Raw genomic sequence first — 60,492 nt, forward strand, 5'->3', positions numbered from 1 at the left:
ATTACTGAACCTTTATATTGAAAAAATAAATAAAAATGGATGAAACTAATTTAAATTTAGATTTCCTACAATAAAACTGGAATTATTTATTTATAAGATTAGTTGAAATCAACTAGAATAAAAAAAACAAATCTATTTCTTAAAATCTTAATTAATGTGGAAATTAAGTGAGATGATAAAAATTTATAAGGTTAATATTTTTTATAGAGAAAGTTAATTTTATTGATGATATAAATCAAACATACATATTATTTTTTATGTTTTTTTAAATAAAAAATTTTTTAAAAAAAATATAATACTTAAAAAATAACGACACCATATTATTATACTAAGTTGATACAAGGTGATATTTTACACCGTGATAGAAATTTTTTAAAATATTATTATTTAAAATAATATATTTTTATTTTTAAATTTTATTTTTAATATAATATAATAAAATAATTTAAAAATATCAAAAAATAAATTTTAAAAAAAATACCCTGAAAATATCTTAACAATTCAAAAACCATCAAAGAATGCCTAACTAATAAATGACACCGCCATAATTCAACAAACAGGCAACAAATATTAATTATATGAATAAAATATCTTAGAACTCCGCGCGGAGATAAAATCTAGATTTAATATTTACATATGGTTTATTAACACTTAAAAAATATGCAAAAAATAAATAAATTATTTTGAAGTATTTTTATTTAAAAATATATTAAAATAATTTTTATATTTTAAAAAAAATTATTTTTAATATTAATATGTCAAAAAATTATTTTATTTTTTAATTCAAGTTATTTAAAAAACATACCTAACGCTAAAGCACCAAACAAGCACTTCATTGTCTTTGTTTATCCAAGTTCTGTCTCCAGTGTTCAGTGCAGAGCATTCCAAACAAATTATTTTGGTGAAGGTTTGCTCAAATTTTAATGTTGTGTTTTAGTAATAATGATGATTTAAAATATTTTTTTATTTAAAAATATATTAAAATAAAAAATTTAATTTTAAAAAATTATTTTTAATATTAATATATTAAAATAACTCAAAAACATAAAAATCATATTATTTTAAATAAAAAATTTAAAATTTGAGGGAATACGGTTTAAACAGCGTTACCAAATATAACTTAATTTTATGAATTTTTTATTATTTTATAGAAAAATTTGATATTTTTATTAGATATTAAAATTACACTAAAATTTATTTTTAATATAATATATTAAAAAATTAAAAATATAAAAAATTATTTAAAAAAGTTAAAATTTTAAAAACATAAAAAGAAACAGAATATCCATGCGGTTTCCCTGGCGCGAAGTGCTTGAGGTTCGTAGCAGGATCGCAGCATTTTCGAGGTTTTGTTTGTGGACATAGACATGTAGTAATAACCCTGACTAAATAATAAATACATATAATTAATATACACTATTGAAAATGAATTTATATTGAAAATAATTAAAATTTTATATATTAAATATAACGTATATTCGATACAATGAACAGTATTTTTACCATTAAAACATATATTATATAATACGTAAAGCACTACAGAGAGGAGAAGGTGCATGAGACCTCTCAATGTTTGACATTTTGATCGTGGCACGTGTACAGATTCAACATTCAGATAAATGCTAACCAAACCAATTATGGGCCGTCAGAGTATATTTTATAATTATATTTCTAAAATCAGTTATAAAATCTTTTAAAGTAATTGTATATTCTTGAAAGAGATAAATATTAACCAATCATGACTGAATTTTAAAGCCTCCTTCATATTATATTAGAAATTTTTTTTCAAATTTTTTTTATTTTTAATTAAAAAACATGAAAACAATCTAAAAATAAAAAAAAATCAATTTAAAATAAAAATATATTTATTAAAAAAAAACCCTCACAACGTAAGAACATTCCAGTCTTTAATCATGAGATGTTGGCTCGAAATAACCATTCCATACCATAAGTTGGATTCTAGTCATTCACGGAAGGCACCATGGAAGTATCCGATTGACCAATTATTTTGCATACGCCAATTTATTTGCCTCGTCATTTTCAATTCAAATCTAGATTTAATCCACCACCGTTTTGTAAAAGTCTAACATTTTGAAAAAAATAATAATTAAACAAACAAAACAAAATGATATTTAATTATGTTATTGACCTGTGCTTGGTAAATTGACTAGAGGCTACATGGTTGTTTTGAAATAATCAAGTGGACGACAACGCACGCGTGAGGTGAGTGGAGACCCTTTCCATGGACGGCAAGACATTGTCACTGTTTTTGTTTGTTGTTCCTCGTACTGAGTGGTGCGTGTTTCGCCTGAATGTGGTCGGTTTTTTTTAAAAAAATATTATTAATATAAATATTCAGATAAGTTTAGGCACTTTTTATTAATTTTATAGATTTTAAAACTAACAATTAACTTTCAGTATTTTAAAGAGATTTAAATTTATAATTATTAAAAAATAAATTCAAAATCTAAGAATATGGTGTTCTGCTCTTCCTACGGTTCTAGTTGCATTTCCCGGGCAGCAATGTTGAGATGCTCTGGTGGACCACCGTAAGTCGACATTAATTCCGTTCATCTTATTATACTATTTCTCAAGCTTACCTTTATTTTTTATTTTTTTTAGATTAATGTGGGTGTCCGGGCCAGCTTGCGTGCACCACGACTAATCCCACGGGCCCTGAAGTTAACGACCATGTAAGCCTCCAGTGGCCATCATATGAGCAACCAAGGACTCGAACCTGAGACCACAGAGGAAGCAAACCTCTTAGTCCCAAGTTTGTATCACTTGACCATCACCTAAATGGTTACTTACTTTTATTTTTAATTATGATGAATAATAATTTTATGAAATGTGTTTTCTGAAGTAATATATATAAAAAGATTCCATGCATTAAATGAATGGATCATGATTGTTTTTGGAGGTAGTTCTCCTGTCACAGAGGAGGAGGTCAAGGAAGCTTTCAAGGGAGAAGAGAGATGCTGATGACAATATATTCTTAGATATTATAAGACCTTCTCCATCTTTAATCTTTGATGACAATAAAGTTTTAACCTCATGGTCTTTAAAATATTTTGACATTTAACATCAAATAAAAAAATTATGATTTTTTTATTAGACTATACATCAAAACTCCTCAAACCTAAAAAATCTTAATAAATAAATAAATAAATAAATGTGCAGTTAATTTTTTAATTTTAAATTATTTTATATATTATCATATTGTTTTAATATACTAATATTAAAAAATAAAAAAAAATATTATTTTAATCATTCCCAAGTAAAAACAACTGCTTTCATTCTTACAAACACTTATAATTAACAATTTCATGGTTAGTTGCGGTGCCAACTATTTCAAGCATGGTTGATAACATGGTGCAAATTATATTTTTTTATATTTTAATTTTTTATTAATTTTTTTTATGTTTTGAGATCATTTTGATATATTAATATTAAAAATAATTTATAAAAAATAAAAATAAATATTATTTTAATATCTTTCAATCATGGCTATAATTTCAAACCAACTCTTCACTAAGCATCCTGGCTGTTGATCACGGTCTTTATGTTTATTACTGTGGCCTTTTGGATCGACCTCCTTAAGATGACACTTCCATATCGTCATTTGACAAGAGCGGATTTTTCATCATTTATCCAAACAATTCCCAGAACGTCCATGCATTTTGGTCATAATTGTATCTGTCGGAGCTTCTTAAAAAATGTTGAAGCAATAATTAGCTAAAATGATATAAATAGAAGAAGGGACAAATGGGGGATACGAAGCTCTGGATGGAATGTCATGATCCCAGCAGCAGGGAAGTGGTTTTCATTGTGTTTGGTCAACTTATTCCATGCCTTTCTACCAAGAAAACAAAATGATGAAAATAACTTAATTAGCTCTTTGGATTGAGTCTTAACCTTTTTTTTTTAATTTAATATTTTTCTTGAAATTAATTTTTTTAAGTATTTTTAGATCAAAAATAAATTTAAAAAATAAAAAATTATTTTTATATATTTTTAAATAATAAATATTTTAAAAAAATCCACTTGAACATTATTGTAAACACCACCATCAAAGTAGACATCAATCATTAGGAAAAAAGAAAAAGAAAAATATATAATGAATTTAAAATAAAAAAGAGAACAGCATAAGTAAACATGTGGGTTAGGTGCAAAGACAGGACTTTTTGAAAACATTAAAGTTATGCCACTTGTCACATCTTTAAGGGAGATAATGAACTCAAGGATACAACCAGCTTCCAAGATACCACATGCTTACATGCTTCTGAAACTTCATGATGTCATTAGTTTGTTTGTTTTTTATTTATTTAACCACATCATAGTTTAATACATAAAAGAAGATTTTTTTTTTCTTTGCAAACTAACATAGGCTAAAAAATATAATTTTTATATTATTTTCTTGGACTAATTTTTATTTTTATTTTTTCATGTAGTCATATATAAAGATAATCAAAATCTTCATGATAAGTGATGTTTTTGATAAAAAAAAGTTTTTTATTTCTTTTTTTTTCAAATTAATAATTGAGCTGATTTGAAAATTTTTATGCCTAAAATATTTTTTTAATTTTTTTTTCTAAAACATAATTAAAATTTTTTAATGGCCAACCGTTTTCAAAACTTTTAGTCTCAACCTTTCAAAATATATTCATTTCCTATGCATTTTAAAAATTATAAGGCTTTTTTTTTTAAATAATATTTTTTATTTCTCAAAATTTTAAGTGAAGAGGGACGTGATCATCATTTTTATCCGAATTATGAAAAAAAATGATTATTTGAAATAATTTGTTTTATTTACCATTATTATCACGAGAGATTGTTTGACTTAACGTAAGAGCTTATTGCTAAAGAAGGTATGAAACAATGTCATTGTTTTTATGCAAAACTATTAAAATTAAAATTGAAAGTATACCTAAATAATACATTTCTATGTTTATAATTGTGTTTATTAATTTTATTTAGGGTATCTAATAAACATAATTTTGTTTTTTATATTCTTATAATTTTATAAAATTATAAAATTATTTTACAATTTTTGTAAATATATAAATATATTTAGGCTATTCTCTCATATTGTGTTTACCAGGTCATTTTCGAAACTTGACATAAAGATATATTAGATAATAACGAATTACCCAAAGATATATATAAAGTAATAGCACCATTAAGATTATATAAATATATTAGAAAATTGTGTTATTATATTAAAAACAGTTAAACTATTTTTTTATTTAAATTAATCTTGGCCCACCTTGCTTTGCCTAATTTCTTTTTAAATTTTTATAGGATTCATTTTGTATATTGTTATTCCAAGGAGTTTTTGAGACGATTTTAATTATTTTTTTCTTGAATAATCTGGAAAACACATTTTGGTATGTTTAATGGAATAGATTTCTTTTGAAATTGGTTTCAATATTCAAGAACAAAGCTCATTAATAACCGGATTAATTTCTCACAGTTTCTCTCAACCAAAAAGAGCGAAGAACACAGTATGTTTGTGCAGAAACAGAGACGAATTCCCTGAAGCAAAAAAAGACGCATTGTTTTAATTAATTCTTGAAAGTGATATTACATCATCATGAAGCTTCTACATCCATGGTGGTCGGCTTTGCCCTACAGAGCATTCAAGTATCAGGCGGTCGGAATCGAACTCCATGTCACATCTCATTTCAGAACACAAAATACTGTCTTTTCTATTACCCCCTCTTTAATTATTTTATCTTCTCTCTTTTTTAAGCCAAGAAAAGACTGAAAATATGGAAGGAAATCGTCAAACTTCCAAATCCCGTAATTTGCCTTCTCTTTCAACAATGATCCATCAAGGGCTTCTTGGTCGTGCCTGGAGTCAAGTTGTCGTAACTTGGACTCCTGTCCCTATCAGAGTTAGCCGAGCATATAGTAGAAATTATGTTTTTAAAAAATTTATTTTTTTTATTAAAATTTAATATATTTAATATATTTTAGATTATTTTGATGTGTTAATGTTAAAAATAATTTTTTAAAAATAAAAAAATAACATGAAAAATTATTTAAAAATTAATCACAACCATACTACTAAATAAATTTGATTTCATCCACAATTATACTAGAGTCTATAAAACCAAGTGTATTTTCATGCTATAAATCTTAAATATTTTATTTTTATTTAAGATAAATTTATTTTTTATATTTTTAGAATGTTTTAATATATTTATATTAAAAATAATTTTTTAAAATAAAAAATTATTTAAATATTTTTTTAAAATAAAAAACATTTCAAACGAAATGCTAATGTTCTCTGTACATTTCAAACGAATAGAGCGCTAACATGCATGGTCCTACACGTCTTCCACCACTTGCGCACACAGTCAACGGCCTCTCTGTACCAATAATTTGTCAGAGCCGTCAGTTCAATCGATCGCCGCTAAACAAATGAGAACCACTGCTGCGAACCGCCGGCATTGAATGCCTCTCTGTACCAATAATTTATCAGGAAGATTTGTTGGACCACGTACAAATATGTATGGAATTCCCAACTACAGTGACGAGACGATAATGAAATTACGAAGCAAGCTTATCATAGGGCCATTACAAATAATGGCCACCACCGCGAAGGCAATAATATCTAGATTGCAAAGCCAGGTGCTCAATAATTCATGCTAGTGCCCCACTCCATCTTCTTTCTTCTCAAGCCACAGTCCTCACCACCATCTGCTCGTGCTGTGACAAGTTTTGGACAAGCTGCTCCCACCTGGACTCGGTAACAATACATGTTTTTTATTTTTTATAAAATTTTTATATATAAATTTTTTAATATATTTTTCTAGTTTAAAAAATATAACAATTCAAAAAATTCATATTAATATATAATTAAATAAACCAAAAGTTATATATATATATATATGTGATAATAAATAAACATTAATAACACCTAAAAATAAAACTTGAAAATCAAGAGGCAAATATATATCAAGACATTTAATATTGAAAAATAGAATATTAAATTGATTGAATTAAAAAAATAAATACCATGTAAGACTATACATATTAAAAATATCACCTAAAAATAAATATTTTTTTTCAAAAACATAGTTTATGTATATAAAAGATAAAAAAAAATAGATGAACTAGAAAAACCTCACCGAAAATTAAATGGATAACAAAAAAATCAATATTATTTAAAAGATGAGGTTTTGTCTATATTTTTGGTTTTTAGTTTTTTTACTAATCACATCAATCTATCTCTTTTCAAATACATTCTTTAAAGTTATATTTTCATGGAAATTATGCTATACTCAAACATCTTGAGTTTGACAGTCATGCCAACAACAGATGATGTATCGCTTGTTTTGCCTAGATTTTGACTATTATAGTGTCTGGAAAATTCGGGCTTATGATCTTTTAACCAAAAAACCTATTTTGCATCTTTTCTTATACTAAAAACACCTATAAAACATCATAAAAACCATGAAAAATCCGTTTATGGTCCAAAACCCCCCAAAAACTAGCTCTAAAAACCAAACTCAACCCAAAAATCAAACTGAGCTTAAGTTTATTTTTCCGAGAACTTTAAGGTATAGAAAAACCTAATATGAACTCCCAGCATTAAATGAAACAATTTAACACAAAAATCTCTTATTTTGATAGCCTACCAACGACAATTTTGAGGGACCATAATTATATAATTTGCGTGATTGTTTAAGTTGGAAGATCAAAGTGAATGCTTTCAAAACTTATGATACATCACCTATATTTGTTGTATTTTTCATTTTGATCCCCTATCTTCCAATCCTACCCTTTTATAAGGATTTGAAATCAATTGCTCCTTAAATAGGACTTGATCTCCCAAAAACAAAGTTTGATGATCAAACTAAAAAAAATAAAATTAACAAGGCATATAAAAAAAAATAAGTGTTCATTTATCAATCATGGAGAAAAGGATTGAGCACTCCCTTCTTGAGAGGGTCTTTTGAAGCACTCACTCTTTTTGCACTAGAAATCGCAAATGATGTCTTCTTTATATGGTCACATATTTGGGCACCATCATCCTTATCTAAATGAAGATCAACTGCCTGCTTATCTCTTTTATGGGTGTGAGAAATTCTTTTCTTCTTTGTTAAGCTAGGGTTATTCTTTTTTTTTTTTTTACCTTTCGAGATACTATAGAAACACTACTAGGAATTTTTAGAAAGCTTTTCATCTCCAGGGGATAAATTTTCAACCATTTTGGAGTTAATTAGTCCAGGTAACGTTTAGTAACTAAAGGTAACGTTTAGTAACCAAAGGAAGTCCAACACTTGGGGCCAGTAAAAGTTTTACACTTAGAATGAGTTTTAAGTTTAGTAACCCAAATTTGTCTTTTTAAAGTCACCTGAAATATGTTGACAAAATTCAAGTTGTTTACTAAATTTATCAAAACATTATGGCTCAATAATAAAAGTATCATCATAATAAAGAGTCAACTAACTAAATCAAATACACATAAAGTACTCATTTTTTAGGACCGATAAGTTTCCATCATTACACAAGACAACAACTCTAGCTAGGAAAAGTATTATAGGAGATATAATTCTCTTGGGATTTTTGAAAACAGAATTAGCTTGAGATTTATTGAAATTTTTTGCTAACCTCTGATTAGTATATTTTATCATCTTAACTAACTTGACAGAGCTAATGGCTGTTTGATGAGTGCCAAATTTGTTTACAAGCCAACTGTTGAGAAAATGAATAAGAAAAGAGATATCTCATGCAGTCATATCTAATCTAGATTAGATCTCTTTTAAACCTTTGAAAATACTTGTTAGAACTAGTATTTCAAAAGAGAATTGTTTTCCAACTATCATAATAGACATTACTTTGAAAGTAATAAGAAAAATAAAACCAACATATTTGCTAGGAAATACAAATTTGCCTAAACAGTATGAAAGAAAAACTTCTAAAATAACTTCATCCTGAATATAAGAAAGGACATTAAGCTTTTTAAGTAGATGCATGAATTTGCTAAATCTAATATGAGACTTGTCATTTGAGCCAGATGGATAAATAATTTTATTTGATTCTCTAGATATATAGAAAAAGACACCTTGTATATCAAGTCATCTAAGAATCAGAAATCTACTCAATCTTGAAGAGTCATTACATAGTCACTATTAATAGTCTCATATTCTTTATCAAAGACAATAAATAGATATTTATAGCTCCTTGAAACAAAAAAAAATACCCTTTCTTATCAGCTTCGTTAAGTTCATCAGGAGAAAGGATAATTTCATCATAAAAAGTGCTAAAAATAGAAAGGTCACTACATGATTTCAATTCCTAAAATGACACAAATTTATTGTCATTCGGGGTAGATAGTGTGTTTATAAAAGGATTCCAATGATTGTAAAAAGAAATGATAACATTTATTTGCAAGTCATATGTAAAAAAAGATGCAAAAATAGTATCTTGAATATATGCTCTCTCGAGGATAAGCTTATAGTATTTCAAAATGTCTTATATCCATTCCCAATACCTAGAAATATGATCAAGGGCATCAGATATTAAAAAATGATCTTGCAAGTAACATCTCCTGCACATTTATGGTAGTTTAATGATAGCAGATTAGTTGAAAAAGTTGTTGAATTTAGAAATGAGAACTAAAATTGTAAAACTTCTTGAGGCGAATCACCATGACTATAAAATTCATAAGAAGTCTCCAATAACTAAGAAGCTAAATACTTAAGACTTTTGAAAGATTATTTTCTAGTGAATGGATCAATAGTAGGTTTATATACACGAAAGCTTATATGACAATACTTGTCCTCAATTGCTAAGATTTTTTTAGAAAAAAAAGAAGAGGAATTTTTAAAAATCACCATCTAAAAAAAATAAAGCAAATAAATAAATATTTTATTTGTGTTGTACACAAGATATTGCAATATTTTATTTTACAACTCAACTTTGAATAGTCCAAGTGACAATTCAGGGGAAATATAAAATGGCATAAAAAAGGAGAACGCAAATGAGCGTCTTGACAAAGAGTCTATTTGTTTACGCAGCTGCAGTTGCGTTTTAATTAAAATGCAGTTTACAGTTGTTTGGTAATGAAAAAATAATTTATTGTGCATGAGTTCCACATAATTTTTACGTTCGAAACGCTGTTAATGAAAAAGCAAGGAAATCTTAATTTTCATGCACTGTGCATGCTAATTGCTCTATTCCCTAGACAGTGCAATTAGCATGCATAATTCACTTACACTATATGAACAGTGCAATTCACTTGCACTGTTCACACATTTTTTTTCTTGTATTAATTTTATTAGCATAAAAAAAACTAATTTAGAGAGAATTCAATTCATTCGCATTGTAATGTGAACAATATTTTTTTCCTGAAAAACTGTTATAAAGTGAATTAAATTCACTCGCACTGTAATAGCAATTTTATACCTGATAATATTTTATCTAATTTTATTGCACGCTCAAAAAATTATGAAAACTGTAATTCTTATCGGATGAATTTTATATGTAATGGAATTATAAATAATTTAATGAAATAATAAAAAATATTTTATATAAAGTATTATTTATTTTATAATTAATAGTACTAATTAATTCTATAATATTTAAATTTAAAACCATCAATATTAATATATATTTATTTAAATTATTTTATAATCTCAATTTCAAAAGCATTCTTAACCAAACATATTAAATTATCTTTTTTTTTAATCTTAATTTAAACTATATTTTTAACCAAACATTTATTTTTTTAAATCAATATTAATTAAAAATATTTTTTATAAAATAAATTTTTTTAAATCATAAACATAATAATAATTATTAAAAATACCAAAAACACATAAATGAATGGAATTAGTATCAGTGTGGCTGTAGGAACTCTTGGTCTTTTCGCATAACCGCTGCTTGAGTCACCGACGAGAGATAGAAGACTGCTATAGAATTAGAAGAAGTTGTTGTCCACGACTGCTACTTCAGTCACCAATGTGAGATAGAAGACTGATATAGAATTAGAGGAAGTTGTCGTGCATGAATAAGCCCTTTGTGGAAGCTCTTTGCGAAAGAATAGCTCCTGATGGGACGTTAATCAATAGGAATAGGAGCATCTGCTGCATCGAATGGCATCTTCTTCTAGTGGCCTGGTAAGAGCAAAAGTGTGTATGACTGGCCTCGGTTCTATCTGAGAAATCCTGCTCAAGAAGATGGTATTCGTGTTATGAGCGCAAAGAGAGCTTGTTGAGGAACACTCAATCGTTAACAGGGGCACCGAATTCTAAATTTGTTAGTGCAAATACGTTGCTTTTCTTAAGTAATTCTCAGAGAAAACTGGCAAAAAGAATACACACTCACCAGAAAGAAAAAAATTGAAAAAGAGCCATGCATGCATACCTGCTAGGACTAGGACTAATGGAGGCTTTACAGACAGTAATGCTCTTTGATATCCACCTCCGGGATCCTTTCCTCAACTAAAACAATAAATCTTTCTGGTTCTGTGTGAGCAAAGTCGGCAAAATGTAAAAGAATTCGTTTCCACTTCTAAACTAAAACGGGCACACGGGGAAGTCATATTGGTAGGGCTAGGAAAATAACTGAAATTTTAATCTTCTTTAAATAATTTTTAATTTTTTTTTTCTCCACCTCTGGGTTGACATATACTGGAAATCAACAAAAAGAGAGAAGAAAAAATGCCTAATTTGTGTTTTAAAAAAAAAGTTTCCTAATATATGCACGGAATGCCACTCGTTGTTTGCTATTGTACCTTGTAAAATTCAAGAAGCATCATTTTTTTAAGTGGTTGATTAGCAGTATAATTATAGTTATTTTTTAAATAATTTTTATATTAAAATACATGTTAATAATTTTTTTTTATTTTTTTAAAATTATTTTTTATATTAGTTTATTAAAATAATTTAAAAATACTAAAAATATATTAATTTAAAATAAATAAAAAAATAAAGAAAATTAATATTTTTCAAAAATGCTTTTAAAAGCAGAAATAAACATTCCTTAAAGCGAAGGAAATAAAGGAGGCACGCATTCCAAAATCCAAAGCAATGGAGGAAAAGAGAGTCAAAATTCTTTGGAATTACGCAATTGTTTTCGAGACAAAGAAATCTTTAAAACAAGGTGTCACTACAACTATTTTCAATGAAAGGATCATAAAGTCCCCCATTGCCCGTTAAAATTATTGGTTATTATTTATACATGACGACCCCTTCTATTTGGTTTTATATGCTGTTCTTTCCAATTTTATATTTGATTTTATAATTGTGAAAATTTAGTATGATTAAATTAAATTTTATTTTAAAAAATATTTTTAAAAATTTTATTTTAAAAAATATGTTTAAATTATAAAACTTTCTCAACTATATTTTTGAGACATATCCATTTATTTTTAGTACAAGTAAACTTATTCCAATGGGGCATCTACAGAAAAATTTAAATTTTATCATATATTATTTTTATTTTATTTTTACATAAATAAATAAAATAAAATTAAAATAAACAACATGAAAAATAAATGAATCTTTATAAAAAGTTAGAATTTAAAATGAGATATTCAAGATATCTTATTATAAAACAAGATCCTATTAATAAAAATTAACCAACAAAATTATTCTATTAATAAAAATTAACCAAAAAAATTGAAAAATGACTTAGAAACCCTACAAACCTTTATAAATAAAGACTCAACCTAGTAAGAGAAAAAAAAATTCTTAAAGATATAAATTTTCTTTAAAACAAACTTTTAAAGTAAGGAAATTTTCTTAAAAGTTTCCAAGCCTTTTTTATTTGCACTTGAAGTTTACAAATAATAAAATTATATTAGATCAAGTCTAAATGTTTTTTAAAAATTATTCAATAATACTTTAAAGACAAATCAAATATATTTTTTAAAATAACAAATATTAAATCTTGCTTCGCGATACAAATCTAAATTCGAGTTCTTGTAAAGCAAAAATTTTAACTTGATTTCATAAATAAATCAAATTATTATATATCAAACCTAGAAGAAAAATCATATGATTGTTTTATTTTTTTAAAAAAAATATTTTAAATAAAGATGTTATCCAATCATATTTTATACATCTATACTTATTTAATTTTGGGTGATCAAAATTATGTATACACATACATAATCAGATTCCATTTTATTTGTCTTTGGCTTGTAGATTATATGCTTAACCAACGTGGTCGAGTTTGTTGGCTTTAGAAAAGCCACTTGCATTTGGTTGGTCTCTAGCTACTTGTAAAATTATTAATTTTGCTGAGCAATGTCGATGATGATTTTGAACATAAGAACATGCGTGTTCATCATTTAGGGCGCGTCTGTGGAGAGCCTGAAAACCCAGTCTTAGAGACCTTTTTGGATTGTCCCCAGCAAATGTTGCTTTGTCTCTTGGGATATGCATGCAGATTTTATGCTTTCTGAATGTCCCCCCCTCGGATTTTTATTTTCACCGCATTTGTGATGAAATTGAACTGGCATTCACCTCCCCTTTTGATCTGCGTAGTCTGATGCTTGCTTTCACTTTCCCTCGTTCAATACCACTCTGCTACCCAACGTGAAATAACACCCCCGTGGGCAAAGTAACTGGTTACTAGAAGAACAAATACTTGGCCCTATTTGACCACAGTTCTCAGCAACACAGGTTTTAAGCACCCTTTGTGGATTGCTTTTTAGACTTCTTTTCCAAAAGCAAACAGCAAACAAAGGGAATAATATGCTTTGTTTTCTCAGAATTGTACAATGATGCCACCCATAATGCTCATATCCCCACTCTTTTAGTTGTTTGAAAGATTAGAGGGCCAACAAAAATCTGTACGAAAAAGCTATCGGAGGACATTTTGAAAAACTTGGGGAACAAATTATAAACACATCGCCTCATGCTTTTCTACAAATGTGATCTCTTGTACAAGTCTTATTTTATTTTCCAAAAACAAGAATCCATTTAATTTTGTTAAGTTAAATCGAAACCCTTTCTTGCGTCGTAACATGTTGTTTATCAATGGGAATTTGAATGTCTAGGCTTTTCCACTGCTAAATAAGGGTGTTTAGTTCCAAACCTTTTCTCTCTTTCTAGGAAACACTCTAAGAGGGATATATATATATATATATATATATAGACACACACACACTCACACTCTGAGATATTCAACTCCAAAGACTATGATCCTCCTGTTTTTACTTGTGTCTTCTAATCATATTTTACCCATTTATATATATAGTCAAGCTTTTATAACCCGCTGTAAATGCATATCCCTCCATGTTTAGATCCTATACCTAGCAAAATGGTTATCCAATTAAAAAAAAAAAAAAGAGAGAGAAGAAAAGGTCCCATTGAGCAAATCTACAAAGGACGCGTGAAATCAGGTCTTACTCTTAAATTAATTGGAAGTCTTGGAAAAAATTCTTTTTCCTCCAAGTTATTAGATTAATTGAGGATTAGTGATTTCTACAGTGAATCAATCCCAATTATTTCTGGATTGAAACTAAGTTGCATTCATGCACATATACAAACAAGTTTCACCTTAATTAAATCAAGCTATAGTGGAAGAATATGCTTTTTAGCATGCTTTTAATAAAGCTAGAAAAAGGTAACCCTTTTACTTTCAACGTTTCATACATTAACTCAAACGTCAGAGAACATGAAGCAAACTTCATGAACGTTGATTGAGCTACATTGTTTTTGGTCACCATTGTGCATGGGGAAGTGCCAATATTGTAATGCGTTCTTGGTGTACCTTAAATATGCCATCCTCTATTTCGTAAGGACTGTGCATGGTATTCTTAGCTTTTCCTTTTAGAGATTAATTTGTGTCTGTGTAGGCCACCTCATGAGTACTTGTATTGCTTTGCTATACCTCGTTTTGTTTTTTCTTGTCAGAAACAATGCTACGCGACACAGTAGATTAAGTACAATTAGTGTTGGCCATTTCTTAGTAGCTAAATCAAACCTATAAGATGCACAGCAATACATTATTTTGGCATCATTGCTTCAAAATTAATACAGTACAGCACGACTATATATGTTGCTGGGATATTGAATAACGTTTGAATTACTAATGTTTATCAGCTCAATTCAAATGATAGAACAAATGATGATGATGATGACTGTTGCTGTAATGATAGCAAGTCAAAAAAGGCATCAATAAATAAGCGATCTGCTAATGTTTTTTCATAATGTTGCAAGTCTAGTTGACAGAAATGATGAAACGAAAGAATTTATGGACTTCCCCGAATCCTTGTTTTCCACTTTTGTGGAGGAACGGAATTACTGATAGGATTAGGTCCTGAATGTACTTCATGCAAGTATTTCCTTTGAACACGATCGCCTTGATCTGCAAATGACTGAAAATTCACCAGAAAGAGTATAAGAAAAACAACGAGTATTTAAAGCTTTGATGATTTCACTTGGACAAATGAGAGCAGAATATTATATATGTTACTTCCTGTACTGACCTTGACTTTAAGATTTGATGATTTCATTTTGGTATTTCCGGTATCTGAAAAAAAAAAAAAAGACAAACCAACAATTTTAGATGACAATAAAAAAAAAAGAAGACAAACCAACAATTTTAGATGACAATTACTATCACACTCAGATATAGAGAGAGAGAGAGTATAAAAAACCTTCAAGCTTTTCCATGGCCAAACTTGAATGAAGAATGAGGTGGGAGAAGGAGACAAACAGTAAAGTGAAAAGAAGAGTCAAGGGAAAATTCATGGTGTATCATAAGGAAGGTGAACGTGTACAAGGGTTAAATTCTAAACGAGAGACCAAATCTTCAATGGAGAGTGTCTAGGCGAGACAGATAGGCTTTGAAAACACAGCACAGATAGATAAAAAGGATTGGCTCATTAATGAAAGAAGATTAAGATGATGGATCCAGTCAAGTAAGAGATGCTTTCTTGTTAGCACAGTTCTAGTCCGTACCCATGGCCAAGTAAAGGAAATCGAAGGACTGCCGAGGACCATCATATATATATGTACTCGTCACTTCAAACCAACATATGTGGGCTAATGGCTAGTAAATATTCCTTTTTGGAAACAAACAAAGGGTGGCCGGAATATGTCATCGGAAGGAGGAGGACCGTAGATCATTATATTATTATAATTATATTACAACAAACACTAAAATACGAGGAGGATTTACTATTCAAAATTGTATTGTGGATCCTATTCACGGCTAATATATGGGTTTGGTAGCTCATCAGATCCATATGTGGTTAAACCTAATGATATTGGGTCCAGAGGCTCTTTAAAATCATGCGTGTTTGGACTCAGTATGTAGCTAACCTCAAAGACATTGGGCCTGACAGTTCATTAGACCCTTACCTATTAGGCTCAGCCCATGGCCAGGCCTAAAGGCATTGGGCTTCGGAGCAAGCTAGACCCAAGTTATCTCAGTCTAAAACTCTACTAAGCTTAGGGATATTGGATATAGATGCAAGTTCTACTCATATATCATTGTATTACCCTCTCAGCTCATCGGTTGTCTCCTAAGTCTTTGTGTTCCATGTGAAAAGACTTAAAAAATCTTATGAGAATCGACCGGTTAGATTTGTCTTGTCATCCCTATAAATATGATGCCTTATCATATTGATTACACACTTTCGAATGGTCTTTTCAAAGAGATTTATAACTTCCTCCTAGTAGCAGTTGTAATTAAAGCAGAAGGCACTTAGCCTTCTTGGGGCTCTAAGGTAGGGCTACATGTCCTTCATTTATTAATGGAAGTGAGAAGCAATGGCCTACCTCTTCTCTTTCAATCCTATTTTTTACTTTTGCAAATATCTCTCTGAGATTTCTGCAACAGGAGACCTAAACAAGAAGATCAAGCCTCTCAGTCATTTTAAGAAGAGTTTTCTTCTAGGTAAAAACATAAACACTTTATTTTGTTCTTTCTTTGTTATACTTTATCTTATTAAAAAATGAGTTCTAAAAAGGTAGGAAGATTATATCATTTGAGGGGGATTTCAATTTCAAACTTCAAACTAAAATCGCTTTAAGGGTTAACTATCATTAGAATAGACCCTAGATTAGAGCGTGATTTGGCTCTACCCTTTTTTACTAGATGAGAAGACAAGATTATTCAGAGAGAGGTTGCATACTTTAAGTGACAAATAAAGCTACCTAAACAGGGATGACAATTTCACCTGAACTCGATGGATGCTAGTCTAAATTTACTTGAATAGATTTGAGTTTTTTTCATGTTGAGATTTGGGCAATACCTTAAGTCAACAGGTCAAGTTTGGGTAGGTATGGATATTGCCTTACCCAACTCGAAACTTCATCCGAATCTAACCCGAATTATATAAATAATCTTAAAGTTTGAAAAGGTTATACTTATACCAAGCATATATAAATATAAAATTTAGGGTTTTTTCTTCAATACAGTCTCACTCCTCTCAAGCTCTACAACTACTTCATCTTCTTTTCTTTAAGCTTTCTTTATTTTTATTAAAACTAGCCACATGACCCATACTTCTCATGAATCAAATGCTCTTTTTTCAAGTTGTATTTATACTAATAAATAGTATCAATCTTAGATAAGTTGTTTTCATTTCCTTTGTCAACTCTAAGCAACCAGAAAACATCACGATACTGATATTTGAGCTGGGTGATCGGGTCACTCAAGTTACTAGTAAATATGTTGGGGAAAACTTTATCATTACTTCCCCTATATATATATTTATACACATACAAGTTTCGGTAATCCTTTTCTTTGCAAGGGTTTATAAAGGGGTGTATTTTGTTATTATAATCTAAGTTCATCTCAGCTCCACTTTAGCGAGTGGACTCCCTTGTTTGTTTTTGAGAAGTTATTGAGAATATTTAAAGAGCCAACGGTTTTTATATTTAGACACTACTACATGCCAATCAATGGTGTTGATTCCATCCTTTTGTTCTTTACCTTTTTCATTAGGCCATATAGACATATAAAGGATGCTTTACAAGGTAAGGTCTATCATGTGAAGGAAGGGAGGAGGAAAATAAGTATTGGTTAAGTTCAACAATATAGCCAAACCTCAATTGGGTTATGCTAGTATCTGGTTTTGCTCTCACTAGTTATCTGATCCACAGCGAAGCACAAGTCATATAAATTATCTTTTTAACACAAAAACAAATGAATAAGTTAGCATTTCCTTCACATTTTTAACATAAAAAATATAAATTGTAAATTAAAAATTTTATGCATGTATTTAATTAAATAAATTAATAATTATTTATGCAATTGAACCAAATTATAAAACTTGATTTCTAACCAATCAAAGTTAACCGGCCAAATTTATGACTCGACTTATGGGCTCAATCAGATTCAATAATTTTTTATTTAATTATATAATAAGAAAAATAAATGCTCACAAAATCAAGAACCAACTAAATATTAGAGCATTTATTTGAAATCATTATAAACCTAAAAATATCAAACTAAAAAAATTACATTGCCCGATAAAAAAATCAATAAAAAATTAAAGAATAAAATTAAAAAAATAAACAAGAAAAATAAGTAAAAGAATCAATTATATAGATCAAATTGAAAAAAAAATAAAAAATATATAAAAATAAAAAAAATAAAAAAACTAGACCCAAGCATACAGGCTTTGTTGGCCAACATGCATGGCCTCCAATAAAGCTCGTGTGTGCAGGCTGGGATAACTCATGTGTCCGAGCTTGCAAAAATTCTTTATTTTTCATAGGACAAATAACTTATTATTTACCTTGATTGTTTTGAAAAATATATAATAATTGATGTGTTGCTTGCTTTGCTTAGTTTTCCTTAATCAATGGTTGTCAAAAAGTTAGACTTTAGGTGTTTAACACTCTAACAATCCCTTTAAAGCTATTTTTAGATTAAAAATACTTAAAAAAAACACTCTAAAAATTTAAATAAACCCGTTTATGTCTTTAAATAAAATAAAAAATGATCCATAAATTAAAAAAAATCAACCTGAAATATAAAGTGATTAATAACATGTTTTTTTTATTCCTATTATTGATTTTTATTAACATCATATATAATTAAAAGAATGCTTTGAAATAACCGAAGCTACGATTGTCGCACTCTGTATTTAGTTAATAGGTTCTTGGATAAAGTTTGTGTTCATATCATGCATCTAATCTGTTTATATAATATAAATAGATTTTATTTGGATTTAAAGTGATGACTTTGTTGGTAAAAGAATTTTAAAATATTGTAATAATAATGATAGTCATTGTGAGAAAAATATGAAAATTTCATATGAAATATTAGCGTCTAACATTCAATAAATTATGAAGTTTTATTTTTCTCCCAAAACATAAAGATTTCATGATATTAAGTATGATATGATAGAAATTACCAAAGTCATATGATGATGTCAACAGCAAAGAGTATGACACTCGTGCGACCAGTTTGGACTTCGCTTGAGTGTTGAAACGGGGCTTCATAGAAGGTTCCCTGGTCCTCTTACGACCAGAGGAAAATTTGACGGATGACGTTGAATTGTCCGACCTCGGCAAGGAAAGGAAAGTTCCGATCCTCCTCACCTTGCCACTTTCCGCTATATATATATATATATGTATTGCTGCTCCTGACTGAAAGAACGCGTAATCAGTTTTTCTTTCCAAACAAGCCCTAACGCTGCTGCTTAGATTGTTTTCCTCTCAAAGCCCTCTGTTTATTGCTTCCGAATTCAGTAAGGAATTAGTAACTTTTTTTTTATAAATTGATACACCCTGAGATCGAACTCCATCGAAGTTATATTTCTTTAGGCAACAAACGACATGATTATCAAAAAGAGAAGAATAGCTGTGCGAAGCCAGTCAAATTTTCAAGCCACGGTTTCTGTTTCTGATGATGATGAAAGCGGTGAGAAGTTGAGGATGAATATGGGAACCTGTTACTTCCCTAAAGATATCGAGTCGAACCCAGAAAGTCTAGGCCAAGACGCCCATTTTATTTGCCAAGAAAGACAAACCTTTGGAGTGGCTGATGGTGTTGGTGGTTGGGCTAAAAAAGGTATTGATTCTGGGATTTTTGCCAGAGAACTCATGTCCAATTATCTGACTTCTCTTCGATCCTTAAAGCCTGGTCGGGCTGTTGATCTAAAGAAGATATTGTTAAAAGCGCATTCCAAGACCGCTGCTATAGGATCATCCACTGCCTGTGTTGTTAGCCTTAAAGGAGACCGTTTGTGTTATGCCAATGTGGGTGACAGCGGTTTCATGGTTTTTAGAGGGAAAAGGCTTGTTTACAGGTCACCAACACAGCAGAATTATTTCAACTGTCCTTTTTCCTTGGGGAATTGGGTTGGGGATGGTAAGCGCCCGGTTACGGTTTTCCTTGGTGAATTTGATGTAGAGCAGGGGGACATTGTGGTTGCTGGTTCTGATGGAGTGTTTGATAATCTTTTTGGCTCTGAGATTGAGGAAATTCTTCAAGAATCTGAAGGAAGACCTTGGCCGCAGGACCTTGCATGGACCATCGCAACTGTTGCGTCCATGAATTCAACCAGCGAAGAATATGACTCTCCCTTTGCAACTGCTGCCGAGTCTGAAGGAATCGAGCACGTTGGAGGCAAAATTGATGACATTACTGTCATTGTTGCTATGATTGAGTTGGACCAGCCTAGAGTTAGCCAGGAGGAGGAGGAGGAGTAACACGCATTCATTCATGACAGGAGACAAATTAGTTTGGAGTCCCTGATCTGCAACTGTAAAAATTAAAGCTAGTATCTTTGTTTTTTCCGTTTCTTCTTTACACTTGAATAAATTCACTGATTGTTTGCTACATCAAAGATTTTAAGTAAGCATCAATCAGTGATGCAGTCAGGTATAGGATCATCACCATTGTTTAATGTATTTACCCTCCTTTAAAGGCTCTTTGAGAAATCATCTATGTGGTCTCACCGATCAATTCTGGCATGATCAAATTCTTTCCATTTTAATTTTGCCAATTGAGAATGAATATACACGGTTAAAACCTGAGAGAGTTGACAAACTTTCTAGTTTGAAATGCTTTGTGTCATGATAGAATTCTGTGCACCTAGATCACACACATTCATGCTTGTTCTTGAAGCAGCATTACGAACGCAGGTTCACCTTCCTTCCTCTTAGACAAATTGATTGCTTAATCAACTCCAGGGCCGGCCCAGTTTAGTTATATTTCTGCTAACCAGAGCATATTCCAGAATTGGACTAGGAGAATGTGGTTCTTATTTTTCACCACTACTTTCTTAGACTCGATCATTCTTTCTTCAATCTGTGCTGCCCTATATCTATATATATATAAGCCGTTTCTTGATCGTTCTTCGAGCTAGTGGAGTCCTCCCTGCTAATGAAGATACTACTCCAGTCTTCCCATTCTTTCACAGTGGATCCTTCAAAACAGATGTTATCCAAAGAATTGAGGACTATACTTTTGGTCAAATAAGTGGGATTTTCCCATTTATTTTGAGGAAAACTGAATCATTTTCGTCACCTTTTTTTTTATAACTTTAAACAAAAGTTGATCAAGGAAAAAATATTTTCCAGTTAAAAAAATTAGTTTAAAAAAAGTGTTTTTTTTTTAATTTTCTTCAAAAAAATCCTCTATTTTTTTTACTTTCAAATAAAAAAATTAAAAGAAATCCAAGGTGAAACGACTAAATTACTTATGAAATTAATTTTTTTTTTTAAATCTCATCTTACTTTAACTTTTTTATTTATTATATTAGATTATTGTTTTTTAATTCCTATTTATTTTACTTAACCTAATTTATTATTTTTTAATTTTTTAATTTTTTAATTTTTTAATTTATTAAATTTAGTCTTATTTTTTTAATAAGATTAAATAATATTAATAAGTTATTTTTTAATTTATTTTTTATAACATAGTTAAATATCAAAAAATTATCTTTCAACTGATTTCATGAATCAAGTAATTTGCTTTATAAAAATTGATTTTTTATAAAAATTTATTTTCTTTGAAAACCACTTTAAAAAAATAAAATTAATTCTCCAATCATTTTTGTCCGAGTCACAGAAACTCAACATTTAACTTCTACATTTCCTAGTATAACCCTCAAGTTGTTGTGCTGGGATTAACGCAAAGTACCAGATTATTACCCACCTACTTTCCTTTTCATTAAAACACTAAACAAAGAAAAAACGGAACCCACCACCGAACCAACCGTTAATTAAAACAGAACAGCCGTGTCTGCCTCCCTGCTTTTTTGAGTAAGAGAAACAAAGTAATTAAGTGTGAATTAAGAGGGAGTGCAAAAAATTTCAGTTTCTTTGTCAGTTTTTAGAGAGAGAGACAGAAAGAGAGACGGTGGGGTTTGGGTTTTTTGAGGTTTCTTCTGATCAAGAAACAATAATAATGGGTAGTGATAATAATAATGTGATAAACAGAAAAGATTACATTTTGCTGAAAGATTTCAGAAAGGAAATTGAAATTGAAAATGAAAAGGATTTTTCTATTTCTTTTTGGGTTTATCTTATCAACTCCTCCACCACAGCATTTCCAGCTACAATCATCAAACAGGTTTGGAAAACACTGCCCCTTTTCCCTCTACATTGTTTGTTTTCCTGCATTTAGGTATTCAACTGAATCTTCAAGTTTATTGCAACTTCTAGCGTCTATTCCTATCACTCTAAGTGTAACCCAGGTTTAAATTTTTGTTCTTTTGATGGGTTTAGTGTATTTTAGTGGTGGGGCAAAGCTTATATCTTTTTCAGTGTTTGGATGTAATCATAGGCAAAATCTGTGTGCATATTCGGTATGTTGTAAATTGGAGTGGCATCTAAATCCTGAATTTTGTGTCTTTTTGATGGACTTTTGATGTTGGTATTGGTCAAGCACGTTACAAGTTTTTTGCTGGCTCGTTATTTTGTATGGTTTAAATGTAGGAAAGCTTATTTTCTTTATGGTCATGAGCCGGAGTAGTGTCGTTCCTCATTAAATTTGACAAGTTATCTGCTTGATAGATTTTATGATTTCCAGAAATCAGGCATATAGCTACTCACTAAGATGAAGGGGAAATTTTTTTGGCATTACCACGGCTGATATCCTTTTTTTTTTAAAGATTTTTCTAGGTTCAGCTCTCACCTACGTATAGTGAACTTTTTCTAAATTCACCAGCTCATTCCACCTCTTTCGTATAGCCCTGTAGTCCTCTGTCAAGTCTAATTAGTTGATATTAATGAGTAAGCGAGCTTTATCAGCTGTAGTAGAGTCAGTCAGCAAAACCAAGGAGCTGAATAATGTTTTTTATTTTTTGGATATTGACAATCATCTTTACTGCTATAGTGTAAGGGTGGCAATTCTGCATAATCCATAAATCTTTGTTAATCAGTGATTTATGTTTTAAAATGTGGTGTAAAAGTGTGTTTTGCTTGTTTGACAATTTTTTTCTTCCTCTAAAATGAAATGCTGAACTAAATAATTCTGTTTGCAGGTTTGCTCGGATATTAGCAGCGATGCTCCTTTTCTTGTTCTAAATGAGAAGAAGATAATGACACTTTTTCCATTCCTCCATGCTCACAAAGAAACTACAAATTTTAGTAATTCTACATCTATGGAGATTGAGTTTCCTCTGGAAAATTGGATTCATGTTGGATGTGAGGTATGTTTTAGAAGTCAAGACACATAATTAGTCATTTATGAAATTTATAGTATGGGGGTCCTTTTCCATCATTGAGTTTTCATTTTGTTACTTGTAATTTGCCTTTATTTGTATAATATTTTTGTTCTCTCCCTTCCTCCCTCTCTCGCTTGCTGTCACCAGCTCTCTCTAAAGTTAAGAAATGCTAAATGTTATCTTGCTTATTATAGGTTGTTACCAATATGTTGCGGTTTCACATTAATGGGAAGATTGTAGGAGAGCAGCCTCAGTCATTCTCCCTTGACAAAAGCTCGAACTCCAATGGACCGAGGAAGATAACATTAGCTGGTGCTGCTGGAGATCATGGCTTGCTGGGTTATGTTCACCATGCAGAAGTCTTGCCTTTAAGCATGTCCATTAAGGATCACTATGTTAAGGTTCATAAAAGATATTTTTTTTGAATTCTTTTATTCTTTTTTAAATCTGCCTATAAATTCACTGAATACTTGACAAATATGCTTATGCTATGGTAGGACCCACCTGTACGATTATCGATTGATCTCTCTTCAACCTCTGAAATTGATGAAGACAGTGATAGAATTTGGAATATTGTTGGAGGCAAGGTTAGTAATTATAGGGAATTTTGATATTATGCTTTTCTAAGGAGTTATGTTACATCTTGAAACCAGCTGGCAAGCCACTGGGGCATGGGCGACTTGATTGTCACTCATTGTAGGCCTTATTTTAAGGTTGCTGTCTCTTTTCTTTTCTTTTATTTTTGCAAGCAGTTTCTAATAGTTGTATGCGAGAGCTATGCAAGTAATTCATCTAACCGTTTTCACTCTATTCGCAAATTGAAGAATAATACTTGTCATCTTGAGTTAGTAAGATGCTGCACATATCAACCTTCCTTTTGTGTGAGAAAATGATTCATAGGCAGCTTATGCATAAAGGCTAGGTTTAGATGCCTGTATTTGCAAATCAATCTTTCATAGGCAAAGAGGACATCTCTTTGCCCTTTGTTTGCTAAGTTGGAAGGGGAGTGAACAAGTGAAAATTTTTAAAATTGATTTTGTTCTCTTGTTTGGTCTTAAAGAAAAGAAAACAAAGAGAAATAGTTGGGATTATTTACATAAGATTTTATCTCATGCAGTATTGTAAGATTTCCGGCCTAGATAGGTGAATTTGTAAATCTTTTAAAACAGAGTACATCTATAAACAATGAATTTGTAAATCTTTCCTTCCCTTGCCTCTCATCCGACTTACATATGCTTGGTTTTAATTTAAGGTCAGTGCATGTGATGATTTTCACCTGTTAGAGGAAGAAAAGGATGGTGTAAAATTCCAAAGACTGGTTAGTGAAATATGCCCACATGTAGGATTGGGAAAAAATTGCTGAGATTAGGACTGTAAAGCAAGAAAGTGTGATCTTTTTTTTCCCCCGACTTACATATATTCCTACATGGTAGACACCTGGAGATTAAAAGTAGTCTTGCGGGAAGTAATTTAGATTATACTAATGTTCATCATTTATTACATATGAATCTTATCATATCATGTTCCATTGTAATTGAAAAAAGAACATGTTACGGAAATGGAAGAACGGAGGAAAAAGTATCCACAAATTTAAAACTAGGTGCTAATACTAGGAGGTTTGTCTTGAAATTTGTTTGGTCAAACAACTTGTGATCTGGCCCAACAAATTAGGTGAAAACCTCAAATTAGGATTTATTACTTTTGGTTGTATACAAATGTGTTTCAGGTCGTATTGTGGTTAATTTAGAACCTCCATTGTAGTTTCCATTCCCCTCATGTTTTTATGGTTGAATCAATGCTCTGTGGTGAACCATGTAAATTTTGTGGGCATTTTCTTCTTCTCATTTCTCATTTCTCATTTCTATTGCTATTGCTTTGCTGTGAGGCGTTCTACTAATGTTAGCCTTTTATTACAATTAGAAAACTGCTTCCAGTCTCACAATATATGAGGTTAGAAAGCACTCGGAAAGCTTCAGTTGTAGAGCACCATAGGAAGCCAAGGAAGCCACTCTATACCAAATTAATTGATTAGATAAGAATGGATTTCTATTTATCTCGACATTTTCTCTCCAAGCATAGTTTACCAAATAATTGAAAGCACTGCACAACACCAAGAATCTTCCTATCCCTATCTCTCTCAAACTCATAAATTGGGTCGAATGAAATCCTCCAGAGGTTGTGGAGTGTGGACAAACAGACAAGTAATTTTCCTACAGGTTATGTTGACATTGTGGAAGTTATGAATCAAATAGCAGCATTCTAAGATTTTCTTCTCATATTTTCTGTTCGCAGGCTTCATGTCGAAGGATTTTTTCCTTGGATGTGGTTTTATTAAATGCAATATGCCAGGCTGTAAACAAGGAATTGGAGGTCTGTATCTCAGGGTTTCCAGTAGTGCTTTTTACCATATTTTACTTGTAGTTTTGGCATTTCTTCTTGTACTAACATTTGCACATTACTTGCTTTAATAGATTGTTGCTTCACTGGTTTATGCGGACAGTGGGCTTCCTGTGGAGAAAACATCTGATGATGAAGATCCCCTTTTGGCAAGCTGTGATGGGATAGAATTTGCTTCTTATGATAGACCAGGCAAACTATTGCATGGGCATGCATCCTTGAAGCTCAAAATATCCCAGGTAGTAATGTCAGACTTGAAAAATGTTTCTGGTCACTCATCCAGTGTACAAGTGCTCTTCTTCTATGCATGGACAAGATGAACATTCTTATGTTTTTTTCGACTATTATTTTCTTCCTCTCAGTTTTCCCAGAAAATGTCTTTAGCATTCTATACGCATTATTTTCCAACAAGACTGAAAGTTTAAAGAACACTATCATATTGCTGTGGTTATCTGAAATAACTTTGCTTACCATCTACCTCTAACAGAGATTGCACCAATGGGACCAACCTTATCTGCAGCTAGCTTGCAGCTTGCAGTCTGATGCAGTTGGCAGCTGTTTCTTGACCTTGATCATTCCGTGAATTTGCATTATAAATAAGCATACAATTATTCATTTTATGATTTTCCATCTGGTCATGTTATATCCTAGACATCAATCTGTAGATAATTCAAATGCTGCTGCATATTTGCAAAAAGTTTGTATTGCATATTCCCAATCTGTAGAAATTGTTAGTTTCTGGAATGGATTCTGGATTCGCTAATTCACTGTAGATTAAATTTGTTTACTTCGCAATTTGGCTTCTTGCTATCAATATTTCTGGAATTTGCTAGTGATTCTGCTTTCATTCCCATGTCAGCTGTCATCCAAGTGTGATAATAGGCTTTTCCGCATTAAATTAGAAATTCCAAAACTCAGTGGGTATCATTTCCTAGAGGCATTTTCCCATCCAATCCGTTGCATCTCTCGAAGTCGTAATCCTAGGACATCTCTGACATGGAAAAGGCCAACCTCTGCTGCTGACCCTTTCAATAAATATCAATCATTTGATCTCTGCAATAGATCCTTGGAATTGCAGCAAAACTCTATCCACAAAATAAGACCTAGTCCATCATCAAAACGGATCAAACTGGGGCAAGAAAGGACATCTACAATGGGGCAGCCAGATGTGGCATGCTACTTTGATACTTGGACAACTAATCAGGTATAAAATGAGTTTGCTTTTAATTTTCATTGTAATCATCATTCTTTCTTGTATTTCTCATTACAATCATCATTCTCACCTTCCTTGTGATTGTAGTAGTATTAGTATGAATAGTTGAATGACTATTGTAAGCATAACTATCCATCCATAGGATATTTGTGGAGATCATCTTGTATCATTTATATGATTGTTCAAATATCTGGCTCCCATATCATTAAAACTTTTCTACTATTTTTTTTCGCTTAAGGTATCTTTCGCTCTTTACTCTTGTTTTTTCTTTGTTTTTTTTCTTTCTTCCTTTTGTTCCACATGATTTACAGAAGATTGTTTGGTGCCTATTTTTTATTCTTGGGGCCCACTGTTGACATGACCGAAGTTGGTGCCTAAAATTATATCTTTAGGTAAGAGAAGGACAGGTGATTTTTGGAAAACATGTAATAACAGTGGATGAAATAAGCATATAGTCTATGATATTTACTTTTATTCTCCAACTCTCAACTCAACACCATGAAGTTGGGTACTTTGTTTGCTGTTTGTTGTTCTGGATACAGAAATCCCATACCAAATGTGCAGCATCGGTGGTGGATGATATTTTTTGTACTTAGAAAACATTTTCCATGCAGGCCCTTTCCTTGAGATATTGTCTAGTTTATCCAAAAAAAAATCACTGTGATGTTGGAGAGACTCATTTACTAAGAAATGTTTGGTTGGAAGTCGAATTTTATTCTCTCTAATTTCATTATTGTATTATGTTGGCATGATTCTAACTGCATCACCATTTTATAATCTAGGTTGCAAATGCAGTAGGGACGCAATTAGCCAGGGGAGCAGAGAATATTGAAGAAGCAGACAATTCACCATCTGTATCAGACAGTATTGAAGAAAGGTTATCGGATTTCAATATTATGTCAAGTAGCGGCTATTCGATTTCTGATGTGATCATTTTTAAATACTGCCTGGGAGGCTTGACTGACAGGGCTCTCCTGCTGAATACTGCCTGGGAGGATTGACGGATAGGGCTCTTCTGCTGAAGGAGGTTGCAACCTCTGCCTCTGAAGAAGAGCTTTTTAGACTTGCAAATGAGGTTTCTTTGTACTCAGGATGTTCACACCACAGGTATGCAAGGGTTTGGTTCATTCTGGACACAGTTTTGTTTTGAGTATTCTATGCCTGATTGGTTAGTAGGTTAAAGTAATCATAATCTTGGTGCATGTACTATATCAAAATCTCTGAGTTCTATGCTATATTTTTTTTAAGTCGAGTTTTTGTGCTCTTGAAAAATGATCAATCAAGTACATTTTTTAAAAATTGCTTTGCTCATGAGTATTTAAGCCATTGCCATATCAAGGGTTTTTTCAAAATAAATGTCCTAATTGATCAATGTTCAAATTTATAGGAACTCAAATTGAAAAAACTGCGGTCTAGGAATGGATATCTGACAAAGTTCAGGAACTGATTTTGTGATTATCTCATAATAGGTTTGTTGAAACATGTCTAGCATGATGATCCTTTGCTAATGTTCTGATGACAGCGATTTTGATTTTAGTTACAAACAATTCACTTCACATTTTCATTTCAAGCTCACTGGATTACTTATGCCTGCTCATGTGTGGGCAAAAGTTTTCTCTCTTCTTCTATCATTTGCAAGTCCCAACAAAAAATCATGGTAGCCCTTTGCACTGGATTGAAGGCTGAGCATTGCATTGTTGCCTACAACTCTATGAAGTTGACCGGTCTTACCTGTGTGAAATTAACATGGGGAAGTGATCCAGCTTCATGTCCTCTTCTTCATTATCTGTTTTAAAAGTTTGAATAGGGGATACACATTTTGAAAGCTCTATGGCTCATAATTTGACTAACCTAATGGTCATTGCTAACTGTTGTCGCTCCACACAAGTAGAATTTCTCAATCATTTGAGATGCCTGTTATCTAGTTTTAATACTCACAATACCATCTTTCTTGTTCAGGCGACAGATAGTGATATCAAAGAGGTTGATAGAGGACGGAACCAAAGTTTGGAATTCAATCTCACAAAACAACCGCCACATTCAATGGGAGAATGTGATTTTTGAGATTGAAGAGCAATTTATGAGGATTACTTGCTCCAGTACCAGATCTCTCACAGAACAGGTTGCCTTTTCTTTTCCTTCTTCATGTCCTCATTATGAGAGCACACAATGCTCTGCTTACAAATTGAGGCTCATATACTGGTGGCTTGGAAATAATATTACTAGTTTTGGTTCATTGTTAGGGGTGCAATGATATGGCCTCATGTGTATTTTCTGGTTCATTAGAATTTGAATCTAAGACATCCAATTTGAAAGATTTACTCTAACATGCACTCTTAAACTTAATGAGCCTCTTTTCATACGAACTTGTAGTTAAGGGTATTCATTCAAGCTCCTGCCCTACAGCAGTACTCGGGGAGAATAATGGGAGTATGTATCTTAGTGTTGATTCACTAATTGTTGAATCAATGAACTCCAGAAGAAGCTTTTTTATGCTGAACATGCTATAATGTTGCTCAAGCGTGACTTGTACACAACTTGGAGACATAGTAACTATTCGGAGTTAATAATTATTTCAGGATTTTGAGCTCCTGAGGAGAATTTCTGGATGTGGGGAATATATGGCCCAAGAAAATTTTGAGAAGATATGGCGGTGGTTGTACCCTGTTGCTTTTACATTAACGAGCGATTCAATAAACACGATATGGAATTCTACATCACCAAAGTGGATAGAAGGATTTATTACAAAGGAAGAAGCAGAACTGTCACTTCAGGGTCCTCGGGGTCTTCAAGAGCCTGGAACATTTGTACTGCGCTTTCCTACTTCAAGGAGCTGGCCCCATCCTGATGCAGGTTGCTTAATTGTGACCTACGTTGGCAGTGATTACACTGTTCACCACAGGCTTCTTTCCCTTGATTATATCTACAGGTGTGTACTTCCATTCTTACGTCTTTCTTGCTTTATTCCCCCTATCTTAGGCGATAAATTATTGAATATATTCATACCGTTGGTTATTAAATTATCCAGATATTTATGTGTGCATTGCATCTATATGTCTGGCTTTTGTGTTTTTTTTTTTTTTTCGATGGGGGAGAGAGGATAGAAGAAGAGAAAGAGTAGCCCTGTTTGTATTGACTTGAGCATGCGGTTGCCTTTGTTGTGTCCTCGCAGTTGTGAGGAAAGCGAGATGAATGGGAAATCACTAGAAGACATGCTGTTTGCCGAGCCTGAGCTCTCTCGATTAGGAAGGCAAGATATTTTGTTCTTGATTTATTTTTTTATTTTTTTATTTTTTTATGGTGGAGATACCAAGCAATGCTTGTTCTCTCGGTGGAGGGGGAGGCATCTTATTGCCTCACATGGATTAATAATTCGTTAATTGAAAATGCAGGATAGTAAGACAACGTCAATTAACTTGATTGAGGCTTAGAGGAATATCCTTCTGATTTTGCTTTTCGGTGATATGGAATCATCATCTCTGTATATTCTTAATCCTCTTCCTGGCTGCTGCTGCTGCATCTTTTTCCTCTTATTTAATATTTCTGCTCCTCTCTTAGATGCATGTCTGTGATGTGCATGAAGCAGAGGGGGAAATGCTGTAATGTCTGCCCTAGGCGTTTTAACAAGATATTCTCCAGTCAACTTTTGGCTTTTGTCAAACCAGGCTTGTCAATTCAATTCTTTTACATTTCAAGTATGAACCAACACGAAACCTGTCTAGTTCTTAAGTAGACATTAGAATGATTTATCCTTTAATTTCATTTTAAAAAAACAGCGGTAAGAAATCAAGATGAGAAAGGATTTTGGATCCTTGTATAGCTTCTCATCTAACCGAAAAAAAAAAAGGGAAAAGAAGAGAAGAACAATAAATTCATTAAACAAAAAGTAAAAGAAGAAACTGGAAGTGGAGAAGAGCAGAGCAACTCAACCACTTCAAAGCTCAATAATTGCTTCGATGATAAACTCAGCTCAACGCACAGCTTTCGAACTGATCCACAACAAGATTGCCAATGCTGACTCTGTGAAGTCCCAACTCCCTCCCACTTAGAATGGTAAAGGCTTCAAGACAGGTGGGAAAGATTACATGGTGAGAAAGCAAGAACTCTGAGTCATTCTTCCCTTTTGTTCACATTTTAGTGTCAGCTTTATGGTTGCCAAAACATCTGCAATCAATGACCCTCAATATTGACTTTATGATTTCTTCAATTTATTTTTGAAACGATTTAAATATATTAAAAAAAATAAAAAAAACACGTTAATGTCGAGGGATTGTGATTTATGAGAAGTGATAGCTCCTCTGGTCCCAAGATTTTCTTCTACATACACTGCAAGTTATTATCTCAAGTTTTTTTTTAAAAAAATAAAAATAAAAAATTCAATATTAAATCTCTGTATTTTCATATCTGTTTGCACCTTGATCCTTATTTTGTTTTCTTCTCCCAATTTAATTGATTTTTTTCGTAAAACATCCTTTATTTCTAATTTAATTTTTCAACCTCGTCAATTATGGAGAACAAAACATTCAAAAATGAAAACCTAGACTAAAAATAAGATTTAGTAAAAGAACTAACTTATAATTTTCAAAACTAAAAAAAGATTAACTTGTAAAATTATAGGAAAAATATACAATGAATAAATTATAATTTTTCAAGTATTTAAGTGAGTTTTAAGGGTGTAATCATCATCGTTATTTTATTAAGAGGTTTTCTTAATGAATTAATTTTTTATTCAGACAAGACAATTAAAAAGCTATCTTAATAGCTTTGGCTCCTAGTATTTCGGCGATCTCCCCCTTGAGCTTTCCTCTGCATGTGAAACAACAAAAACAAGATGGGGAACTATCTTCTTCGGCCTTTACCGACATCATATCTTTCTCCCTCTACACGAACAAGATCAAAGTTAAGCACGTGTCATAAAGTGCATAGACAAGCATGATGTGGCAAGCCACAAAGTAGAGTCACGAGTCAAAGAATGAGTTGTGAGTGAATGGAAATGACAAAATGTTAATACACGTGTACACGAAAAATAGAAAGAAAATAAGAAGAAGCTGGCAAGGCAAAGTTAGAGCCTTGTAATAATGCTTCTCATGTGTGTCTACAATCCCAATCACACTACAATCTTCCTTCCCTCCCTCCCTGACCCATTCACCATCGTTTATTTCTTGTCTTCCTTCTGAATCCTAATGGAAATGCCATGACGAGCAAAATCATCTCTGCTTCCAAGGTCAGTATTCAATACCTTACCTTCTCTTTACTCCCAAGTTACTGTTGGTGTTTATATCTGATTCTTCATTTTACTTGCTTTTGTTTGCTCTTTAGACTTTCTTTGTTTAGATTGTATGTGGTTTTGAAGTTTTTTTTTTTTTTTTTTTTTTTTTTTTTTTTTTTTTTTTTTTTTTTTAGATTAACGTGGGTGTCCGGGCCAGCTTGCGCGCACCACGACTAATCCCACGGGCCCTGAAGTTAACGACCATGTAAGCCTCCAGTGGCCATCATATGAGCAACCAAGGACTCGAACCTGAGACCACAGAGGGAGCAAACCCCTTAATCCCAAGTCTTTACCACTTTCTTTGTTTAGATTGTATGTGGTTTTGAAGTTTTTGGTGGGTTGAAGCTATTTGTGAAGCAAAAGAGAGCTCTGTAATAAAGATTTGCGTTGAGCTTAAATAACAGCGTCCAGAGATAGTTTACTAACATTCATTTTGTAGATATGGATTCTTGTTGTAGTTACTCCACTGATGATGAACCTCTTACTGTTATACCAGTTAGCTGGCTGCCTTTTGAGTGAACTGATTTTGGTTTCTCATTTATGGTGGAAGATTTACATCTCAAAGCTCGGTTGACATTTATCCTAGCTGCCTTGGCAGGCTCAAATGGCCAAGGCTCAGTATATCGCATTCTACATCACAGTATGCTGCATTGCTTTTATAGTATCAAAGATAGTTGTTTCAGTCCTTCTCTACAAGCGATGGAAAAGAAAGCACTTGATTTATGAAGAAGATGGCTTTTCAGGTACACTGACCACTACATAAATTTAATTGCTTGGAAATTAATATAATTAAACAAATATTAATAGGTTATGATGGCAATTCCAGGTGGGAAGATGGTGATGTTCAAGTCTGCAATGATGCAATCTCTAAAATCCGATGAGCTCTTCAAGAAGACACTGAAATTGAGCTACAAGGACATAATTGGATCCGGAGGGTATGGGACGGTGTACAAGTTGATGCTAAACGAGTCTACTGCATTTGCTGTGAAAAGACTAAACAGGGGTACTGCAGAAAGAGATCGAGGATTCGAGAGAGAGCTGGAGGCCATGGGGGATATAAAGCATAGGAATATTCTCACTCTTCATGGATATTGCACTACCCCTCAATATAATCTTCTCATATATGAGCTAATGCCTAATGGAAGTTTGGACACGTTCCTGCATGGTATGCACATAATATAGCTTCAAGTAACACCGCTAATCATTTTCTTCCTAAATGTTTGTCAGCACTGAAAATATGATATTCTCTAATTGAATGCCTTGTTCAATGTTCATATCCAGTTCTGTAATTTCCTTATAGGCTAGAGTTTTATTTGAAGTATGCTCGATTTCAAAGGTATTCAATACTGAAGTGGATGATGATGCAGGAAGATCAGTAGAGACTAAGCTTTTGGATTGGCCTTCCAGATATAAGATAGCACTGGGTGCAGCAAGAGGAATATCATACCTGCATCATGATTGCATCCCCCACATAATTCACCGAGATATCAAGTCAAGTAATATATTGCTGGATCAAAACATGGAAGCTCAAGTTTCTGATTTCGGATTGGCCACATTGATGGAACCTGACAAGACTCATGTTTCCACGTTAGTAGCAGGAACTTTTGGATACCTAGCTCCTGGTATGCCAAAGCACCAGATAACTGTAAATTCAGTCTCTTCCCTTATTTTGATTTAACAATTAAAATATTCAAATATGTGCTTCTGCAGAGTACTTTGATACAGGGAAGGCGACCGTGAAAGGGGATGTATACAGCTTCGGAGTTGTCCTGCTCGAACTTCTAACTGGAAGGAAACCAACAGATGAAGAGTTTTTCAAGGAAGGAACCAAGCTTGTAACATGGGTGAGTCTACTGAATTTAATCTAGACCCTCTTGTGGGTGAGGAGAGGAGATTATATGAATTCCCAAAGTGCTTCTGCAGGGAATGCCCTTTTGATTTCCATGATAATTAATCATTCAAAAATTGCCATCTCAAACAAATTTAAATATTAACTAACATGTGCAAGAGAATGGTCCATGGAAGCCATATTGAATACAGAAAACGCATCTCAAGTGCATCAAATCCTGTACTGTAAAATAAATCAAGTTTCATGGTACAACCAGACATGCCTGTCAAGTTTTATGTACATTTAGAAAAGGCTATTTAACTGGGAAAAGGGTGCCTCGACTACTGGTTTCCTCTTGCATTGGTCTGAAAATACCTGATATTACGTATATTGATATACTACCTGGTTGTGTATGTTGAAACTTGGAACAGGTGAAGGCAGTTGTCGAACATAAATGGGAAGAGTATGTCCTTGACAGTAGCTTAAAGTGCAGTCCTGCTGATGAGATTAACGGAGTATTCAGAATTGCATTCTTGTGCCTTGAACCAGAGCCCTCCAAGAGACCTACCATGGCTGATGTTGTCAAGATGCTTGAGCAAGCTAGATCAGAGAGGGTTGTGGAAGAGTATTAATATTTATGCATTGACTAATCCTTTCTCTAGCAAATTTGATGTGTACTTTATGGCCAATTAATTGATGTTCATTAACAGACAACTTGACTTGCTTTAAGTCGTTTCCGAGCATTACGAGTACCAAGCCTAATATGAGCCAAAAACCTATAAGAAAATCTCCATGGGAATAATGAGAAGCTAAAAGGATAATAATGTTTGTTAGAAAAATACCAACCCCTGAATTGGATTCGTAGGACTCCATTTTACTATGGTTCAAGTAAGAACTACAAGGAAGGAGGCCCTATAGAGATAATTCAAATCTGCTAAGCTTTTTTTCTTTCAGAGTCTTTGATGTTACAAACAATGCAGAGACATCAGGTTCCCAACAGTCTTAAGTTATAATTACAAAGGAGATTAGCAGGATTTACCAAAGCCTCCAGTAATCAAGAAGCTAACATGCAAAAAATACTGTTTCTAGGCCATTAGCTACTGAGGTTTTCAAGGAAGGAGAAACTGGAGCATCTCCAAAAAAATACGTCAAAAAGGGCAGAAGTAACATTTTCCGACTCAATCGTAGCATCTAGACTAGATGGAGTTCCATCAGATGAGACACAAACCTGCCGATCACAATTCAGTCTGAATTAATACGCAGAGAAGAAAAGACTGAAACAGAAGAAAAATGAAAGTAAAATCCTGTCACCGAGAAACAAAGAAGAATTACGAAAGTGCTCATGTATGCATGTACAAATTCATACTTACTAGCATTTTGGAGGAGTCCAGCCCAGTCAAAAATATTGAAGTTCTTTTAAGAGGTCGACCTTGGAAGATGATTCGAAATGTGGACAGAGCAGACTTGTCAAGTGAAGTGGCTTCTTTGATTCTTGGGGATATGGCTTCATCCAAGGCATCCTAGAAAGTTTTACCATCAACAATCTATAATGATTTTTCCAAAGGATCTCCAATCAAGGAATAAGGTCGGTTATATTAGCGAAATTCATAAGCTCTTCCTCTTCAGAGTAGTACGTATCTGATGAGATCAGTTGCCCTGGAAAATCGAACTAAACAAAGCTAAGTTCTCTTGAATCTCACTAGCTGATTCTTCTTTCCAATTGCTCAACGCACATATATGGACGCATTTACATATATCCCTGCAGCATGGACCTTAACACCAATTATTGCAAAAACCTTCTCGCTGTATCCTGAATTCAGTGAAGATCTTAGTTACAACAACAAGAAGACATCATAAGCAACAAAAGCCACGATTAGTCTTCTATAGACTTTGGCTTAAATATCACCTCCAAAATTATAATAGACCCATTTAAGTTTTTGGGTGAGTGAGGTCCCAGGCTAGGATTTATATTATTCTCTAACATAATTTCTCTAATTGGAATTTTTATTGTTGAAATCCATACCAAAAACATCAAGGTTCAGACAGTATCAGCAGCAGGAGATTCCAGTCACTAAAACCATTAGCTTTCCAGTTATATTTGAAGCACCTCCTCAAATAGATGCATTAACTAATTTAATCTTGAAGGCTGGCTTTTTCCACCTGAGAGTTCTCCCATTGCCATTGGATGACAGCGAATCCTCCACCTAAAGGGAGGCCTTTCCATTGAGCTCTCCTAAATGATTACAATTGGAGGTAATTTTACAAAGCACCTCTATGCAACCACCATCAGAGATGCTAATGGTTGTGCTAGGATGAAGTTTATAGATATGCATTGGCAATTGACACCAAAGCTGTCGGATAGAGATGAAGGTTCTATAAATAAGCTCTTAAAGTTCCTCCACCCATTATGAGAGCAGGGAATTGTTGAAATAATTTCCTTACAATAAGTGTGAAATAAAAGGAAAAGGAAAAGGAAAAGAAAAGGCTGTTTGAGGATAATACATCAGTTAAGATCACGTCTTTCTATTTTCCTAGATCCACTTTACTACAAATCGTAAAACGATACCGCACTACATTAAGTGATAATCAGATCAGCTATGACAGTTAGAAAGATGCTAACACCAAATGATTTTTAGATAAGTTCTACATAGTCTGTCTGCTGGAAATAAATTCTTACTAAAGTAACTGACCAGTTCCTAGCAATGATGGCGAGGTAAAGCAGCCGGGTAAGCTCAAGGATGTCTGAAATCTTGCTTTGGTTGCAGGTTCCTCTGTGTATTCTGCACTTCCAACTGCAGCAACGGGTTAAGAGACCAAAAGGTCTCAGGATTTTGTCATGATTGCAAATGTAAAGAAAAAAGAAACTAAAAGGAAAAACAACCAGCATGTTTGTATAAACTTTTGTTTTTTTCTCATACTTTCAACCTGCATTTATGTGTTGCTTTAGCACTAGAAAAATATGGAATCTGAATAACCTTCACTGATTTCAGTCTGATTCCATTTCGTTATCTCTTACTATTATTCTCTCTATTTCATTACAGCCTTAGATGAAACCTCATAGAAGGTGTCATAGTGATAAGTCTAGTGTTAAATAGTGTAGTTACAGTGCCCCCAACCCGCAGACACTAGCAAAAAAGAAAAGCTCGTTTTTTTTTGTTCTTTTTGACAAGCAACATCAATTCTCATTTCTGCTCAGTTCTCCCTTTGTTTTTGCTTTCGAAATTTCGATATGCTGCCGATGGCTTTCACTTTAAAAAGGAAGATGATGATTTTCCGAGGTCTTAACTGTCTAATTTAAGGTTTGAACAGGCACTATCTGTCATCAACTTACAACAAGAGAACTTCATAAATCCTTCTCTAGTGCTCTTGAACCTTGATCTCTACAATTATCAACTCGCTCAGCCCCTTATGTTCTCCTTTTTAAAGAAGTAAATCTTCATAAGCTCAGTACTTCGATGTTTTTTTATTATCATTTCTCCATAAACAGAAAACTGGCAACCATATATTTCCTCTCTCCAATTCCATTTTTTCCACGGTTTTAAAGATCTTCATTGTCGAACCTTTTCTTCAGATTTTATTATCAATTTGGAAACCCTATCCTCGATGACCTTAAAGCTAGGCGACATTTTCATCAGCATACTATTGATACATGAATAGAGCAAACATAGTTTCACGAGTTAGATTGGGGCTCATGTAACTATACTCGCCAATTCAATTCACAAAAAGCTGCTGTTTCAGCCTTTGAGCAGGAACAAGTTCCTCAAGTTTGGCCTCTCTGCCATTAAAGCAACAACTATAGAATGGCATTGAGGGAATGAGAACTTAGAGTGGGTTTTATAGAATGGTAACGAAACTGGAGGTTTGAAGGGAAAATGATGGGTTATGGGAGCTGACCGCATTGTCATTGCCCCGACCGTGTCTCAGTACTGCTGCATTACATGATGCCATGCAGAAAGAAGAAAAAGGTAACAAAGTGTTCAAAGAGATTGGTTAGGAAAGGGGCTGGGGGGTTTCTTAATTCTCAAACAGTTGATGTTCTTCATAAATTACTGTTACATGTTTCCCTCACTCAATTAATTTGATTTTCAACTTTTCTTCTCCCAATTCAATCCCTTGATGTGTGCTCGTATAGTTGTGCAGCACTCACCAATCACCATTATAATTTTTCGCTCTACTCCAAAGACAGCAAAAAAAGAACCCTGTGAATATTTTTGGCCGGTGGGTTCGAATCATTCCATTTCAATCCAATGGAAGAAATCAACGTTTGTTGAATAAAAAAAGACTTCACCCGTCGAAATAAAATAATTTTTAAAAGAAGAATGTTTGTTTGGATCGAAGAACAAGAATATAATAAGAGAATGTTTAAGATGAAAATAACAAAGATAATATATAAAATAAAATAAAATAAACTTTATATCTTTCAATTTTATTTTAATTTTTTTCTCATGATCGCTTGCTCAGGTTATCCAATCATCAACAGAAAGATAGGGTTAAAGTGGGGTTCGAAGGTGGAGTTAGTGATAACGTCCCATGACGCCTGTCGGACTTCTCTTCATCCCAAAAAATTCCCTACCTTTTCGATTTCCATAACGGCTATGCAATCAATATAGCCGTTGTACCTTCCTTTTTATTTAAACCTAGCTGCCTTTTCATTCCTCTGTACAAACCTCAAAAAATCAAAATCATTGTTACTCATTACAAAAGTCAGTTGCGAGGTACAGCAGAAACAAATCAATGGCTAAAGCAGGGGCAGCTCTCTCTCTTTTGCTCCTACTACTTTACCTCAGTTCAGGTATGATGTCTTATCTCATAGGTACTTTAAAGGGCTGATGCTGTAGTCATTGCTTCTCTTTCACTTTTATGCCTACTTCCTTTTTTGAATGCACAATGTGGTGGGATTTCTTGTGTCTTTAGATCTGAGGTGGGTCTATTTCTAATGATTGCAGCAATAAACTGATCAGTTACTTGGCAAATGGCCTGATTCTGGGATTTCTTCTCTGTTCATATTTTTGCAGGGGGGGGTTCGGTCATGGCTAATGAGCAGGTAGTTAGTACTATCAACTTCTTTCTTCACACACAACACAATACAAAGTATCGTATACAACTGCGTTGTCCTTATTCAGAGAAATTCTCATTGGCCACTAATAATATTACAGAAAACTTGGTGTGTGGCCAAGCCATCGTCAGACCAAGCAACTTTACTAGCGAATATCAACTACGCATGCGCTCACGTGGATTGCCAGATTCTACAAAAGGGTTGCCCTTGCTTCTCTCCAGATAGTCTCATAAACCATGCATCCATAGCCATGAATCTGTATTACCAGTGTAAGGGAAGGAACCACTGGAATTGCGATTTCAGGAACTCTGGCCTCATTGTCGTGACTGATCCAAGTAAGAACCACATGAATGATGCAATATGTTAATCTGCTGGCAATAATCATGCCATGCTTACGACAATTTCTCGTGTCAATTTGCAGGTTATAGTAACTGCATCTATGCCTAATCCTTGGTCCAGGAAGTAGCATTTAGCCCATTAGAAGTTACAATAATGATGCCGTTTCTCTTCTTGTTTGAACTTGTAATTCTCATTTGCTGTTACTGGCAATATATGTATTGCTGCAAAGAAGCAACAAGATTAAATCTGATGTACTTTTTTTCCCAATTTTGTCAAGCCTCATTTAGTTGCTAGTCATCTTTAAGAGTGCGCATGAACCTGATAAGGAATCCAAGCTTGAATCACAAGCTCATCAAGGATGTAAATACGTGAGTGAAATGAGAGAAAAAAATTCACAAATTCACAAGTGCTTTACCTGAACATAAACTATGATAGAATAGTGTGAAGGGTGTGGTATACAATTAGCAACTAGTGATGTCTTTGGTTAAGTCTTGTAAATTGGGCTTGCTAAAATTATGTTTTGGTGTTGGGTTAGACTGTAAATGGAATCCATCTAGATCAAAAAAAAATTCAAATTAAACCCTTCTTTTTCATAAATGTTCAGAGACTATCTGGAGAAACAATTTTCTCAAAAAGTGATCAAATTGATAACTTTCTCTCTCTTTATTATTTTCAAGCAACTTTCTTCTTTTCAGACCTCTCTAACTCAGAAGCTGGAACTCTTGAAATTCCAATATTTTCGGATTGCGAAGTCAGATTCATGTTATCACCATGCATTGTGAAAGTGTACCACAGCGAAATTGGCGAACAACTGCAAATTTATGTGGAGTGAATTTTAATTATTCTTATTTTTTCCTGTAGCTATGTCAAAATGAAAATCCGGAACACCCGCCCCTATAACATATCAGCATTCAGCAGCAAGGACGTCCCAGGTAAATTATCACAGGCGCCATCACACTTGATTGAGATGACGGGTTCCAGCTAGAAATCCCAGACTTGCTTCTTAACCATGAAACACTGCAGCAGGAGTGCTTAAGAACCTGATAAAGGAGAGGAAGCATGGCAGCATTTTGAATAAGTAATCATTCATTGCATGAGCGATATTCCGAATAAGAAATTAAAATATGAAGTTGAACACGACTTTAAGATAATGGCCTGCCTCGAACTTGTTCAGCAAATGCAGAAATGTTCAACCATAAAACTGGGCAGTGCATTACTGTAAAGGAGAACTGGAGATGTCCATAAGAACAATTTCATCCTACTCTATAGCAACTATGTTTTGCTTTTTTTTGTCATCATTAACAGTTCTTCCACCTCTAAAATCCTTTCACTTCCAAACTGGCAGCGCCAACTGAAATTAGTTCATAAAGGAATGATGTGCAGTATTGTTGCTTCCCGGACATATAAATAAATTGTCAGTGAACAACATACAGAAGCGACGATCCTTGAAAGAACTAAACACAGATAAGCATGTAAACTCAATACATTAATGCAAAATATTGATTATTTAACAGCAGTAAAACTGAGAAGGCATTTAAAAATATACATGCTTACAAGAACTTTGGCTAATGTTGCTGCGTATTAAGCACCAATTGAGCGTGAATAGAGAAGGAGAAACAAGTTGAAGACCATTCAGAATGCAGTTATTTTACTTGCTATCATTATCAGTATCCTTTCTTCCTTGAATAAGTTCTTAAACTAGAGAGATGAAACCATCACGAGCGTTGAGTAATTGAATCAACACTGAAGCTTGAAGAGTCCCAGCTGACCATCGTGAGAAATTTGAATCCAAAATCATCATTTGATTTCAACACATCAAGTAGGACTCTCCAAACATACATAAACAATCACAACACAGGAAGTGGAGTGTGTGAGGGATTATACCAATTTAACCAATTTACATTACCGCTAAATAATTTGATCAGGTTATTTTAAACGAAATGCACATCTCTCAGAATTATTTTCTTCATTGACAGATATCAGTCCACTACTTTTAAATTTCAAATAGTTCATCACAGAGATGTGCAATGTTCAATCTAGCGTTCAACAATAAATTCTGATGGGCTCGACCCAAGAAAATGAAAGCACGCGTAAGCAACCGTTTGAATCTAGCATTGAAAACATATCTCAACTTTCTGAAATTTTTTTCCTGAATCTTTTTGATACGAGAACATATCCGCTAAACTTTCCTTTAGTCGTAATAGCATAATTCCACAAAGGCATTTCAGAATCTGTAGGCAAACAAAGTCCTCTGTCCCAACCTAAACTTTTCCATTCGACAAACTCATTTAAGAGGACATAATTCAGCAATGAATATCATATAATAGTAAAATACTATACTTTTTTGCCAGCGCTTCTTTTTTACTAACATAAAAAATATTCAAATGATAATAATATAAGCGAGCCTGAATTAACTTGACTAAAAATCTTGAATAAAATTCTTAATTAAAAAATTTTAAAAAAAAACACACAAAATTCTTAACTATCAAAAATTAAAAATTGCATTGACCATGAAACCATAAAAAAAATAAGAATTAAATATGATAAAATAAATAAATATCAAACAATAAAATTAAAAAATAAATAAATCAAATTCAATACAATTAAATAATTAAAAATAGCTTAAGGAAAGAAAAAAAGAAGAAGAAGAAAAAGAAAATTTAGCGCCAAAGATTCTCCACTGTGTAGAAAGTGGCGTGATGCCTTGTACATTGCCGTGAAAAGCTACCACTGGCCATCAGGAGGCTCTACACTACACAAGCTGCCTAAAGAACACGAACGCTTCCTCCTTGTTGGAGCGTGCTCATTAGTTATTTTAGGGTGGATTATATTGTGCACAATACATTACACTGTGCATAACACACAGTGGTAAAACATTGATAACATTGATGAGTTTTAGTTTTATTTATAATTTCACATGGATACGAAACAGGAAATTGCAAGCCAGTATGTTATAGCAAACAAGCAAGAGTGTGTGATCTTCTACAAACTTCAGATGTTACATATATCAAATGTATCCCTCAGATGCATTATTCATCAAGCAGAATCAGTCCACTACTTTTACTTTAAGTTCTATTCTTCATAGGGACACAAAGCAATATCACCTGAAAACCAATAGCTAATGGAGGCATATGCACACACACAATTTCATTCAAGAAAACCACACCGTTTCCACAGTTTATCTTGGACAAGCAAATATTCCTTAACTTCTCCGTATTGGGAAACAACAAAATGATTCACCAATCCAAATCACATTGTAAAATCCATCAAAGCAAACGATAGAATCTAAAAGTAAAAAACGGACGTTTCCATTGGGTCCAAATCATGAGCTTTTTATGCCATTTTGAATGAACCCAGCAAAGAAAATCAGACTTAAAGCAAAACCCAAGACTTTTTTTAGCAAGAAAACTACTTTGCAAACATATTGAACAAAGAAATGACAGAAACCAAACAGAAAAGTGGCACATCCCTCAGAATTGGTTAGTGATCATCAATGGAGATCAGCCCACTACTTTTAATTGAAAAATCAGTTCATTCTTCATAGGGATACAAATCAAATGGACAATCTCACTAGTTGAGTGTTAGCGAACAAGAATGATTAGCTTTTGTGTTTGTAGATAGAAGTACAAAACTGGCAGCGCTTGTGAAGAGAAGCTGAACTTGATTTTAGGTTTTAGACTTTAGAGGCACTATATACAGGGAGGGGAATAAGAGTATAATTTCCATTTTAGTCCCTAAATTATAAGAAAGTTACATTTTAACATAGAACACATGTAAGAAACTTTTTTTAATCATTATATATAAATAGAATTTAAAAAGTTGATAGAATAGTTAAGAATAATTTTTATATTTCTTTATTTTTTAAATTTAAATTTTATAATCAATACCCATTAAATAAAATTATTTTATTTTTAAGTAAGTGGATTATCCCATTTAGGATTCCTCAGAACCCACTACAAGTCTCTTGTACTCATTTCATTTATTTTTTTAAGGGCCACAACAATAAAAAATAAGTTTAATAATTAAAGCCAAAAAACTAAATTTTTATGAATCTAGAAAGAAAAATGATTCAATGAATAGAGATATTATACAAAACTCTGAAATGTTTTGGAAAATCACTATGTATACACTCACATATTACTATTCACTTCAATAGTGAAATTAATTTTTTACCCTTGGCTGAGAAAATTTGATGCCTTTTGTTTAGAGGTAATTCAATCTTTAAGATAGTGCATGTCGGTAAATGATAGGCCATTCATTAACAGTAATATTTTTTTCCTCCTATTCTTTATCCTCTTCACATCGGCCCTAATTTTTTTTTGTGTGTTTCCATTCCAATCCTTATTTTTTTTATTAAGACTTTTAAATTATACACAATAATAGTATATGAATCATGAAAAAAAATATGATAACAATCAACCAAAACAAATAAGTCACCGATATGGTGACAATCAACCAAAACAAATAAGTCACCGCTATTACACCGCTATTATAAGTGGGAGCATAAGAAAAAAAAACACTGGGAGCATAAAAAAAAAAAAAACATTGGAAACCCATTGTAACTTTATCATGAATATCACTCATCACAAAAAAAATAAAGGGAGCATCTATCCATATTAAATAAATCAATTTTAATTAATTAAATATTAAAATTTATGTAAAAAAATAAAAAATAACAAATAAAAAGACTTTAGGTAATCTCATTAAATAAAAAGGAGGTGAAACTGAGGTTATACAAAGCATGGAAAAAACATGGCTCAATTTACAACTACATAAGTATTGAAGAATAACATAAAGAAAAATATTAACTTTTAAAAATATTTAAAGAAGAATTGAAAGCACTCCTAGAAAACCTCATGAAATCAAGATAATTTTTAAAATTCATAACTCGTGAAATCTTAATAACAAAGCTAGCAAGTGTTATATCCAAATCAATTAAATGTTAAGGAATTAAATTAGGTAAGAAATCCTAATTTTAATGATTTTACAAAGTAAAAACAAAAACAATAATAATAAGAATAAGGATCAAATCTATTAAAAAAAAAATAAAGGAGAGTGGAACCTAAAAGAAAATACAATTCTAAAAATTATCTCAGTCTAGAAAAAAATAAAAATTAAAAGATCGAGTACCAAATTTGACAAAATAAAAAATTCAATAAGGATGAAATTAAAACAAAAAAGCTAATTAAATGAATTATTTTTAAAAAATTAGAGAATAAACAGAGGGACTAAATAAAAAGGAAGTAGAAGTTTAGAGAGTGGCTTGGAAATTGGGTGGGAATAGGAAGAAAGAAGAAGAAAAGAAGTGGTCACCGGTGATAAACAAAATATCATATTTTCTGAGAGGCAACAATGAAACGAAGCTCATGAAGGATATGGTGGAATTTTTCTCTAATAAATAAATAAGGATGGGGAATCGTCAACGATGCATCGTCTGCAATAATTTTCTATATTTAGCAAACGACCTATCGTCAACTTGATATTAAAAAATAAAAAAATAAAAATACGTCAGCCTAGTCTCCTAAGCGTAAAAATAAATTTATATATATTTTAAAATAAATATTTATCTAAATTAACAATTACAATGTTATTTAAAAAATCCAATTATACTTTTTAAATGAGATTAGTACTTTTTAAATTAATTATATATGATCCTAACATTTAATAATTTGTATAAAAAAAATTTGCATTAAATATAATTTTTTTGTTAATTTTATATGGTTTTTTATGAATTAATTATTCTTTGATTGTTTTTTCATACAACCACATACAAATTTTATGAAGACATTCTTTGTTTTCTAATTTTTATTTAAAACTTGCCTTTTAGATTATGATAATTGTTTTTTGTGAGAAATATACTATTAATAAAAAAGTAATTTCATCCAAAAAAATAAATTAATAAGGAAACAAACGCCCATCACAAATTCCTTGTCTTTGTTTGTCCTCGTGAAATCACCCACACAAGAATTATAGTTTTAAACGTGAAAAATCTTAATTTGATATCTAACTTTTGGTTTTTAATTTGAGTACCTCACTTTTTATTTTACTTATTTAAGTTAATTATATTTTTATTCCTTTTCAATTTTGGCATCTATCGTTAATTCATCCTATTAAATGCTGATTTGTTTGTTCTCTTGTGACACGTGGCACCATATCTAAAAGGCCACAAAACCCTTTTAAAAAAAAAAATAATACAGCGACTTTATCATTGAAATTCAGCTTTATTTTTTTTTCTTTATAGTTTTTCTTTTCTTTTTGCTCAATCTTTTTCATTGTAATTTAGTTTTTATCATGTGACATAAAATAACAAACATATCAAGATTAAGTTTATAATAGCCCGGCCTAATATATCGTACACTATCCGTTTCGAGTCTTATTATTCTTATAATTTTATTTTTGGTGACGCGAGCTTATTTCTAAGTCTAATATCCCAAAATACATACAACATGTTAACAATTGACACTACTAATAAAGTCAGTAATCAACTCCTTACCTGCAAAGGTAAGATCTTACAATCCACTCATTTTAAGGAGTCTAACGACTTTATCGGCATCATTTGACAGTCAATGAGTCAACGAGATCAGTTGTGATACCAAATATAACTGTCCAGCCTAACTTGTCATATATTATTCGTTTTGAGTCTTACCGTCCTTATTATCTTTTTTTATAGATTAACGTGGGTGTCCGGGCCAGCTTGCGCGTACCACGACTAATCCCACGGGCCCTGAAGTTAACGACCATATAAGCCTTCAGTGGCCATCATATGAGTAACCAAGGACTCGAACCTGAGACCACAGAGGGAGCAAACCCCTTGATCCCAAGTCCTTACCACTTGACCACCACCTAAATGATTCCTTATTATATTGTTTCTAGTAATGCAAGCTCACATTTGAAGCTAACATTTCAAAATATGTATGAAAAATTAACAATCAAAACTCTTAATAAAACAAGTTAAGTTGGCTCTTACAAAGTTAATAACAATCACCCACCTAGAAAAAAATTAACTCAAGTAAATAAAATAAAAATAAGATAATAAAATAGAAAAACAACAAAATATCAAATATAAAATTTCTTATTAACAATAACTCAAATACACAAAATTATAAATGAGATACTCAAATATAAAAATAATAAAAAATTAAACACCAAAAATACATTTATTTCATATTAAAACAAGCCCATCCAACCTGGCAAAAGGTGCAGAAAATTAAAGACTACTCCACGTGTTGTCGATCAGTATCTCCATAATAGACGGCAGTGACTTGCGCCTATAGTTATTGAGAACATATATATATATATATATATATATAAAATCACATAAGCAAATGCAACTTGCAAGTATTTTTTTTTTCTTCAGAAGAATTATTATATACTAATTTAGTTTGCATGTGTCTTTTATACCGTTGAGATTGATCTTTTAAAATAAGAAACAAGATAGGTTTTAATTTTTTTATATTTTTATTAAACATTAAAATATAATCATACGCATCTCTTATTCATCTTAAAATATAATAATTTTAATATAAATTATTATTTTTTAAGAAAACATTTTATGATTATTAAAGTAAATTATTAAATATTATTATAAATTTTTATTTTGTTTTTATTTTTTATCAATCAAATTTGTTTTTATCAAATTCACTTACTCTTTAATTAAATATAATTTTTAAATATTATTTTAAATTTTTATTTGAATTCTATCATGATTTTGTTATATTTATGATTTGTTTTATCATTCAATCATGTATAAAATATAAAAATACTAGTATACATTAAGCTTTTTAATTTATTTTTTAATAAATGCTATTTTTTACGGGTTATTGCTATTGTTATTTTTTTTAAAATTTAATATATTTACCATTTTTATTTTTTAAATCATATAATTAAATAAAATTATTTTATTGAATCTAGTATAGTTTATAATATTATAATATAGTATTTTTTTTTAATTTCAAAAAAATTAAACACAATCCATAATCTTGATAGGACTAGTCAATTAATGATGAAAGTAAGAATGAGTTTGACTGCATATGTAGAGCATAGTTGGCAAGGTACTGTATTTTTTTTTTAAAAATATTTTTATATATTTTTGAATTGTTTTAATATATTAATGTTAAAAATTAATTTTTAAAAATAAAAATTATTATTTTAATATATTTTAAAATAAAAAATATTTTAAAAAATAACTATTAACAAATATACATGAAAGCTGAGCTAGAAAAATGGTTAAAAATGGTTTGGTGGGACATGGGATTAAATTATATTTTATATTCACGAGAAAAAGATTAGGATTTTTATTTTTATTTTATTTATTTCTGTAATGGAGTGCATTTAGCCATAAAAATTGACAAATTGAAAAATATCAGGGATATAAGAATTTATAAATTTCATTTAAATTTGGTTATTAAAAATAAAAAGTAATAAAGAATAATGTATTTTATAAGTAAAGAATATCCCAAGGACAGTATAAATCATTCAAGTGGCAAAAAACGTATCTTTGCCTTTTCTAGAAAAGAAAATGAAAAAAAGATGGTGATTAATGCAAGGTTGGATATGTGGCTCCCATTTTTTTGAACGCCCACAGATAAGCCCTTCCGTTGCCTCCTTTCATAAATGTTTCTGCTACATCATGAACACAAACGAGACACAACTCTCTTAATGTACAACACTGACCTCAGAACTGATAAAGAGACCAAAGACAAAACAGTGTCCTATGTGGGCTTATTGGATCCACTCAAATGCGTACTCCAACTTGTGCTCTCAATGAAATGAGGAACTTCTGAAAATCGGAGCATCCACTCTACACCATTTCTTTCTTTCTCTTGAGTTTTGAACAAGACCCCTCTTGTTTTTTTTTTTCTCGCTTTATTTCTCGGTGGCTGCTGGTTGTTATATGGCAAATTGAGCAATATTTGCTACCTGGATTCTCCAATTTGAGAGCAGAAGTTTGTCTCTTACTTACTTTTTTGGGGTGTTGCTATTGAGAATGATGTCAATGACATGCCATAATCTTGATTTTGGAAGGGCTAAACTTGATGCGGCGGCTTGTGGCTGCTCCTCCAATGCCTCAATAGATAGGTATTCAGTGAGGAATTATGCTAAGTCTGTTTCTAAGAGTTGTAACAGAGATTATGGTTCTAGGAGACTGGTTTGTTGCAGGCGAGATATTGCAAGGTGTCGAGTTTCCCCAACAAAGACCCCTGAGACTTCACCTGCGGGTACTTTTCTTATGGCCAAAGCACCCCCCCCCCTCTCTCTCTGTAATTTGGAATTTTTGTTTTGCCAGGTCTTTTTGATATTCATGGGTTTTACCTGTATCGGTAGTAGCTGTATTTGCTTTTCATGGTTTGGTTGACAATTGCTCATTGGGACATCTTGCAGTATTGATTTCGTGTCTTATTGATACTTGAATGTATTTGTATACGAGGAAACAATCTGAATATGTTGGATTATAGTTTAGTGTCTGTACCCAACAGAACTAACAATCAGTAAGTTGTCTTCCTAATACTGATTGGATTTGCTTTAGTGGAGCACAATTTGGTGCCTTTGATTAGCTATTTCTTGGCTGGTCACTGTTTAGTGCTTATCTAATTCGTGATGATTGTGGTGTACTTACATTTAAGAGCTTGGTCTCCATTAATGAAGCCACTGCCATTGTTGTAATGTTATGTTGCAACGCTTGAAATGCTGGTATTTTTGGTCTTTTTTTTTTTGCTGAATACAGGAGTTGCTCAAGGTCCTACAGGACTTCTGAAATTGAAGAAAGATTCGAGAGAATCAATTTCAATAACAAATTTGTTTGAAGTGGTTGCTGATGATCTCCAGACTCTTAATCAAAATCTTCTGTCGGTGAGTAAGCATTATAGATTTTTTGGTGTTGACATATGTTGGGACATGATTATTGCACACTTTTGAGCCATCCATGCCAGATGTGATACCTGCTGAATTTTCATATCGAGCTTTATATCAGTTGATGGTGTTTTATGGTTTGTTGGCTCCGGGAACACAAATGTGGTTTTTCTTGAAAATGCTATCTAGCATTGCTGTGTTTGTCTGTGGCTGTGGTAGTTGTCTTTGTATGTAACTTATTTTGTTGGGAATCGCAATATGATTTATTTGAATGTTAGGACAATGCTTAATCTCTGAATAGTTAATATTTGCTTGTAATATGGTAAGGTGCCAATAGATATTTTTTTGTATTTTAGAAAATAGTTTGTCAGGGAACTTACACCATAGTAGATCTATGCAGAATAAACTCTTGCAAATATATTAACCATTGGCTAGCTGATTGACCACTACAAATGGTCTGAGTTGGTATAAGTTGGCCTTGCAGGTAGTTGGTAAAAATTTAGAGTCGGCACCGAGTCTGCACTGTGGTACAAGTAAACATGGTTATTTTGGCACAAGATGAACTAACAAAAAAGGGTCACTACATAAGGATTTTTACCTGCTTCCGTATTCTGCTATTGTCTGTTTTATATTATCTGTTGCCCTTTATATAGCTGAATTGTGTACCATTTTGCACCAAATCAGAATAGTTTCTTTCATTCCTTATATCCAGTTCCTGTATTTCTGATGAAGATTCTCTCTCGTAGATTGTTGGAGCAGAAAATCCAGTTTTGATGTCTGCAGCTGAGCAGATATTTGGTGCTGGTGGGAAGAGAATGCGGCCAGCTCTGGTCTTTCTAGTTTCAAGAGCCACGGCTGAAGTAGTAGGGATGAAGTAAGTTTTACCCAGTATTTAAGGGCATTATATGGTGCTGAGTGGAATAGAAAAAATTATATTGCATTGCTGCTTTGCAGGGAACTTACAACTAAACATCGACGTTTAGCAGAGATTATCGAGATGATCCACACTGCAAGTTTAATACACGATGATGTACTGGATGAAAGTGACATGCGAAGAGGTAGGATTTCAAATTGATTATATAATCATGATGATGTATCGAAGTAACTTGAAAAATCTCATTAATGTCACTTTATCATTCACCAACACATGCTTATTAAAGAAACCCAAGCTATTTCAAAAGTTCCAAGGTATACGAGGATCTAATGTTGCCCCAAGCACCAGCGAAACCACTTACAGTTTGCATGCCCTAGACTTCATACCTGCAAGTCTACCTTGCTGTGAAATGGCAACAGATTATCAACCTCTATTTGGTTATTGTAATCTGCTTACATATACTCTTGTATGAAATGCTAGATTAGAAGAGTTCTCGATCAGGTCATCAGCATTATATTCTCTATTGGATTAGGTCTTGTGTTTTACAACAACTAGAGGATCAATTTAGCTAATTGAACATATATTGTTATTCTGCTCCTTACATTAGCTACATTTGAAGGATTTCTAAATGAGTACGTTGGCATATACAAGAGTTGAACATGGAGGCTCTCTGAATTGTATCTATGGATTATAAGTTTTAATTTCATTTGCCCTGTTTAGAGTTTTACAGAACCAGTCCAAGGCTGAAAAGAGAAGGGTTCTTGTAGATGGATGACCAACAGGCCACATATACTTAGACCTACTTTAGCAGTGAGATGGAAAATATGATTCTGTGAAGCCAACCTTCTATTGTTTGGACTTGTGCATCGACCTGGAATCCTACCCCCCTTTAAAAAGGAAACTGAAACTATCTATTACTCTCCCAATTAAGGATTGTAAAGCAGCCTTTGATTGTTTTTGTATGAAGATGTAATGTGCTATGTTTCCCTTCTTTCTTAAATGCCTATAAACTTGTGGGACTGATACATCACTGTATCAGAGAGTATGTCATAGATGAGTGAGAGCTTAAGCTTTCTTTCACTGTAAATCACTATGCTAGAGCCTCTTGACATGACATGAGCTTGAATGTGCACATCCAATGAGATGTAATACACTGCTTCAACTTTTGAATGAATTGCTACGTAAGCAGAGATTATAGACTGAAGGAAATATACTATAAGTAGTGACTGGTATTATTGAAGCTCTTCTTTATCACATCAAGTAGGGTTGCGAAACTGAAATATTTATTAAACAGTTTGTTGCATTTTGCAATTTCTTTTTGTTTTTTCGTTTCATAATTTCCATTATGGGCCTACAGTAAGACCTTCTCTGACTTTCAGTTCACTGCTGCTAATTTGCAGGGAAGGAAACTGTTCATCAACTCTATGGTACAAGGGTAGCGATACTGGCTGGGGACTTCATGTTTGCTCAGTCGTCATGGTACCTAGCAAATCTTGAAAATATTGAAGTCATTAAGCTTATCAGCCAGGTAGGTCTGCAATTCCATTCTATACACCAGTAGTAATAGTCTGGTCCATTGTTCAATACATAATATGGAGTTTTTGCACCTCACTATTTATTGTTAGTTTTACAAATTGAAATCTGAGAAACAGGAATGGGGTAAAGATGGTTTTATTCTGGTGAATTGAAGTTGATTTACAATTATACTTGCTTGATGGCAGGTTATTAAGGATTTTGCTAGTGGTGAAATAAAGCAGGCATCTAGCCTATTTGATTGTGATGTTGAACTTGAAGAGTATTTGATCAAGAGCTATTACAAGACAGCCTCCTTGATTGCTGCTAGCACCAAAGGAGCTGCTATTTTTAGCGGGGTGGACAGTAGTGTTTCCATGCAGATGTATGACTATGGTAAGAATCTTGGTCTCTCCTTCCAAGTGGTGGATGACATACTAGATTTTACACAGTCAGCAGAGCAGCTGGGGAAGCCAGCTGGGAGTGACCTGGCTAAGGGGAACCTGACTGCTCCAGTAATATTTGCTCTAGAGCAATCACCAAAACTAAGAGAAATAATCGAGTCCGAATTCTGTGAGAGTGGTTCCATTGATGAAGCTATCCAGCTGGTTAAGAACTCTGGGGGCATTGAAAGGGCGCGGGAATTGGCGAAAGAGAAAGCTGATCTTGCGATTCAGAATCTTAGATGCCTTCCTCAGGGCTCCTATCAATCAGCTCTCGAGGAGATGGTTCTGTACAATCTCGAACGGATTCATTAGTACGATACTTCTTGTTGTACAAGCTATTCGTTGATCATTGGAAACAATAAATAATGTACAACAACAGCGGTGCCATGTAGCGAAAATACCATGTAACAAGCCTGTACGGGCGCCGGAATTCATACAAGTCTTGCAGAGGATAAGTCCCTGAAGACGCATCATTCTATATTCTTTAAGCTACTGAGCTGAGATTTCAGTAAATAATACTGCGTATTCAGCGACAGGTTGATCAAAGTTGTCTACAGAAAAATCACTTTCTACTATTGTGGTAGAATAAAGGAATTTTTAGGCCATCTTGCTGAACTGGATCATAATCTTTCTTTTTTTTATTTGTTTTTTTTTTTACGTTTTTTCCCCTTAAATTACAGTTTAGGCAATCCAATTTTTAAATTTAAATAAAAAAAAAATCCATCCTTCTATATAATACATAAAGCACTGCCTCTCTCGAGTAAAAATCTCAATTTTTTAACACTCAAATCTCAATAACCTAATTCTTAAAGTCAGTGATTGTTTTTATATTTGAAAATATGTATTTTTATATTTTTTAAAATTTATTTCTTATATTAGAATATCAAAACCATCTAAAAATATTAAAAAATTTAATCTTAAATAAAAAAAATCTAATTTTGAAAAGACGTAGTTTATGCTGAAAAAACAAGCAAGTCCATTTCTCACCCTCTGTTTTTGATCATTTTGTGAGCAAGCAAGGGATGCAACCTCAGAAATCTGGTTCTCATGGTTCAGTTCATAAATAGCTTCAACTCTCTCCTCTTCATTTTCCCCTCACTATCCCCGCACTGGATAGAGTGAGATGCGAGGAAAGCCGTACTGGTGCATCTTCTTTCTCCAAGGCAGGGTCTCCAAAAATATAGCTTCAAATGGTTTTGATTTTAAAATCTAAACATGGAGTTGACAAGGGATGCGATTCAAATGTTGTGTCTTTGGCTGCATCTTCTTGAAGGTGGCTTGACGATAATCAAATTGGAAGAACGAATTCAGTAAATGATGACTGATGCAAAATAGCCTATTCTAGTATAATAGTTCGGTGACCGTGCTCCGAGCTTATCTTTAATTTTTTTAAAAAAATTACAACCAGAATCCAAGCTTATTTGGATTTGGTAGGCTATTTAGATCCTATTGTGGTCAAGATTCAAGGTTTTCTTGATCTGACTCAACCCAAGTCTAATTTTAAGTTAGTTTTGGGCTACGCGGTGTAAAATTTAAAATTATTTGGGTCACATATATAATAATATCCAAGTTTACTTTTGAATATTGCAATTAATAATTTATAAATAAAAATAAATATAATTTGATAAAATTATTATTACAATATATTTCATAAAATTAATAAATGATATAACATTTCTTTTAAATTTATTAATAATATTAATAATAATAAAATATACTCTTATAAATTTTACTTAAAGTAATAATATTTATAATACAAATCATAATATTTTTAGTATTAATATTATTAATTATTATAAAAATAATATTATTTATAAATCCAAAAATAATAATATTTTTGTTATTAATACTATTAATTATACTAAAAAATATATTAAGAAAAAATATAATAATAATTTTAATATTAATTATACCAAAAAATAATATTAAGAGAAATAATAATAATAATTTTGAAATAAATACTATTAATTAGACTAAAAAAATAATAATATTTTCAATACCAATACTATCAATTATACAAAAAAAATATATTAAGAAAAAATAATAATTCTTTTAATATTAATTATACTAAAAAAATAATATCAGCAAAATAAAATAAAATATTTTTATTATTAATACTCTAAAAATTAATTATACTAAAAAAAATATTAAAAAAATTAATAATAATATTTTTAATTATACTAAAAGAACAGGCAACTAAATAAATCATTACCTGGTGCTTCGACTTTAATAAAGAGAAAGTAGGCAAAACACCTCCAGACGCTTGGGCTATTTGCTCTCAGGAGAGAACTTAAACGCCAGGTGTCACAACATAGTTTTTTTATAATAATAGTAATTTTTTAAAATTTATAAAAAATAAAAAACCACAACGAAACTAAACGACACCGAAAATAATGAAATATTTTGGATTAAGCTGTAAAGCGGAATTAAAGTATATTAAAAAAAGGAATAACGCTTGCTACTATGGGTAATACAGTCATTTCACCTATTTCCTCCAGACACTTTCCTCCTCTCTAGAGGTCCTCTCCGCCGCCGCCGGCTCACCTTTTCTTTCTCCCCAATTAACAGAAGCACCGCACAGCACCCATATACATATAAAGAAAAAGAAAGATGCGATAAATAGGTCACTCACTCAGTCTCCCCAAAGAAACTTCTTAGAGAAACTAACTAATAATTGAAATCCATGAATGCATGGAAAAGCATAGCCAAAGATGCATTTACCCAAACTTGTCTGGTCGTCAAGTTCCTTGGCTTCCTTCACCTCACCAACAACTACCTCATCTCTCCCACTCTCGTCCGTACCGTCTCTTCTTCTTGCTTGGAAACTCACTTCTGGGATTCTTCATCTGACTCATCATCGTCCTCTGCTTTCAGGTTTACGGCCCTAGCATGCTCCCAACGCTAAATCTAACCGGCGACGTCTTATTAGTGGAGCACGTGTCTCACCGCTTCCAGAAGGTGGGTCCAGGAGATGTGGTACTGGTTCGGTCACCTTTAGATCCTACAAAGATGGTCACTAAACGCGTTGTTGGTATGGAGGGTGATCGAATCAATTTCTTGCCCGATCCCTCCATTACTGACATCTGTCGCACCATCATGGTATGGATATGATAACATTAATTTCTTTTTTCTTGTTTATCTCATCTCATGGTTGTGGTTGAAGCGTGCGTGAATCTGGTTAATGAGTTGTTTGGTATTTGGGATAATTGGCATTGGTAGGTACCAAAGGGGCACATTTGGATTCAGGGTGATAACATGTATGCTTCCTGTGATTCACGGCATTATGGGCCTGTTCCATATGGTCTTGTTCAAGGCAAGCTCTTTTTCAGGGTAACTGTTTGTTCCTTTACTCCTTTGTTCGTTTTTTCAATGTGTATGTATGATTCAGATCAGACGAGATTTGATTCTTGAAACAACTATCAGCATGTGAAATGATATTTCTTGCTTGAGGTTTTACTTTTATAGGGTTAAAGTTTAGGTTTCATTTTTCTGCATGCATATGATTCAGTATTTTTAGGCTTTATTTCTAGGCTTATCAATTGCTTGGTCTAACTGCTTCAGACTTCCTTCTCAGGATCCTACTTGTTGGGACCGGACCATAATCAGACTTAAATTAAGACATCTGTCTTGTAGATGTGGATTTCAATTTTAAAGAATGGGATATGAGTCTATCAGGGGTCTAGGAGGATACTCCAGTGGCTATCTGACTTAGTACTATTTCTGATATTAACTTTCTTTCTTTTTAAGCTTTCTTCAACAGTACGTGACGGAGATACTGGTTATTTAGTATTGCTAGTTATAAACCTTCTTTTCTAACCTGAGATCCCATAGGCATGGGGGCTTCACAATGAGAATCTCTTTCTTTTTCACTCAAGAGTTCTTGAAAAAATGAATTTGCATTCAAGAGCCGTTTCCGAGTGCATGCTACCAAACCTTGTAAAGTTCTATATTCTTAAGAGTTACATCTCTGTTCCCTGAGCGTCACTTGAAGTTGCAAATAGTGTAGTTGCATGGTTGTAACTCTGGGATTCAAATCTTGAATGAAATGATTTCCTTGCAATATCAGGTGTGTGTGCATAACATGGGTCCTGATCATTTGATGACAAAAGATTTTTTTCAAGTTAGGTTTAAAATGATCATTAATGGTTTGAGCGATGGTTAATACACAGTTTCTTTCTTTTTCTTTGTGAATTTTTTTTTTGGCTAGTTGAATATTGGTAGAGTTAGTGAATCATTTTGTAAAATCTCCGTTTGTCATTAGGTATGGCCACCTTCTAGCTTTGGCTCTTTCGGTCAGTGACCAAAATGAAGTATATAAGTTGGAGGTATGTTTATTTCCACAGTTCCACTGGACTATATTTAAATTCTGTGCTTAATATCCATTTGTTATGCTGATAAATCAAGGGAAAACTTGTTAATATGCTCTCATAAGAATCATCATAGCCTTGGGAGCAGTGAATATGATTATTCCAATTTATCTTATGATATTTCGTTGTCTTCAGATCTTAAGTTATTTCCATTTTTTTTCTTTTGGTTGCTGATGGTTTATAGCTGGTTCTGCACGACAAGGTCATGCTCTGAATTTCTAAAGAACATTCATGACTAGTGAAGTAATGTTCTCTCTTTTTTTGCCATGTCATCTCAATCTGGAGCATTCTGTGCTCTTGTAATGAAGCATTTAAATAACATATGTTCTCTTGATCTTCTTCAATCATGTCACCAAGTTTGCGAGATGCTAATTTCATGTCACTTATGGAATGTGGACTACCTGGAATATAGAAGACTGGAAACCATAGATGATGATTATGTCCATGTGTGGCAGCATTGCAGTGAGTATTCATTGCTAGCAACCCCACGAATCATGCAACATGTTGGAATGCATTTTCCTTGATACACATGGTTCTGAGGTTCAGGAGGGGTGTTGGTGTTGATCCCAGAGTTTGTGCTATTCTTTCAGAAAAAGAATCTCATGGTTGCAGGTTTAAGTGGCTTCAATGCCATTTTGTAACCAAAACTACAAATTCTTAAAGGGACCAAGCACCGAGTTACTTCATCTTGTTTTCTTGAAGTAGCATTGCTTTATAAATTCTCATTCAGCAGCCATATTTTTTCTGATGGTTACCCTCTGTTTTGTTGAGTTGATGAAACGCCTGTGTATATAAAATACCAATACTCTTTATGTTTTGGTTTTCAGGAATTCCGTGAAGCAGAGTATCCCAATTTTGCATAACTTGTACATGGCAAATCTGTAGCTATTAAACATCTTGACAGTTTTCCAACTGCCATTTCGCAGGGGATACAGTGGCCAGAAGCAACAAATGGATCAAAGTCCAGGCATTCTCTCATGTACATGTTTTTGTGAGAGACGAAGTTGACCTGCTTGTGGATTGTTACAGTCAGTAGTTGATTTATTATCGCCCATACACTGTTTTTCCATTTTAAACTGCAACATACAGTTTTCCCTTGGAAGCAACCTGCGTAGCTGTGTGCTGCCTGTGAATTTATATTTATTTAGAAAAAAACTTGGGTGCAAGTCTTTGGAAGCACTATTTCTTTATTCACGAAGCCACTCTCCTATTCAAATCACCAAAGGCTTTATGAGTTTTGATGAAGCTTTGAAGAGGAGCGTGCAGTCATATAATAAGAGTCTCAAGCTGCAGAAAGCTTTCTTAAATTGTAGTCTTTCTAATATTTTGTAGTCAATGGGGTCTTTCATAATTCCAGTTTCTTATGTGAATGTCTTTTTGCTAGCCTTGCAGCAGGATTGACATCCTGCTTGGTGATTTTTTTTATTTTTTTTTCAATTAATGTCTTGAAAAACACTATTTTCCATTTGGGGTTCATGATTTTCACTTTCGGTTGCACCATCGAATTTGAATTTCATTGGACACTGCTAAAGCTTTCTTTTTTCCAATTTTCCAGAGATCCGTTGAATCTCGGACTGAAGGGTGGGGTAGCTTCTATTTTTTGTTCATAATATAATGAACGAAATAAGTTAAAGAACTGGGATGAGATTGTGTGCCTGCCTTGCTGAAGGAAGCTAGCCCTGCAATAGGCCAAAATAAAAATCACTATTTTTTACTTCTATTTAGGAAAAAAGTTTCTAACTTTCCACGTAAATTTTGAAAGATTTATTTTATATTTTTATAAAAAGTCAAAAGCATAATATAAAAATAATATTATTTTAATATTTTTTAAATGAAGAATTATCTTCATTAATTTCAAGGTCTTGAGGTATTTTAAAATATTGTAATGGTTGTGTTTGAGAATACTTTTTTTGAGAAATGTATTAAAATAATACATATTTTTTATTTTTTTTAAATTATTTTTAATACTAGCATGATTTAAAAATATAAAAATATAATTATAAATATTGTTTTTTTGAATTTTAACAAAAATAAAAATAAATAAAACTTCTGGCCAAACATATTTTTAGACGGTGTCATACCCATAACAATTTAAAATAAAATCCAGAGGTCAATGAGGAGGCAGGATATTAAATGATTAAATTAATGAATGTTTTAAGGGACCAATGGCAAGATGGACAATTCGTCCCGAGCCGAACTAGCTATAAAAAGAGAAGCAGTAGGGTTTCGGATCTCACTGCCTTTGAGAGAACAGAGCGTGAATATCCTTCATGCCGCTCTTGTTCCGTTGCGGGCATACAGCAATTCCCATGATTCCTTCCATTGATCTTTGCAAGTAGATGGATTCTCTCTCTTGCAGTTGCATGAAAGGTGTCATACATCTCCACCATTATTTTCTTGCTGTTTTAGAAACCTTTTCTTTTCAAGATTTGGCCGATCCAATGGGCTCTTGCTTTAAAAATGGCAGAAATGCGTGAGAGCTCAATTTCACCCGGCCTAGAGTTGAATAATGGGGCAGTCTCAAGGTTTTTACATGTTTTCTCACTCGTGTTTTAATTCAGGAAACTGCCCTAAATATTTCTTTCATTATTTCCTCTTTTCTCAAATCCAAACATTTATTGACCGTGGCTACTCTTGTAGATCTGAACCCCCCCCTGTATTTTCTGGCTTTGTTCAGCTCTTCAGTATGTTAATGGATTCTCGCCCTCGTATGATCATGTTGGGATCTTTATATCTTACATACTGTGAATAACCAGTTAATTTCTTAGTTTCTTTTAATTTGATATACGGTTTCCTTTGGAAAATAATTGTGGTGTTATTTCGTCTTCACTTACAGAATTTTTGCTAAAGCTGTTTTGACCAGTCATGGCAAAGTTTTGCAGCACGTCTTCAACTTAAGTTTCCTCTGCAGACAATTGCTAATCTGAAATGAGTAAATGCGGAGTAGGATTGCTTCCAACTTGGTTACCTGAAATCAGATGTCCGAGTCAAAGATCATCAATGGCAAACCCCAAAAATGATGAGAGCTAAGTTTTCCACTGCAGTTGAAGAAACCAACTAGACATCTACTTCCCTAAAATCAGGTGAAAAAGCAATATAAAACCAAAAGAAACAGCGATAAAGTGGGCAACTAAATGTTGAAATGACTTTAAATCAAAAGGTTTACTTTTTGGGTGAAATGACATTTTTTTAATGTTTTTCTTTTAAAAAATTATGATAAAATTTTAATTATGTTACATTTCAAAATCATGAAATCAATGCATAGGCAACTTTTAAAATTGCTAAAACCAGGCCTCAAAACTGTTATCCAGACATAATTTTTAAAATATCTAAAACCAAAGTTTCAGGTTGATTTTTAAAATTTAAAGATTCAACATTGAGTGATTTCATAGCTATTGTAACTAAAATATTTTAAAAATTCAATATTTAGATTAGTGATTTTATAGTTATTTTAAGAAAAATAACTTTTAAATTTTTTTTATTAAAAATTATACATGTTTTAATAATTAAATAAAAAATTATGAATTTTTTAAGTTAATATTTTAGTTTAGTGTGACTAAATCTTTTCTAGAATCTAAATATGTTTTATTAATCTATAAATATATATAATAAATTATTTATATGATTTATTTAGGATAAATTTTTATCTGGTTATGATAGATATTAATCTAAATCTGATTGTTTTGGATTATAAAAATTATGAATAATTTTTTTAAAATTTTAATTAAAGCCTGTTTTTA

The 60,492-nt window shown here is 32.4% G+C and overlaps 6 protein-coding genes and 2 long non-coding RNA genes across 15 annotated transcripts; 6 read left to right on the top strand and 2 right to left on the bottom strand.

Annotated features, from left to right (window-relative positions):
* Positions 1–14,957: 14,957 nt before the first annotated feature.
* Positions 14,958–15,923, bottom strand: LOC105140431 (uncharacterized). Its single transcript, XR_845186.1, has 3 exons — positions 15,626–15,923; positions 15,455–15,498; positions 14,958–15,343 (listed from the first exon to the last, which is right to left on the bottom strand). It is a non-coding gene; the product is annotated as an uncharacterized LOC105140431 (long non-coding RNA).
* Positions 15,924–19,763: 3,840 nt separating this feature from the next.
* On the top strand, positions 19,764–20,639 carry LOC105140460 (probable protein phosphatase 2C 80). Its single transcript, XM_011047303.1, has one exon. The coding sequence runs from the start codon at positions 19,764–19,766 to the stop codon at positions 20,637–20,639; it is 876 nt and encodes a 291-aa protein (XP_011045605.1).
* Positions 20,640–22,051: 1,412 nt separating this feature from the next.
* On the top strand, positions 22,052–30,959 carry LOC105140432 (uncharacterized). 2 transcript variants are annotated; one of them, XM_011047266.1, is made up of 13 exons: positions 22,052–22,506; positions 23,420–23,587; positions 23,797–24,003; positions 24,100–24,189; positions 25,895–25,972; positions 26,074–26,238; positions 26,859–27,203; positions 27,995–28,179; positions 28,221–28,319; positions 29,172–29,334; positions 29,792–30,141; positions 30,385–30,462; positions 30,605–30,959. In XM_011047266.1, exons 1-13 carry the CDS (start codon positions 22,342–22,344, stop codon positions 30,630–30,632), a joined length of 2,121 nt encoding a protein of 706 aa, XP_011045568.1. In that variant the 5' UTR covers positions 22,052–22,341; the 3' UTR covers positions 30,633–30,959. The 2 variants fall into 2 exon arrangements, with proteins under 2 accessions (XP_011045568.1, XP_011045569.1); XM_011047267.1 differs by having other exon boundaries at positions 27,995–28,166; positions 28,208–28,319.
* Positions 30,960–32,193: 1,234 nt separating this feature from the next.
* Positions 32,194–35,038, top strand: LOC105140433 (Protein kinase superfamily protein). Of its 3 annotated transcripts, none has more exons than XM_011047269.1 (6): positions 32,194–32,436; positions 32,982–33,224; positions 33,308–33,646; positions 33,849–34,103; positions 34,192–34,325; positions 34,741–35,038. In XM_011047269.1, exons 2-6 carry the CDS (start codon positions 33,086–33,088, stop codon positions 34,939–34,941), a joined length of 1,068 nt encoding a protein of 355 aa, XP_011045571.1. In that variant the 5' UTR covers positions 32,194–32,436; positions 32,982–33,085; the 3' UTR covers positions 34,942–35,038. The 3 variants fall into 3 exon arrangements, with proteins under 3 accessions (XP_011045571.1, XP_011045572.1, XP_011045570.1); XM_011047270.1 differs by having other exon boundaries at positions 33,032–33,224; XM_011047268.1 differs by lacking the exon at positions 32,194–32,436 and having other exon boundaries at positions 32,887–33,224.
* Positions 35,039–36,046: 1,008 nt separating this feature from the next.
* On the bottom strand, positions 36,047–37,358 carry LOC105140434 (uncharacterized). The gene is made up of 3 exons (XR_845187.1): positions 37,235–37,358; positions 37,000–37,101; positions 36,047–36,119 (listed from the first exon to the last, which is right to left on the bottom strand). It is a non-coding gene; the product is annotated as an uncharacterized LOC105140434 (long non-coding RNA).
* Positions 37,359–38,955: 1,597 nt separating this feature from the next.
* LOC105140436 (Carbohydrate-binding X8 domain superfamily protein) lies at positions 38,956–40,023 on the top strand. 2 transcript variants are annotated; one of them, XM_011047272.1, is made up of 4 exons: positions 38,956–39,101; positions 39,325–39,353; positions 39,466–39,632; positions 39,785–40,023. In XM_011047272.1, the coding sequence occupies exons 1-4, from the start codon at positions 39,044–39,046 to the stop codon at positions 39,810–39,812; spliced, it is 282 nt and encodes a 93-aa protein (XP_011045574.1). In that variant the 5' UTR covers positions 38,956–39,043; the 3' UTR covers positions 39,813–40,023. The 2 variants fall into 2 exon arrangements, with proteins under 2 accessions (XP_011045574.1, XP_011045573.1); XM_011047271.1 differs by having other exon boundaries at positions 38,957–39,101; positions 39,466–39,700; positions 39,787–40,023.
* Positions 40,024–48,316: 8,293 nt separating this feature from the next.
* Positions 48,317–53,023, top strand: LOC105140437 (solanesyl diphosphate synthase 1). The gene is made up of 6 exons (XM_011047273.1): positions 48,317–48,922; positions 49,429–49,553; positions 50,300–50,427; positions 50,508–50,611; positions 51,828–51,955; positions 52,149–53,023. Exons 1-6 carry the CDS (start codon positions 48,691–48,693, stop codon positions 52,695–52,697), a joined length of 1,266 nt encoding a protein of 421 aa, XP_011045575.1. The 5' UTR covers positions 48,317–48,690; the 3' UTR covers positions 52,698–53,023.
* A 1,821-nt stretch (positions 53,024–54,844) lies between these two features.
* Positions 54,845–57,946, top strand: LOC105140438 (Peptidase S24/S26A/S26B/S26C family protein). 4 transcript variants are annotated; one of them, XM_011047278.1, is made up of 5 exons: positions 54,845–55,179; positions 55,260–55,484; positions 55,605–55,698; positions 56,647–56,707; positions 57,563–57,946. In XM_011047278.1, exons 1-4 carry the CDS (start codon positions 55,069–55,071, stop codon positions 56,661–56,663), a joined length of 447 nt encoding a protein of 148 aa, XP_011045580.1. In that variant the 5' UTR covers positions 54,845–55,068; the 3' UTR covers positions 56,664–56,707; positions 57,563–57,946. The 4 variants fall into 4 exon arrangements, with proteins under 4 accessions (XP_011045580.1, XP_011045579.1, XP_011045578.1 ...); XM_011047277.1 differs by having other exon boundaries at positions 54,846–55,179; positions 56,647–56,710; positions 57,580–57,946; XM_011047276.1 differs by having other exon boundaries at positions 54,848–55,179; positions 55,605–55,715.
* Positions 57,947–60,492: the final 2,546 nt, after the last annotated feature.

This window comes from Populus euphratica, unplaced genomic scaffold, assembly GCF_000495115.2.
Source record: "Populus euphratica unplaced genomic scaffold, PopEup_1.0 scaffold186.1, whole genome shotgun sequence".
Classification (NCBI taxonomy): Eukaryota; Viridiplantae; Streptophyta; class Magnoliopsida; order Malpighiales; family Salicaceae; genus Populus; species Populus euphratica.

Excerpts from the sequence above, each read along its gene's own strand:
- LOC105140438 (XM_011047276.1), top strand. The coding sequence starts at position 55,069 with ATGAATGCATGGAAAAGCATAGCCAAAGATGCATTTACCCAAACTTGT. Across the intron at positions 55,180-55,259 it reads ACCTCATCTCTCCCACTCTC|GTTTACGGCCCTAGCATGCT; the intron begins GTCCGTACCGTC and ends CTCTGCTTTCAG. Across the intron at positions 55,485-55,604 it reads ACATCTGTCGCACCATCATG|GTACCAAAGGGGCACATTTG; the intron begins GTATGGATATGA and ends TGGCATTGGTAG.
- LOC105140460 (XM_011047303.1), top strand. The coding sequence starts at position 19,764 with ATGATTATCAAAAAGAGAAGAATAGCTGTGCGAAGCCAGTCAAATTTT.
- LOC105140437 (XM_011047273.1), top strand. The coding sequence starts at position 48,691 with ATGATGTCAATGACATGCCATAATCTTGATTTTGGAAGGGCTAAACTT. Across the intron at positions 50,428-50,507 it reads GCTGAAGTAGTAGGGATGAA|GGAACTTACAACTAAACATC; the intron begins GTAAGTTTTACC and ends GCTGCTTTGCAG. Across the intron at positions 50,612-51,827 it reads TGAAAGTGACATGCGAAGAG|GGAAGGAAACTGTTCATCAA; the intron begins GTAGGATTTCAA and ends GCTAATTTGCAG.
- LOC105140433 (XM_011047269.1), top strand. The coding sequence starts at position 33,086 with ATGGCCAAGGCTCAGTATATCGCATTCTACATCACAGTATGCTGCATT. Across the intron at positions 33,225-33,307 it reads TGAAGAAGATGGCTTTTCAG|GTGGGAAGATGGTGATGTTC; the intron begins GTACACTGACCA and ends TGGCAATTCCAG. Across the intron at positions 34,326-34,740 it reads GAACCAAGCTTGTAACATGG|GTGAAGGCAGTTGTCGAACA; the intron begins GTGAGTCTACTG and ends AACTTGGAACAG.
- LOC105140432 (XM_011047266.1), top strand. The coding sequence starts at position 22,342 with ATGGGTAGTGATAATAATAATGTGATAAACAGAAAAGATTACATTTTG. Across the intron at positions 22,507-23,419 it reads CAGCTACAATCATCAAACAG|GTTTGCTCGGATATTAGCAG; the intron begins GTTTGGAAAACA and ends TTCTGTTTGCAG. Across the intron at positions 28,180-28,220 it reads CTGGGAGGCTTGACTGACAG|GGCTCTTCTGCTGAAGGAGG; the intron begins GGCTCTCCTGCT and ends ATTGACGGATAG.
- LOC105140436 (XM_011047271.1), top strand. The coding sequence starts at position 39,044 with ATGGCTAAAGCAGGGGCAGCTCTCTCTCTTTTGCTCCTACTACTTTAC. Across the intron at positions 39,102-39,324 it reads ACTACTTTACCTCAGTTCAG|GGGGGGGTTCGGTCATGGCT; the intron begins GTATGATGTCTT and ends ATATTTTTGCAG. Across the intron at positions 39,354-39,465 it reads CGGTCATGGCTAATGAGCAG|AAAACTTGGTGTGTGGCCAA; the intron begins GTAGTTAGTACT and ends ATAATATTACAG.